The sequence below is a fragment of the Phyllobates terribilis genome, unplaced genomic scaffold (genome assembly GCF_046119375.1).
Source record: "Phyllobates terribilis strain yellow unplaced genomic scaffold, ASM4611937v1 Scaffold_1__5_contigs__length_1240528914, whole genome shotgun sequence".
Taxonomy (NCBI): domain Eukaryota; kingdom Metazoa; phylum Chordata; class Amphibia; order Anura; family Dendrobatidae; genus Phyllobates; species Phyllobates terribilis.
The window spans coordinates 562,654,224-562,726,312 of NW_027362761.1; positions in this window are offsets into that span (position 1 = coordinate 562,654,224).

Sequence of the window (72,089 nt, forward strand, 5' to 3'; positions counted from 1 at the left end):
TAAGCAATTTCAGGAGCTGCACCCCTCTGTAAGACTGGTGACAATCTGACTATTTAGACTCAGCTAAATCTTTTTTTTGACCCATTTTGCTTGAGGACAATAAGCTACCTAATAATCCTGAACACCCTGTATCCTTAAGCCACATCCTCCCTCATTGCACAAATATGCATCACATGATCTTCTTCATCCAATCAGCATTCATGTTTTTACAGCGCGGAGGTGGAAAATCTGCCTAAAAATAATGATATGGTGAAAATACTCACTTGCCTAATAATTCTGCACACAGTGTATGACTTTTGAGTCTTGACTTTGCAGCTCTGGCTGTACGATGTATAAGTCATCTAGTTCAGCAAATACAGGTTGATCTAATATGTTGCCAAATCTCCAAGTGCCTTTTTAAAGTCCCTGAAAGCCCAAGTCGTTGAATGGTTTCAGTTGTGCAATTTTGCACAGAAATTGTACCTTAGTGATTGTATAATTAAAGTAAGTTTTCCAGGAATGGAAAGAAAACTAATAGGGGGGAAAAAAAAAGAGAGAAACATTTTTTTGGCCAAATACGACTGATCCGTCTTTGACATTAATCACTGTTTGCTTATTAATGCCTTGTCAATGGTTAACTCTATCCTCTCCCCTCCCAGTTAGATGTGTGCAAACATTGGTGATTAAGTAGCAGATTAAACATGTTCATTAATATTTAAGGGGCTGTTTTTTGAAACTTTTCCTGTCCTTTTACACTAATAGCCCCATTAAAACTTGTTTACAAGCCAGCACTAAGAGTAACGGCGTGCACTTAAAATTGGAGAGTGGTTCCCCCGGAGAAGCACTTTCAGCCTACGAGGATGGCATCTGATCGATAGACTTCTTAAAGTAAGACTGTCTGTGTTAACCCAATGGAAGCAGAAGCAAACAGCTGGCGACTTCCCAACTTGTTAATTAACAATGAACCAAACTCTGGGTCCCTGGCATGTGCGGTGCAATATTCAAGATAATTCACAATATCGCTTCCTATTACCTTGTAAAAGGCTAAAAGCAGCCAGATTATGACATTGTTTAACAAAGTATCGATCCCGGCGCTCAGACTTAACTTGAACATCTGCCAGAAATGTGTTTCTGTTTTTACTCACATTAGGATGCACATAGCGGTTTCATGTTTGCGCTCAGGAAAAATTCTCGCTGTCTTGTGGTGGTGGAGGAATACGGGCAGCCTGGAGAGACATTGAAACAGGGCCAGTTTTAGGGGTGTGTATGGGCGCCAAAAAGATGGCCTGGCATTTGGAGCTTGTGGTTACAACAAATAGTATAGTTACAGTACTGTGCAAAAATTTTAGGCAGGCATGCAGCAAAATAAGCTTTCAGAAATAGAAGTGTTAATCGTTTATTGATGAATGAATAGGAGAAATCTAAATAAAATCAATATTTGGGGTACCTGGATCAATTCTTTTAGATATACTTGCACACAGTTTTTGATGGAATTCAGCAGGAAGGTTGTTCTTCTACAGCAGAACAACGACCCCCAAAATCCAGCCATTGTTATTATGAACTATCTTCAGAGTAAAGAAAAATACATTGCCTCCAGTCCACAAGATCCCCTTCCCGGGGCTGGTAGTCCCACTGCCCCCGTACCAGGCGCTACTCAGTGTCTCCCAACTTTTGGTTGGCCCACAGATTTCGTGTCGCCCGCCATCATAGTCTGTAGCCACAGTCCACGCTCCTCCAGATAACAGATAACATGACCGAAGCACATGTATCCAGCAACAAGACTCCTTAAGAAAGTTTGTCAAATCCAGATGACAGATCCCACAACTGTAGCACGTGTGTCCAGCCAAGCCGGCAACCGACCTCCAAACTCCATAGGCCAACCATCCATGGGCTCCAAGATATCAGCAATCGATCCTAGCCCCTTGACGTCACTCCCCCAACTGTCACTAAAACACGTGGCTTAATTGTCCTCCCTCTCCTGGGATCAGCCCACTAGATGGGCAGAAGTGTTCACATCCTCCCCCTTAAACATTTGCTTTTAGCTCAAAGAATGAAGAATATTCCAGAAGCCCATCACCTGGGACTGCATGTGAGACCCCCTGTGGTGATGGCTCCGTTGGGTCTACTATCCCCATCCACACGATGGGACTAGTGGCTGGGAGCACAATGGCTTGATTGCTTTCATTGATTACCAATCTTGGGTCAGTCCTTATTTATGCATAAGATCCAGCCTGCACGTCTTCCTCTGCTTATGTCACTGAATGGAAACATTGATTCCTGAGGCTGAACTGACGAACAAGCAAATCTCTAATAAAACACAGCAATAAGATTGACGTAACCTGTGCTCCATCCTGGAAAAGTCTGCATCCCTTTAGAGCCTTTAGAACAAGGCCAGCTCCTCACAAGTACCATACATTTAGAAAGATTGGTTGTAAAATCAAAATAGCTCCCCACCTCTTGACCTGTGCCACAAATGCTGTAACTGCCTGCCTTGCACATCTTTGGCATTATGTGTTATTAATACATAAAAAAAAAAAAATAACCTAAATCTCAGGGCATTTCTAGACTGAGCTGTTCATGTTTTCTTACTTCCTCTTGATTATGATACATACTTATTGTTATGTTATCTCCCTTGATCCTTTATGACCTCCTCCATGATAGCTTCAGCTAGGTGCCAAGTATTGGTTCTTCCTGCTCTTTTCTTCTGTGAAAGACCAGGGTAGTGTGTGCAACCAATTTGGTCGCCAAAAATACATCCTTTAGTAGTCTTTATTAGTCCCATCCATCCACTATGCAGAAAACTGCTCCATGCAAGTAAGAAGTGCTGCTTTGCAATTACAGCCCTATACCATCACTTCTAATGGTCAGAAACCCCTTTAAAATCCAACATGTATGTGTCCAAGGGTATCAACTGAGGAAAAATACTTGCAAAGTCAAAATCGATCTCCATTGCCCCAATTCAACTTCTATATACTAGGTGCACTTTATCACAGCTTTATCACTCAATATTTTGTAAATAGTCAATATCTGTACAATGAGGCAGCTCTGAACCCCAAATTGTATTTAATGCACTGTAATGCCCAACAGTCAGTCCATCAAGAGGATGCTGCCAACGTCTCGTCCTGCAGTGAGTGTCTCTTTTAGAGCAAGCTAAAAGTGTCTTTGTTTAATTTGTACACTTCACCAAACCCTTATCACGTTATGTGGAGCACAGTGAATCTCTCAAGAGCCCGCGTTGAGCCACGTGTCCCTGGATGGGATTTAAATGAGAGTTTTTACATCAAAATGAAGCATAAAGTAATTAGGTTTAGTGCCTGGGGAATTAACCCTCTCCTTTCCACAGTCTTCAGAGTTTGGAGACACAAGGTAAATTGTACTATGTTAGTCGAAGTAGTAGAGACTCAAGTATGTGTAAAACACAGAAGACCTGACTGTCAGCAGACCCCTAAAAAAATATTGTATTAGGGGGGTACTTCCAATTTTTTGGAAAGAGAAAACAGAACTCACCTAAGGAAAAAATTAAACTACAGCCAAGTTCATGTGAGAATATTTTCAGACGGAGTGCGGTTCATAAAAAGCTGACAGCTCTAGGGCCAATGTAATTGGGCTGTTCAGTTGAGAAATTTTTTGCGGACTGAATTTACACTAGTCTTCTCTGTATTTTGGATGAGACACGTCTGTTCAAATCTACCTATCTTTTACCCTGATGACAGCTTCACACAACCTTGGCATTCACTCAAGAAGCTTCATCGAGTAGTGATTATTACAATTTTCTGTACTGTCCAAAGTTTTGACCAGTAATATACTAAAAGGAAAAAGTTGGGGCTTTAAAGGAGCATGTAAAAGCACCATTCTGCAGTAAAATTGCAGTTTTTCCCAGGAGGAAGAGATTAGCCCTCCTGGATGAGGGAGTCAACATTACAAAGAGAAAGCAAGAATTGACACTACAGAGAGGAATAAAGAGCATGTTCCTGTTAGTAAAGAAAGAATACACTGAGAGGGAAGATTAGCCACGATGAGAGCAAATATTAGATACAGCAGCACATGAGTGAAAGGTTTGTCATACGAGAAGTATCTGAAACCTAAGTGTGAATAGAATTGCCACATCAGAGACAGCCAGATATAGGAACTGTGGAAGTTTGACAGGTACAGAGGAAGTGTGACAGAGACACTAAATAGGGGGGCAAGAGAGTTCAAGTTGCCAAACAGGTGCTACTGTGAGGTACTGCTGCCAAGAAAGGTGACTTTGAGAAGGACTTATGACTAGCATTGTGAATGTTTGCTGTGCTGCACTGTGAAGGAGATTGTGTCTATATGAAGGAAGTGCTGCTGAGGTGTTTGCCAGTAAAATTCACAACTACTAACAAAGTGTTGCTATTGTTAACTATTGTTACCTCGTTGCTTACAGTGATGTAGCATGGGTAACTTTGGGCAAGGCAGGTACTTTGCTAACCCAGTTAAGAATTCCTAAGTGCCTTTCATCTCTTCAGTAATTGAACCTCCCAATTCTATAAACATACAGTGAGTAAAAATAAGTATTTGATACACTGCCGATTTTGCAAGTTTTCCCACCTATAAAGATTGGAGAGGTCTGTAATTTTTATCGTAGGTTACTTCACCTGTAAGAGACTGAATCTAAAAATAAAAAACAGAAAATCACATGGTATAATTTTTAAGTCATTAAATTGCATTTTATTGCATAAAATAAGTATTTGATCATCTACCAACCAGCAAGAATTCTGTCTCTCACAGACTTGTTAGCTTTTCTTTAAGAATCCCTCCTACTCTGCACTCATTACCTGTATTAATTTCACCTGTTTGAACTCATTACCTGTATAAAAGACACCTGTCCACACACTCAATCAATCACACTCCAACCATTTATCTCTATTGGTAACCATCAAGATTGTTGCCATTTAGGGGGTAATATCTGCTTGATTTGCTGCCAGTGTCTGTCTGTATTACTGTATTACTTATGCAATCCATGAGTTGGGAAACCACTCTATCCAATGAAGACTATTGTATCCATACATGTTAAAAGGGAACACTACACCACCTAGTCCACTCCTGAAATGCTGGTCTGTTTTAATTCTGGTTTTCCTCTTCCCCTAATGCTTTCACATTTTGTATAACTACATATTCTCCATTCTGTACCTCTCAGGGTCACCTTGTGAAGTGGGCACACTAAGCCTCAGGTGGGTACAAGGACCCCGAGCATTGGTGCAGCTGGCAGGATGGCACGAGGAGGGCGAGGATATGGCACACTAAGGCATGTGGGGAGCAGCAGGATGGATAAAGTGGAAGTACACCAAACTGAAGTTTTCAAACTCAATCCTAAAACACAGATATGTGTCCTGATGAACCTTAAAGGATATATCCGGGACTTTATGGAAAAGCAAAAAATGTGCCTAAGCGCTAACTAAACTGCCTGTTGTGCACACGCCGTTCTTCCCCGGCACACAGTGGTCACAGACCGCTCCTGCCGGGGATTCAGCTGTCTCTGCTGATGAGACGGGGCGTGACTTCTGATGTCACTCTGATTGACAGCCGACTCCCCCAGTTAGGCAGCCAGGATTTGGCTGTCAATTAGAATGACGCCAGAAGTCCCACCCTCTCGAGAGAGCAAAGCGGAAAAGAAGACTCCACTCTGTAGAATTGATGTCAGCAGAAGCAGCTGAATCCCCGACAGGAGCCGTCTGTGACCACTCTGTGCCGGGGAAGAACGTCGCCGAGCACAACAGGCAGGTAAGTTGCAATTACCTGCCTGTTAGTGCTCAGGTAGATTATTTGTTTTTTATAAAGTCCCGGATATCCCTTTTAACTAGGACTAGGTGGATGAAGTCACTGAGCCACTCCAGTCAACCTGCAAAATCCGACATGGAGCACAACAGAGGACCAAGGAGAAGGGAGCAAAGGCTGGGATACCTTAGACAGGTGTATAACAGCACCATTGTTGCAAGATCCTCAATCCTCATCAACTCCTAGATTCTGTGGAGCCATTGGCTAATCATGTTTGCAGAGCTCTAATACCAAAGAATGGGGGTGAAGGCCCAGGCGGTGTCAGTGAGGTGTTAATCTACCAATTTTTTATATTGGAAAATAATGGAATATAGAGGTAATGCACTGGACTTCTTTTCATGAAGTGGCCAGCTTATGACGTTTCCAAAATACACTACCGTTCAAAAGTTTGGGGTCATTTAGAAATTTAATTATTTTTGATAGAAAAGCACATTTTTTTCAATGAAGCTAACATTAAATGAATCAGAAATCCACTCTATACATTGTTAATGTGGTAAATGACTATTCTAGCTGCAAACGTCTTGTTTTTATTGCAATAGCTACGTAGGTGTATAGAGGCCCATTTCCAACAACCACCACTCCAGTGTTTTGATGGTACATTGTGTTTGATAACTGTTTAAGAAGGCTAATGGATGTTTAGAAAACTCTAGAAAACCCTTGCATAAGTATGTTAGCCCAGCTGAAAACAGTTTGGCTGACTTGAGAAGGTATAAAATTGACCTTCCTTTGAGCTAGTTGAGAATCTGGAGCATTACATTTGTTTGTTCTATGAAACTCTCAAAATGGCCAGAAAAATAGAACTTTCATGTGAAACTCGACAGTCTATTCTTGTTCTTAGAAATGAGAGAAATTCCATGCGAGAAATTGCCAAGAAACTTGAGACTTCCTACAACGGTGTGTACTACTCCCTTCAGAGGAGAGCACAAACAGGCTCTAACCAGAGTAGAAAGAGAAGTGGGAGGTCCCGCTGCACAACTGAGCAACAAGACAAGTACATTAGAGTCTCTAGTTTGAGAAATCAACGCCTCACAGCTCCTCAACTGGCAGCTTCATTAAATAGTACACGCAAAATGCCAGTGTCAACGTCTACAGTGAAGAGGCGACTCCGGGATGCTGGCCTTCAGGGCAAAGTGGCAAAGAAAAAGCCATATCTGAGACTGGCTAATAAAAGGAGAAGATTAATATGGGCAAAAGAACACAGACATTGGACAGAGGAAGATTGGAAAAAAGTTTTATGGACAGACGAATCAAAGTTTGAGGTGTTTGGATCACACAGAAGAACACTTGTGAGACGCAGATCAACTGAAAAGATACTGGAAGAGTGCCTGACACCATCTGTCAAGCATGGTGAAGGTAATGTGATGATCTGGGGTTGCTTTGGTGCTGGTAAAGAGGGAGATTTGTACAAGGTAAATGGGATTTTGAATAAGGAAGGCTATCACTCCATTTTGCAACGCCATGCCATACCCTGTGAACAGCGCTTGATTGGAGCCAATTTCATCCTACAACAGGACAATGACCCAAAGCACACCTCCAAATTATGCATGAACTATTTAGGGAAGAAGCAGGCAGCTGGTATTCTATCTGTAAGACTGTGTGGCCATGATGCGTTTTTTAAGCGCTTCCACAGCGGGAAAGATGCTGCAGAAACACTTAAAAAATGCATGGTAGAAGGCTTGCCATGGTCCCCAATGATAATCCGCATGTTATGTGCACATGCTGCGGAAATTTCCAAGCAATTTTCCAGTGTTATTTTGCGGAAGTGCTGCGTTTTCGCCGCCATTGACTTGCATTGAAACGCATAGATTACGCATCACTGCATCTGTACATGCACATTCCATGCGTTTCATTGTGCGGATGGTACCCGGGTGTGGAGGACAGGAGACTCTCCTCCGGACCCGGGTACCATAGAACCTGTAAAAAAAAGAATAAAATAAAAAATAAATATTATATTTACCTTCTGATGGCCCGCGGTCACCTTGTCTTCGCTTGCCGGCAGCTCACGATGGACTGAAGGACCTGCGCTGACATCATAGTCATGTGATGGGTCACGCGATGCTGACGTCGGCAGGTCCTTCAGTGTACCGCGAGCTGCCGGCAAGCCAGGACGAAGCGAAGCAAGACTGCGGGGGTCATCGGAAGGTAAGTATAGATTTATTTTTTATTTTTTACCATTCTTTTACTGTCACACTATATAAATCCATGCCGTTTGCTTGGATTTAGATAGTGTGACCAAGTTGACAAGCACTTTCCAAGTGATGCTAAAATCGCTTGGAAAGGGCTTGTAACTAGTGTTGAGCCACCCCCGTAGTGTTCGAGTTCGGTTCGGTTCGTCGAACACCCGTGTGTTTGCCGAACTGTTCGTCGAACTGTTCGTCGAACACCTTCGAACACCGTTAAAACCAATGGCAGGCAAACAAAAACACATAGAAACACATAGAAAACACCTTCAAAGGTGTCCAAAAGCTGACAAACTGCTCAGAAGACATAACTAACACATGGAAAAGTGACAAGTACATATAGTCATGCGAAAATAAAAGAGGTGGAGGAGTAAAAGGAGGGGGAGACACAGATATAGGCATGTCATGCCCTTCTAAAATCCAAAAAGTGAGAAGCCGACACGGCCAGTCCGCTCCTGCCCGTGCCACCTCCGTGTCGCCGGGTTTGTGCCTGAGCCGCGGTGAACCCTGACGGCCAGCCCCCCTCTCCCAATACTGGTGCCTGTCCGCTGGTGGGTCGAGCGAGCCCCCCTGTGGTGGAGGCAGCTCTAAGCTTTTTAATTTAAATTGTCTCTCTAATTTGAATGAATACACTTTAAATCCATTTACAAGGATCTATTGGAGGGCAAGTCTCATGCCAGCAGCCGCGGTAATTCCAGCTCCAGTAGCGTCCACTAAAGCTGCTGCAGTTAAAAAGCTTTTATAAGGATCGAGCTCGGCTGTCCACCGCAAGGCATCCTACTGCCAGTCCCAGCCCCTATGCCTTGGGGTGCCTCCTGATGCTCTTCACTAAGTATCCCATGGTCCCGAAGCATTTCCTTTGAAAAAATTAAGTGTCTAAACTACAGGTGGTGTAGCTTGCTTAACAGCCGGGATAATCCGCTGACTAGCAGACACTGCTACTAGGCACAAAGTATTTCCTGGGCTAGATGCAGTTAAAAATTTGTAATTAGATACTCTCGTTGGATGCTGAGAAAGCATTCCATAGAGTCTCCTGGCACGCCATATATGATTCTCTTAAAGAGCTTGGGGTAGGGGTCTAGGGGACCCTTTTATAGCCAAAATCACGGCCCTGTATCGCAATACGTCACCTAGGCTGAAGATGAATGGTACTGTAGCACCCTGAGGGCTCGGTTGCTACAGACGTATTGCACCTCACCCAGAGGTGTGATATCTCACTCTCAGGTAAGGATGGAGTGTGGATCAGGACCCGACACCTGCATGCATTACACCACATTGCCGTGGGGCAGGGCGACCAATATGCCCCTGAGATGGGCACGACAGTCCCTGTCCCTGGCTGGAGTGGGGGGAGGGAACACTGAGGAAGGGGAACCCTGTAGTGCAGGAGCAGGGAGGAAGCAGTTCCTCGGTGCATTGAGAAGGGAGTATAAAAGGTGGGCACCATCTTAGTTCAGTGCAGAGAAGTCTGAGCAGAAGTGGCATGGAGCAGGGGCTCTGCATGAGCTCTGCTCCGGAGGCGGGCCTAGTAACAGAGGCCCAGGCCTGCAAGAGGGAGAAGGAAGGAAGAGGAGCGGAGAAGGCTCCAGGAACGAGGAATGAAGGGATCCCAGGGGTGCGGACGGGCGAGTCGCCACCGCACGCCCGAATCCACCTGCGTGGAGGGGTCAGGCCAAAGGGGGAGACCGGTCCCCGAACTAGTGGAGGCAGGAAACGACCCTCAGCTAGAAACCGGAGGCTCTGACATTTTATGTGGCGCAGCCCCTTGCTCCACCCGCTAGGAAGGCACCACATAGGGTCAGGGAAACTGGCGCCAAGTTTACCAAGAGGAGGCCCGAGGCAGCCGGACAGAAGTGTTGGTAAGAAAGGCCAGACAAAGGACACACAAAGGGGGTCCTGTGAAGCGCTCCAAAGTTATCTGGGAGTTGTCTGAGCCCCTCACCTGGTGAGCACAGTACGACGTGGGCAGCCGTTACCTGCAGACGTGGTCTGGATAATAAGAACTGTGAGTAAAGGCCCTGAACTGCATCACTGACTCCGTGTCGTTACTGCTGCTGCCCTGCACCATCACCCCCATCCTCCGCATACACTGCCCTGAGGCTATACTCCTCCCGTGGGGAGTTATGCTACGCTCTGCTGCACCCACAACACCAGCCTTAGCGGTCTGCCCTGTAGCGGCGGTTCACTCTGACCGCAATCCACGGGTGGCGTAGTCGGACATTTAAACATCAAAACCACATAAATAGTTCCGCCACTGGTTTGACCGCCCTGAGCCACGGAACCGGATCGCCGCCACGAAGACTACAACCACCAGCATCCACCAAAAAGGGTCCGGCTCCGGGTGTCCCAAGGCCCAGGGGGTGCGTCAGAACATTTTCATCACCTTTCACAATCACCAATGGGACAAGGCAGGGATGTCCTCTGTCCCCTCTCTTATACATCCTAGTGACGGAGCACCTGCTCTCATCAATTCGCCATAACCCCAATATTAGGTGGATTGAGGTGGGAGGCACCGAGTACAAGTGCTCTCTATTTGCTGATGATGTCCTAGTATATATCACTCAATCACATATATCCATCCATGCTGTTATGGCTGAAATAGATCACTTTGTTACATGGTAAAATTTTAAAATCAATGCAGCGAAGTCTGAGGCTCTCGATGTCTCCCTCCCCAAATCCATATAGGATTCCATCCAGTCCAACTTTCCCTTTGCCTGGCCCTCACAGGGTATCAAATACTTAGGAATTCCTATTCATAGAGACCTCTCCCATCTATGTTATCTTAATTTTGGGCCCTTTATTGAACAATTCCATACAGACCACGATTGGCAAGTTAGAACTGTAAGATTCACTACGTGAACCACTGGTGTTTTGTGGAAAAGCACATGTACACTGCGTTCCAAATTATTATGCAAAAAGTGTTTAGGAGTGATAAGGGAAGAATTTGTTTGTCAGTTAAACTCATTGATGGTGATGTGTGTCAGGGCTCTTTATATCACTGTAAGCAATTGCAGACACCTGTGCTAATTAGTTTAGCAGGTGTGTCCAATGAAAGGCAAGACTACTTAAGAAGGCTCTCTCACATTATTAAGCAGCCTACATTTTCTGCCAAAATGGGAAAGAAAAAGGATGTGTCGGCTGCTGAGAAGCAACAAATTGTGGAGTGTTTAGGTCAAGGCATGACTACAATCAACATTGTGCGATGATCAGGATGAAGTGTCTTGGCAATCAAGAAGTATGTAGCTGATTCACAGTACACACGTGTGCGTGCTGATAAGGGCAAATTGAGGACTCTTTCCTACAGGCAATTACGTCAGGTTGAAAGAGCAGCGGCAAAAAAGCCTTGTCATAGCAGCAGACAAGTTTTTGAAGCTGCTTGTGCCTCCAACGTCCCCCGAACAACAAGATGCAGGGTCCTTCAGAGGTTTGCAGCTGTGCATACGCCATCCTGTCGACCTCCTCTATCCACTTCACACAAGCAGAAACGGCTCCAGTGGGCCAAACATTACATGAAGACTGATTTCAAAACTGTTTTGTTCACGGATGAGTGCCGTGCAGCGCTCGATGGTCCAGATGAATGGAGTGGAGGATGGCTGGTTGATGGACACCCCACGCAAACACGGCTACAGCGCCAACAAGGAGGAGGTGGAGTAATGTTTTGGGCTGGAATCATGGGGAGAGAGATTGTCGGCCCCTTTAGGATCCCTGAAGGCGCTAAAGATGAACTCCATAATGTATGTGGATTTTCTCAAACAGCACTTCCTGCCATGGTTCAAGAAGAAGAACCGTGTATTTCACAGCAAGATCATTTTTCTGCATGATAATGCACCATCTCATGCTGCACATAAAACATCTGCATCTCTGGCTGATATGGGCATAAAAGGGGACAAACTTATGGTGTGACCCCCATGCTCCCCTGACCTCTACCCCATTCAGAACCTTTGGAGCATCATTAAAAGGAGTGTCTATGATGGCGGGAGGCAGTTCACATCTAAGCAACAGCTCTGGGAGGGTATTCTGTCCTCATGCAAAACAATTGAAGCAGAAACCATCCAAAACCTGACAAATTCAATGGACGAGAGAGTTCAGAAGCTCCTTTCGAACAAGGGGTCCTATGTGAAAATGTAACATCACCTAGAATAAAGTTTTGAGTTGAAAACTGTTTGATTTCAGTTTCTAACAACCTGCTAATGCTTATAATTTCAAAAATGACCATTTTTTTGGTCTTTATTAAAATGAAAAGGTTGATCGAAAAGTTTGGGGGATCTAAGAGTGTGGCAACCCAGTAGTCATGATTACTTCAAATTCTGACAATATGAGGGTCATGCTGCAGGTAGTGCAGCAAGAAAGCACTTATGTGTCTTGCGCATCTCGGAGCCCCAAAATTATTTTCCGGGCTAGATGCAGCTAAAAATTATTTTTAATTTTAAATCTGGTGAAGCTTATTATAGATGGCCTAATAGGATCAGTGCTGCACACTGCTACAAAGCCCAAATTATTTTCCAGTCAAGATACAGATAAACATGATTAGTAATTTGAAAGCTTAAAACGGTTGGTAGGGTGATTTTAACCAATCATCAAGCTTTTACTCTCCCCAGGATGACACAGGGGTAGAAAAGTCGTTTCGGATCCATGATTTGTTCATCTTTATGAACGTGAGTCTGTCTACATTATCAGTGGAGAGCCGCGTGCGCTTATCTGTCAGCACACCACCAGCAGCGCTGAACACACGTTCAGACAGAACGCTGGCTGCGGGGCATGACAAGATCTCCAAGGCGTAAGTGGCTAGCTCCGGCCATTTATCCAGATTGGAAGCCCAAAAAGAGCAAGGGTCCAGTGACACAGTCGTGGCTTCAATGTTTACTTGGAGATACTCCTGTACCATCGTCTCTAGGCGTTGACTATGTGTCAGACTTCTTGTCTCCTGTGGCCTTGCAAAGGATGGGCTAAAAAAGTGGTGAAATGATTCCGCAAAATTGATGTTACCAGCAGATACTGTGGTTCTGTTACGGTTTGAGTGCTGAACACTTGACGGTCCCACGGTTGGCAAGTTGGAACTGTGAGATTCACTACGTGCACCACTGGTATTTTGTGGAAAAGCACATGTAAGATTCTGCAACAGTCTCTGCTGATACTCCTGCATGCGTGCATCCCTTTCTATGGCAGGAATAATTTCTGCAAATTTACTTTTGTACCGGGGATCTAACAGTGTGGCAACCCAGTAGTCAGGATTATTTCTAATTCTCACAATTCGAGGGTCATGTTGCAGGTAGTGCAGCAAGGAGGCACTCATGTGTGTTGCGCATCCAGGAGCACCAAGTCCCTGTTGTGTTGGTGGCGAGGTAACAATCATGCTTCCTTCCTCTGTCCTCTCCCCCCAACCTCGCACATCAGAAATGTGATCAAGGTCTCCCTCATCTGATGAGTCTTCCATCAGTTCGTCCTCCACTTCTTCCTGGGCTCCTGCACCTTCCTCACTAGTTTGGCTGCTACCATGCGCCCTGGTAAAATCATCTCCCCCACCCTCACATGCCTGCCGCCTTCGTGCTGCCGACCGTCTGGACCTTGCAGATGTTAGCCCTTCCGCATACAACTCCTCCTCCTCTACTTCCTCCACCTCCTCTTGTGCCACCACCTGACTCCGAATTCTGTTTAACATGTGCTCCAGCATGTAAATCACCGGAATAGTCATGCTGATAATGGCATCGTCAGCACTAAACATCTTCGTCGCCATTTCAAAACTGTGCAGAAGGGTGCATAGGTCCCTGATCTGAGACCACTCCTCCAGCGTGATTTGCCCCACCTCTGAATCTCGTTGGCCCAGGCTATACGTCAGAACGTATTGCACCAGGGCTTGTCGGTGCTGCCACAGTCGCTGCAACATGTGCAGAGTTGAATTCCACCGGGTAGGCACATCGCATTTTAGCCGGTGAAGTGGCAGGCCCAACGACTTCTGTAGAGATGTAAGTCGCTGAGCTGCGGGATGCGAACGGCGGAAGTGAGCACACAGCGACCGTGCCCTCTGCAGAAGGCCATCTAGTCTGGGATAGTGGGCTAAAAATTGCTGGACAACCAGGTTCAACACGTGAGCCATACAAGGCACGTGTGTGACATTGCCCCGGCGAAGGGCCGCACCCAAGTTTGCAGCATTGTCGCACACGGCCTTCCCTGGTTTCAGGTCCAGTGGAGACAACCATTCATGAAATTGGTTCTCCAGAGCTGACCACAACTCCTCAGCTGTGTGACTCACATTTCCCAGACATTTCAATGTAAAAACCGCCTGATGACGTTGAGCCCTACTGCCAGCATAGTAAGGAGGTGTGCAGGATCCCTTCTGCGCAGTTAGAAAGCTTGTGGCATGACCAGACAGGCTTTGGGTGCAGGTGGAAGACCGAGAGGAGGTTGAGGAGGCAGAAGCAGTGGAGGAACTTTGACATAAAGAGGATTGACGCACAACTCGTGGGGACGGCAAGACTTGGACAGCAGCCCCTTGTCCTGCTGTCACCATAGTTACCCAGTGCCCAGTCAGCGACATGTAACGCCCCTGTCCATGCCTACTCGTCCAAGTGTCTGTGGTGAAATGCACCCTGTCACACACAGAGTTTCTCAAAGAAGCGGTGATGTTGTGTGCGACATGCTGGTGGAGCGCAGGCACACCTTTCTTTGAGAAGTAGTGCCGACTGGGCATCTGGTACTGGGGCACTGCGACGGACATAAGGTCTCGAAAATCCTCTGTGTCCACCAGGCGGAAAGGCAGCATTTCTGTAGCCAAGAGCTTGCAGATGGTGAAATTCAACCTCTTAGCTTTCTCATGGCTAGGAGGAAATGGTCTTTTACTTGTCCACATCTGAGGGACCGAGGGCTGGCTATTGTGCTTAGACGGGGTTGATAAGGGTGTACCCGGCAAACTGCCGGTCTGTGAGGAAGATGCAGGCGGACATGTTAGGTTGCCTTGATCCAAAGGTGGTGCTATCGATGTCGGACAGCGCTCAAGACCAGCTGGTGTTACCACCTCCAAAGAAAATGATGACCTGCCAATCACGCTGGCTGTTGCGGGTAAAGAGGTGGCAGGTCTGCGCCCCAAAACAGGTGTGACTGCTGTCCCCCCAGTCACAGAGGATGAAGAGGCCGCGGATGCACAAGATATGGCAGACGGTGGTTGGCCCGGCCGGCTAGGCCGCATTGTAGCACACTGAGCTTCCCACTGCAACTTATGCTTCATGTCCATGTGCCGGTTCATGCATGAAGTACTCAAACTATGTATTTTTTGGCCTCTACTTAGCTTTTGCTGACAAATGTTACAGATAACACGAGTTGGGTCATCTTTATCGATCTGAAAAAATGCCCAGGCTATGCAAGGCTTAGCACCCATGCGACCTGAAGAGCCACCACGACTTGTGGTGAGAGGCAGAGTTGTGTTTGAGGATGCAGTTGTTGACGTGCTTCCAGTACTACGTCTCTGTCCAGGAAGGCGCAACCTGACCTCGTCGTCACTAGCATCTTCCTCCACCTCCTCTGCTGACCTCATCTCTTGGCTGAGTGTGGGTTGACAGTAAGTGGGATCTCCGACCTCATCATCATCACCCTGTGCGTTATCACACCCGTCGTCCTCAGAGCCAACCTGTTCCTGCCCTGACAAAAAACTAAAGTTGTCGCTCCAATCAGGTATTTGAGTCTTATCATCGTCTTCCTCATTGTCTCCACCAACAGGAGTTACAGTTTGGGAATGAGGGTCTACATTATGGTCAGAACCTTCTGCGTCTGGTCCTGGATCCGACTCATAAAGATTCTGGGCATCAGTGCAGATCATTTCCTCGTCTGGATTCACAGAAGCGCTGGAGTCGACCTCTGATTCCCAGGCTATAGTATGAGTAAACAGCTCTGCAGACTCAACCATCTGTTCTACCTCATACTCAGATGGGCAGCTGGAGATTTGGGAGCTGTGAGGAAGCAAGTGCGATTTGGGTGACACCTTTGAGGACTGGAGTATTTGTGATGTTGAAGTTGATGTGGAGGAGAGCCCACTTAAAGGAGCACTTGATATCCGTTGAAGCACCTGCTGTTTTTGTGCCTCATCTGGAATTTGTAGCGATTGGCGTGGCCGTAAGAAAGGGATCTTATCACATTGTCCGCTAAAAGAAGTAGACATTTTAGTTTGGCTGGAAGATGGTCTTTCTTCTGCACCTACCCCACGGACACAACCTTTTTTCCCCTTCCCAACACGCCTATTCCCCTTTCCACCAGCAGCAGGCCTTTTTCCACTCATTTTGGTGGTTAACTAATTCACAACTCTGGAGTTGTTTGCACAAAAAAACAATGGATGGTAACCGAGCAGAGCTGAGTGGCCAAACTGTGGTATTAGGCCAAAACTATTGGCTGGGTTAGATGCAGAAAAAAATTATTTTTAATTTGCAACCTGATGGAGGTCAGTATAGATGGACTAATAGACCAAGTCCCACACACTGCTAGAAGCCCAAATATTTTTTCAGAGCTAGATGCAGAAAAAAATTATTTTTAATTTGCAACCTGATGGAGGTCAGTATAGATGGACTAATAGAACAAGTCCCACACACCGCTAGAAGCCCAAATATTTTTTCAGAGCTAGATGCAGAAAATTTTTTTATTCAATTTGCAACCTGATGGAGGTCAGTATAGATGGACTATTAGACCAAGTCCCACACACTGCTAGAAGCCCAAATATTTTTTCAGAGCTAGATGCAGAAAAAAATTATTTTTAATTTGCAACCTGATGGAGGTCAGTATAGATGGACTAATAGACCAAGTCCCACACACTGCTAGAAGCCCAAATATTTTTTCAGAGCTAGATGCAGAAAAAAATTATTTTTAATTTGCAACCTGATGGAGGTCAGTATAGATGGACTAATAGACCAAGTCCCACACACCGCTAGAAGCCCAAATATTTTTTCAGAGCTAGATGCAGAAAAAAATTATATTCAATTTGCAACCTGCTGGAGGTCAGTATAGAAGGACTAATAGAACAAGTCCCACACACTGCTAGAAGCCCAAATATTTTTTCAGAGCTAAATGAAGAAAAAAATTATTTTTAATTTGCAACCTGATGGAGGTCAGTATAGATGGACTAATAGACCAAGTCCCACACACTGCTAGAAGCCCAAATATTTTTTCAGAGCTAGATGCAGAAAAAAATTATTTTTAATTTGCAACCTGATGGAGGTCAGTATAGATGGACTAATAGAACAAGTCCCACACGCTGCTAGAAGCCCAAATATTTTTTCAGAGATAAATGAAGAAAAAAATTATTTTTAATTTGCAACCTGATGGAGGTCAGTATAGATGGACTAATAGACCAAGTCCCACACACTGCTAGAAGCCCAAATATTTTTTCAGAGCTAGATGCAGAAAAAAATTATTTTTAATTTGCAACCTGATGGAGGTCAGTATAGATGGACTAATAGACCAAGTCCCACACACCGCTAGAAGCCCAAATATTTTTTCAGAGCTAGATGCAGAAAAAAATTATATTCAATTTGCAACCTGCTGGAGGTCAGTATAGAAGGACTAATAGAACAAGTCCCACACACTGCTAGAAGCCCAAATATTTTTTCAGAGCTAAATGAAGAAAAAAATTATTTTTAATTTGCAACCTGATGGAGGTCAGTATAGATGGACTAATAGACCAAGTCCCACACACTGCTAGAAGCCCAAATATTTTTTCAGAGCTAGATGCAGAAAAAAATTATATTCAGTTTGCAACCTGATGGAGGTCAGTATAGATGGACTAATAGAATGATGCTATGCCCAAAAGATTTTACTTCACTAGGTGCAGTAAAAAAATTGGTATTCTATACACAGGTGGTATATCTTGCAACACAGATAGGCTACTCCACTGACTAACACACTCTGCAATAGGCCAAAAAGGATTAGCTTTGCTAGATTCAGCCAAATGCTGTGAAAAAAACTTGCACAGCACTGGCACAGACCTGCCTGGCAAAAACTGATAGGAACTGATGTAACCTAGTCCTGAAAAGGACTCCAATTACAATTAGTCTTTACTCCCACAATCTATCTATTTAAGAGCACAGACCTGCTTGATAAAAGTCGTAGGAAATGCTGTAACCTAGTCCTTAAAAGGACTGCAATCACAACTATTCCCTACTCCCAAGCTATCTGTATATTTGTGCGAAAATTGGCTTGAAGTTAACAAGGTATAGCGCACACAGCAACAGCGGTGCCGTCTAACACGCAGCTGCAGCAGTGAGAAAATGGTGGCGACGGGGAAAATGGCTTGGTCTTATAGGGCAAGGACATGTGACATACACTGCCAATGACACATGCCCTTGCTTGTGTGAAAAAAAGCACTTCGCTCCGTGTGTGCGCTGCTGATAGGCTGACAGACTGCACCTCCCCACTGCAAATGCGGGAAAGAGAAAAAAAAATGGAGATCTTCATTGTTCCTGCAGAGATCCATCCCCTGCCCCTCCCCCCGCCCCGCTGTACACTCAAACTGCGTATTAACATTAATTTTCATCATTACTGAGAAAAAATCCAGTTATGATTTTGGTGCACGAACAGTTATCGAACATAACCTCGAACAGCCGAATTTTTCTCAAATTGTTCGTGTTCGCCGACCGGCTCGAACACCGCCCAAAACAGCTCGAATTTGAGATTGGCGAACAGTTCGAGTAGAACAACGCTCATCTCTACTTGTAACCCCGCATGCGGAAACGCAAGTGAAGAACGCTTCACATCCGCATGTCCCTGGCAGGAAAAACACAAGTACAATCCGCATGTACAATCCGCATGTACAATCCGCATGCGTTTTTTCTGCCATGGAGATGCAGAAACGCTCAGGAAAAATCCGGAGCATTTCTGCATCATGGGCACATAGCCTAATGGAGTGGCCAGCGCAGTCACCAGATCTCAACCCCATTGAGCTGTTGGAGCAGCTTGACCGTATGGTACGCAAAAAGTGCCCATCAAGCCACTCCAACTTGTGGGAGGGGCTTCAGGAAGCATGGGGGGAAATTTCTCAAGATTACCTCAGCAAATTAACAGCTAGAATGCCAAAGGTCTGCAATGCTGGAATTGCTGCAAAGGAGCATTATATGACGAAAGCAAAGTTTGAAGGAGAAAATTATTCTTTCTAATAAAAATCATTATTTCTAACCTTGTCAATGTCTGGACTATATTTTCTAATCATTTTGCAACTCATTTGATAAATAAAAGTATGAGTTTTCATGGAAAACACAAAATTGTCTGGGCGACCCCAAACTTTTGAACGGTAGTGTACGTGGATCAATTTACCAACTTTAGTCTTAAATCTCAACACAGAGGAGAGTTTGCGGTCAGCCACATAGCTGTTTTTGTATAAACTGGTATATATTTCAACAGCATAATATTCTACATTTATGATTGGAAGAGGTCAGGTAACTTTGATCTCTCACTTCCTGCTGAGCCCTCGTCAGCACCACATCCTCCTCGCTACCGGCATTAACTTAGAAAACGTCCTCCAATCAGATCACAGGCTTCACTAACATGAAGTCTGCAAGGACAGAAACTGGAGACACAGATATAGGACGTACTGCCTAAGAACAGATAGAATGATAGGAAGGTAAAAAGAAATGAGAGTTGAATCCTCAGAGAAATTCCATAGTAAAAACCCAAATTAATTTTCTGTTGTCAGGGAGATCACAAATAGGGATGAGCGGACCCCTGGAAGTTTGGGTTCTGATACCCGAACCGGACTTTATTCCAAAGTTCGGTTCAGGTACCAGAATTGTACCTGAAGCTGAACCAGAGCCCATTGAAAACAATGTAACCCGAAGTTTTGAGGTGGAAAATTTCTCTCTCCAAAATCCGAACTTTTAATTTCGATTCACTCATCTGTAATTACAAAGATATCCCACCACTGCACAAGGCTGGGATGGGAAACAGGACAATAGGCAGCAGCTTGGTGAGAAGGCAACAACTGTTGGCGTAATTATTAGAAAATGTAAGAAACACAAGATGATTGTCAATCTTCCTCGGTCTGGGGCTCCATACAGGATCTCGCCTCGTGGGGTAAGGATGATTCTGAGAAAGGTTATAAATAGTGATAGCCGAACACCAAACAGTTTTTTTAATGTTCGGGTTCGGGTACCAGAACAGTACCCGAACTCGAACACAGACCCTATTCATGTGAATGGGTGACCCGAATTTACCTGGTTTCCCGAGCTGTCATTTGCGTGACAGCGCAGGAAACACAGGCTCGGATTGCGGTAATTGCATTACCGCGATCAGAGCACTGTGGCATCATGCTGACAGGTGTCAGCCTGATCCCACAGCTGTGACAGTGACCCGGCGGTAAATAGCTTACTGCGGGTCATAGGCGCCGGCTGATGGTACTACTAGCACCATCAGCTGGCGCCTCCTGCCATAGGAAACAGCGGGCACAGGCGCCGCTGGATGGGAGCAGTAGTCTCCCATCCACCAGCGTCTGTGCTCTGTTAAAATTAATAAAAAAATATTAAAATTAAAATAAAACACACTATCCTCACCTACACCTTGTCCCCGATGTTCTCCGCACCTGCAAAAAATAAAAAAATACCACTTTCCTTACAGCTAATTCCCGAAGCCCACGATCACCTGTAATAAAAGTAAAATAATAAACCAACCTCATCCTTACCTTTCCGACGTCCAAATAACGAGGGTCCCACGAAGATTCCATGAGCAGAGCACAATATGTGACCGCTCTGTTCATTTGCCGGCAATACACTGACTCAGTGTATAGCCGGCAAATGAGGTCTGCTCATGCGCAGTGAGTATTTTCCTATGCATGAAATGAGTTGAACTCAGTTGAACTCACTGGCAAGCGTGGGAAAATACTCACTGCGCATGCGGTGACCTGATTTGCCGACTATACACTGAATCAGTGTATTGCCGGCAAATGAACAAAGCAGTCACATACTATGTTGCTGCTATATTCATGGAATCTTCGTGGGACCCTTGTTATTTGGACATCGGAAAGATAAGGATGAAGTTGGTTTATTATTTTATTTTTATTACAGGTGATAAAGGGCTTCAGCTGGAATGGGCGTGACAGTGAATATGGTTTAATTTAGAATATTAAAGGAATCCTCTCTTTATTTCAAATAAAATATTTTATTCTGGGTGTGGGTGTTTTATTTCACATTTTACTTACACTATGGGGTTATTAATGGGAGCATCTTATAGATTACCGCGATCAGAGCCTGTGTTTCCTGTGCTGTCATGCAAGTGACAGCGTGGGAAACCAGGTCACTGTCACAGCTGTGGCATCATGCTGTCATCTGTCAGCATGATGCCACAGCGCTCTGATTGCGGTAATGCAATTACCACAATCAGAGCCTGAGGTTCCTGAGTTGTCAAGCAAGTGACAGCGCGGGAAACACCCATACCCAAGCAGTAACACTGACTTCCAGATGAAGTCCGTGTTCGGGGTTTGGGACCGAACAATAGATGTTCAGTACAGACACCAAACTTTATTGTTCGGGTTCGCCCAACACTAGTCATGAATCAGCCCAGAAGTACACAGGAGGACCTGGTCAATGACATGAAGAGAACAGGGACCACAGTTTCAACAATTACCGTTAGTAAGATACTACGCCGTCATGGATTTAAAATCCTGCAGGCCACATAAGATCTCTCTGCTCACGCCAGCACACATCCAGGCCCGTTTTAAGTTTGCCAATGACCATCTGGTTGATCCAGAGGAGGAATGAGAGAAGATCATGTGGTCAGATGAGACCAAAATAGAACTTTGGTGGTATCACTCTACTCGCAGTGTTTGGAGGAAGCAGAAGGATGAGTACAACCCCAAGAACACCGTCCCAACTGCAAAGCATGGTGGGGAAACATCATACTTTAGGGGTGTTTTTCTGCAAAGGGGATGGGATGACTGCATCGTATTGAAGGGAGGATGGATGGGGTCATGTATTGCGAGAATTTGGCCAACATCTTCCTTCCCTCAGTAAGACCATTGAAAATGGGTCGTGACTGAGTCTTCCAGCATGACAATGACCCAAAACACACACCCAGGAGCGGCTCCGTAAGAAGCATTTCAAGGTCCTGGAGTGGCCTAGCCAGTCTCCAGATCTGAACCCAATATAAAATCTTTGAAGAGAGCTGAATCTCAATGTTGGCCAGCGACAGTCCCGAAACCTGAAAGATCTGGAGATCTGGAGGAGTGGGTAAGATCCCTGCTGCAGTGTGTGCAAACTTGGTCAAGGACTACAGGAAACATCTGACCTCTGTAATTGCAAACAAAGATTTCTGTACCTAATATTAAGTTCTGTTTTTCTATTGTATCAAATACTTATTTCATGAAATAAAATGCAAATTAATTATGAAAAAGTCATACAATGTGATTTTCTTGATTTATTTTAAAGATTCTGTCTCTCACAGTTGAAATGTACCTACGATAAAAATTACAGACCTCTCCATATATAAGTATAGATATATATATATATTATATTTACAGTCATGGCCAAAAGTATGGACACCCTTGAAATTGTTCCAGGAAATGAAGTATTTCCCCCAGAAAATTATTGCAATTACACGTTTTGTTGTACACATGTTTATTTCCTTTGTGTTTATTGGAACAATACAAAAAACACAGAGAAAAAAGGCAAATTAGACATAATTACACACAAAACCCCAAACATGGGCAGGACAAAATTGTTGGCACCCTCAACTTAATATTTGGTTGCACGCTCTTTGGAATAAATAGCTGCAATCAATCGCTTCCTATAGCCATCAACAAGCTTTTTACACCTCTCAAATGGAATTTTGGAGCACTCTTCTTTTGCAAATTGCTCCAGGTCTCTCATATTTGAAGGACTCCTTCTCCCAACAGCAATTTTAAGATCGCTCCACAGGTGTTCAATGGGATTTAGATCCGGACTTATTGCTGGCCACTTCAGAACTCTCAAGCGCTTTATTTCCATCCATTTCTGCGTGCCTCTTGAAGTGTGTTTGGGGTTGTTGGGGTTCCAGAGGGACGACACCAGGGAGATCACACAATATCTCATGCTGTCAAGATTTAGTCAGGGATTCACGAGCACACAATCCCGACTAATCACTGTGTTGGTATCGGCAAGCGACCAGTGAGCGTATGGCGTCACACCTCCGGATTCGAACACATGGAATATGTGTATACGCCCCCGTACGGTCACTGTCAGCTTCACGATAGCCCAATTATTATTATTCACTGCCACCGCCGTCCGGATTTGAAATATAATACAGGCCTGGCCGGACGCCTGCGTTCTGGTAGCATATGGCTTCGGGGGAGGGAACGATTACAGGACAAAAGAAACTGAACAATTAAATTTTATGTTTAATCCAAAGGGAGTCAGTGTTCTGAAAAATATACAAGATTTTACAAAAGGGGACAATTACAGTACAGAATATACAGTTACACAAAATAAAACAGGATTAAAGAAGACTTACTATAGAGATCGCTGAGACGATTCAATACTGGTGGAGGTAAGCACTCCGATGCCCATTCAGCGAACGTGATCCGTGCTACACAAAATATGTAACTTCCAACATCAGTATTCATCCATCCTCCATGGATTCTTTTATGCCTAAGGGAAGACCTGCCCACACACCCCCTGTGCTGATATCACGTGGGCTGGACTCTAGCCTGCACATTTTTATTAAGATATCTGGTTTTTGGGATAACTTATCGCTGGTTGATCCCAGAATCCCAAAAGTGATACCATATTTTCTATTTTGATTTTACCTTCATTTAGAGACCACACATGGCATAGTCGCAATCTGCTATTTTGTTACTTTTGCGCCACAGCCCCCCGTAGGGGCTTCCACCGACAGGGAAATATCCATATTGTTCCTTAGCTGACCCTGTTGCTAAAAATGTGATTATTATCAGAATTATGGAACTTGAGATAGTCCATATTTAGTATTGGTGCCGGACATCCTGGGAACTTGTGGCTGGGTTATTTGCGAGTGTGTTTGAAGCCTAAACTAGCTATTTCCTCTTTCCTGCAATCTCTGCCCATCTGCTAGAGATGTCTATTTCGCAGGTCTGTGTTTAATTTTCCCCTGCCTCTGCCAGGGAGAAAGACCCTTGCATTTTAATTTTGTTCTAGCACCTTCTGTGCCAGCATTTGTTTACAAGTCACTTCTGCTGTAGGTGATAATTTGCAGAGAGATCACTCTTTAGATTGTCAACTCTTCTCTTGTGACAAATGGTGAATAGGGAGGGGTGAAGAGGGGTTTGGGAGAAATGGTCAATATTTTCTTAATATCTCCCTGACAGGGGTCATTGTCCTGCTGGAAGACCCATGACCTAGGACACAAATCCAGCTTTCTGACACTGGGCACTATATTGCGACAAATAACAAGCTATCGGGGTAACCACCAGATTATTCAAAATTTTAAGCAAGATAGTTAAAATATAACATTTATTAGATATATATTAAAATCTTTCTTCAGGTAAAAAAAACCCTAATGGGCCAAAATAATGAACCCTGGGTCTTCTGAATTACCATCAACAACAACTTATAATTGTGTATACATGCAAACCACACCTCAAAATGCCAAATCCCAAGTATGTAGGGTTTAGAAAAATCAACCTCAATTCATCCAGAGCATTGAGTTAAATATTACCCTTACTAGTGTTGGTTGACATTGTTAATAACAATCATATAGGGATACCATGTATGCGCTCAAAAAATTAGGTATACAATGATATCCTATATACCCTTTAACAAAAAAGGTACCATGGACTATACAGTAAAATCCCACATGACCTCTATTCAAAAAGGTACCATGGACTATGTCAGGGAAAATCAACAAAGCCTCACTGAAAGAATCCTTCGGGTTGTTGTTATACCAAGCAAAATGAAACAATCTCACCCAATCCTAAAGTGCATCATGGCTTGATTCATCCTGGTGTAATGTCATCCTATTATTCATGACCAAAACATATTGGAGGAAACCTGCTCCCAACGCGTTTCCTCCTAAAGTAGATTCATCAGGGGAGACTGAAAAAGGGGCTGAGGGTCTCCACCATTACAAGCAGCCCTTATCCTCCTCTCAAAAGACCCAGGGTTCCACCTGTCACTTCCTACACCGTGTCTCCTTTAAACTGCCGCGCTGAACAACACACCGCTACGTCACTTCCAGTCACGTGGGCTGGTATATCCGGTATCTGGAATGCAAACCATTGGGTGGAACGCATTCGGAATCTCGCTGACGTCACATCTGGTGACGTCCTCCCTGTTTCTGGTTAGTGGAATGCATATAGGAATCAGTGAAGCACATCTCAGGCACTCACACTAGTGCTTAAAAACGACCAAAACCGCTGATCCCAAACTGGACCCCACACAGCGGTGGCTGGGGAGGGAGGAGGAACAAAATAATCCACTATCACAGTCAAACAAACTGGGAGGTATAATACACCCCCTCACCTCCATTTTCAGGTATATTCGCCGCTACAATCGTGCAGCAACATATCAGACAATGGGACCAAGTAATTTATAGCAATTCAACTTTTTAGAAAAAAGGAAGCATCCATCGTCCCACCCCTTAAGGGTTAAGCATAGCCGCCCACCATAGAGCTGTCTTAACCAGACAGCTAAGCAGGCATGAATAGGAGGCTAAGACCAACACATATTTGTCCGCAACAAATCATTAGAAAAATTGCCCAAAAGGCCCAACCAAGGGTCAGCATCTGAAGTACGGGGTAGAGAGAACAACACACACCATAGGGTAAACAAATAAATGATATATTTCCAAAAATAAATGATATATTGCCAAAATTAAACAGAGGAAACCCTGGCAAAAGAGGTGGCCCCATAAAAGAGGCCAAAAGGATACAGCATGGCACATATAGTCTTTTCTACACTGGCCCTAGGCCCCAATCCCTACCTAACAGCGGAGGTTGGCACCCTAGACCTACGCAGTGGTGCCCCCACTCAACGTCGGCTGTCCCTACACTCCTTTCCCTAGATAGTCCCTCAACCCACAGGAAACATTTATAGGAGATTTGTTCATTAAGAACACTAGGTGCCAGCGTACGTAGATAGTGTATCCATTTGGCCTCTCTTTGAAGTAGAGCCTTATCCCAATTCCCACCTCTCTGTGGAAACTTGACCTTATCAATACCTATGAACCTAACCGAATCAACTTTGCCCTCATGCATGGTGTTAACATGTTTAGTTAAGGGTGTATCCCTATTATTAGCAATATCACGCAAATGTTCACCTATACGCCTCCTGAGTTCTCTTTTCGTTTGACCCACATATTCGATATTACATTGACATGTGGCTTTGTAAATAATCCCTTTGGATCTACAATTTATGAAGGAATAATTATAGTGTATTTCTCAAGTCACTTTACTCTCAAAAGTTTTACTCTGTGTAATCACCTTACATGCCACACATCCACTACATTTAAAGCACCCCTTGCCAGTTGATCTAAGCCATTCAGTACCCGCTCCACCAACATAGTGGCTATGTACAAGCCTATCTCGAAGGGATCTACCCCTACAGTATGTAATCTGTGGGGTAGACTTAACATAGCTCCCTATGTCTTCGTCCATCTGTAGGATCTTCCAGTGCTTCTGGAGAATTTTTCTGACCTCATGGGCCTTACTTGAGTAGATAGTAATCACTCTACATGTGTCATTTATTTCCTGATCCTGTAGAGATGGATAAAGAATGGTCATACGATCCTTCACCAGGGTTTCCTCGTAGGCCTTGGCTAGAACTTTTTTGGGGTACCCTCTCTCAATAAATCTATCCCGTAATTCAGAGGCCTGCTGATCAAAAACCACATTATCTAAACAGTTTCTACGAACCTTCAGATACTGGCCCTTCAGGATCCCTTTCTTCAAGGGCAAGGGGTGATTGCTCTCCCATTTCAGTAGTGAATTTGTAGCTGTTTTTTTCCGATATGTCGAGGTAGAAATACTACCATCCTCTTTCTTACATAACAAAATATCCAGAAAAGGCAAGGTATTAATACCTACACCTACTTCACATGTAAACCACAAGTTAAGACTATTTTTGTTGAGTGCCTTCATAAAGGTATCAAATTGTACGGAGTCCCCCTTCCAAAAAATTAGGATATCATCGATATACCGTATCCATAGGGCTATCCTCTCACTACCTTCCACAGGACATTCCCCAAACACAATTGTTTCCTCCCACCAGCCCAGGTAAAGATTGGCGTACGATGGGGCACAGGGACTCCCTATCGCAGTCCCCCTGAGCTGGTGGAAGTACTGGTTGTCAAATAGAAAGACATTTCTGTTCAAACAAAACTCGATAGACTTTTTAATAAATTCATTATGGTCGGCGAATTGACATCCTCTGCTATGCAAAAAGTATTCCACCGCCTCTAGGCCCTTATCATGGGGAATTGATGAAAACAGGGATTCCACGTCAATACTAGCCAACATTACATCAGGATCCACAGATATACTATCCAGTTTTCTCAATAGGCCACTAGTATCTCTAATGTGTGAATTAAGGCCAATGACAAATGGTCTCAAGACTTTATCAAGATAAACACCCAAATTTTGGGTAAGATTGTCCACCCCTGCCACTATAGGACATCCTTTCAAAGCACTCATCCCCTTATGCACCTTGGGGAGGCTATAGAAAGTGGCCATTATCGGGAATTTAGGGCAGATAAAATCAAATTCTTTCTTACTGATAACCCCATTTGTCAGGCCCTCAGATGCCAATTTCAAATCATCCAAGTATTCACCAGTAGGATTACCCCTCAAGACCCTATAACAATCTTTATCACACAAAATATTCAGGCACATCTGATGATAATTTCTGGAATCCATAACCACAACATTGCCCCCTTTATCTGAGGGCTTAATAGTTATTGACTGATCCCTTTTCAACTTACATAATGCCTGCATCTCGAGTTTTGTCAGATTATATTTATATCTCGTTATTTTCTTTTCAAAGGCGGTAAGGTCTTCTGTGACCAGGTCCAGAAACACATCAATGGGTCCAACATCAACCTGTGGTGGCGGCATATTAGTATTTTTCAATTGTAAATCAGTAAAGGGACCCCTGCCCTCCAAATTAGGGTCTGGTAAACCCAAGTCAAAAAGAGTCCTAATGTCAACCAATAAATCATCTGTTACCCCCAGATCAGAGCAAGTGAGTTTGTTCATCCGAGCAAAGTGTTTCCTCCATTTAACCTTACGAACAAATAGGTTTACATCTTTCACTGCATCAAATGATTTATAGTCAGTTGTTGGTACAAAAGTAAGCCCCTTACTCAGAACCCCCATCTCTGGTATGCTGAGGGTCCTGGAGGAAAGATTGATAACCTGAATATTATTTACAGACCCTGTGGGTTGGACAGATTGGAACGACTCCTGAGTGGATCCCCAACTCTAAAAAATTCCCTCTAACTGGGGACTTCCTGTTGTTATTCCTATTCCTATTGCCTCTGCCCCTTTGTCTTCCCCTCTGTGATTTATACCTAGTCTCGGGGTCGGAGGCTTCTGTATCTGTGGACGAAATATCAGTCTCTTGTTTTGGTCATGAATAATAGGATGACATTACACCAGGATGAATCAAGCCATGATGCACTTTAGGATTGGGAGAGATTGTTTCATTTTGCTTCGTATAACAACAACCCGAAGGATTCTTTATGGATTTCACTATATTGTGACCCAAAATTCTTTGGTAATCTTCAGATTTCATGATGCCTTGAACACAGTCAAGGCACCCTGTGCCAGTGGAAGCAGAACACCCCCAAAACATCTTTGAATCTCCACCATATTTGAGAGTCACGCCCCTCCAGGAACTCCTCGGCCATTGACCCAGTGGGATGACAATCCATGCTCACGCCAGACGATCCAGGCGTGAGCGTAACATGTAGTACTGCTGGAAACCAGTGGCTGAAGTAGCACGAGCAGAAGCAGCAAGCGGTAGTAGAAGTTTTTGGAGTTAGCAAAGGAGTTGTAGGAAACAATCCATAGATAGGTGACAACAGTTTGGGTAAGAGAGTTCAAGAGCTGGACACTGGAACTAGACTAACAGCTACACACAATACTCAAGCAATGAGTGAGAGATCCATGTGGCTTTAAGTGGGCCCAAACAGGAAATAAGATGGATCCCACAGGTCCAGATTCTGCCATCTTAGTAAAGGGCAATTGCAGAACACAACAACAAAGCCAGCTCCTCACACAATGATATAGGTGATGGAGAGATGTGATCTATATAATACAGATGATGGAAAGATGTGATCTATATAATACAGGTGATGGAGAGATGTGATATATATAATACAGGTGATGGAGAGATGTGATATACATAATACAGGTGATGGCAGAGATGTGATATACATAATACAGGTGATAGTAGAGATGTGATATACATAATACAGGTGATGGTAGAGATGTGATATACATAATACAGGTGATGGTAGAGATGTGATATACATAATACAGGTGATGGAGAGATGTGATGTGCATAATACAGGTGATAGTAGAGAAGTGATATATATAATACAGGTGATGGAGAGATGTGATATACATAATACAGGTGATAGTAGAGATGTAATATATATAATACAGGTGATGGAGAGATGTGATATTGTTATGTTATGCAGCTTAGAACTAGAATAGGAAAAGCTGTCCCTGCACTGAGACTCAGCTTTACCCTACGCTGGGGTGGGTGCCCTATTCCTTATGAATAGCCCCACCGAACCTCCTGCACTGAACTCAAACGAAGACCTGTAGGAAAGGGAAAAGGGTCCCTAAAAGGACTGGGAGCAAAAGCAGGAGACCTCCTAACAGAAAAGTTAGTTACAGAAATGAAAATTAAAGGAAACAAAACTGGTGGAACAAGAAGTCCCAGGATAACAATAGTTCAAAGCAAGAAGAACAAAACCAGGCTACTTAGCCTGAGCTTGAGCGTTACAACACTGATGTCCAGCAGGAAATGGGGGCCAGGTGCTGGGTAATAAAGAGTGCAGAGATCACGTGACCAAGAAACCCAGCACCAGAGGAAAAGACTAGAAGCCAGCAAACCACAACAAGATGGCCCATAGTAAAACAACATAGAGTCTAACAGTACCTCCCCTTTTACGAGGATCCTCTGGATCCTCTAGGCCAAGCCTTACCAGGAAATCTCCTGTGAAAAGCCTTAGTTAGCCTTGAGGCAGAGACATCCTCGGCCTTCACCCAGGAATTATCCTCGGGGCCGAAGCCTCTCCAGGACACAAGATACTGTAATCTTCCTCTGTGCCACATGGAATCCAAAATGCGAGAAATCTCAAATTCACCGTCGTCATCAACAGGGGGAACAGTAGGCTTCGCCTACTTATCAGGCGTGTCCGCCTTTTTAAGTAACGACACATGAAACACAGAATTAATCCTCCAGGACGAGGGAATGCCCAACCCCACAGCTGCCGAGTTGACAATCTGAACCACTTTGAAAGGACCCACAAATTTAGACCCCAGTTTTTTAGAAGGAATTTTCAAACGAAGTTTCCTAGAGGACAACCAAACCATATCCCCAACAGCAAACAAGGACTCCTTTCTTTTTTTGTCAAAACACCTTTTTGATCTCCTGTTAGCCTCTTTAAGGTTCAGGCGTACACTGGTCCAAACCCTCTCCAAATCACCAGAAAAATTGTCCTCCTCCGGTACAGCAGGCCCAACTTTGGAAAATGGACCAAAAGATGGATACCTGCCAGTACAACAAAAAAAAGGAGAACAACCAGCAGAGGAAGAAGTATGATTATTAAGGGATAACTCCGCAAGTGGTAGAAATTCTAACCACAATTCCTGATTGTCTGCCACAAAACATCTCAAAAACTGCTCGACATCCTGGTTCTTACTTTCAGTCTGTCCATTGGACTCTGGATGATACCCCGACAAGAATGACAAATGAATCTTCAATCTATCACAAAAAGCACCCCGATGCAAAAGCGAGTTACAAACTGTGGTCCTCTAAACAATGTCCTTGGGAACACCATGGAGCCTGACAATCTCCTTCTAAAAGCCTTAATAAGAGTCTTGGCGCAAGGTAACTTGTTGAACGGAACCAAATGACACATTTTACTAAACCGGTCCACAACAACCCAGATGACAGAAAAACCCTCCGATAAAGGCAGATCGGTGATAAAATTCATGGAAAGGTGCGTCCATGGCGAACTAGGAACTTCCAAGGGGCATAGCAACCCTGCAGCCGGAGCGTGAGAGGCCTTCGACCTAGCACACACAGAACACTGACGCACCCACTTGATGACTTCCCTTTGCCACCATGGCCACTAGAAACTCCGGCCAATAGACTTCCTAGTTTCCGAAATCCCTGGGTTACCCGACAACCGAGACTCATGACATACAACAAACGACTCTCTCCTCAAGGCTCTAGGCACAAACAATTTACCACACCGAGTGTTAGTTGGTGCCGCACTCTGAGCTCCTAGGATGCTATTCTCCAACTCAGAATCCAATGCGGCCACCACAACCCCTCTCTACAAAATACACTCCTCCCTCTCAGCATTCACTGCTGGAGAGAAACTACGAGACAAAGCGTCAGTCTTAACACTCTTTGTCCCCGGGACAAAGGTTATGGAAAAATTGAACCGGGCAAAAAACAGTGCCCACCTAGCCTGACGGGCATTCAAACATTTAGCTGCATCCAGATAAATCAACTTCTTATGATCAGTGAAAACCTGTATAGGATGTCAAGCCCCCTCCAAAAAATGTCGCCAAAGCTCGAACGCGAGTTTAATAGCCAATAACTCACTATTCCCAACATCATAGTTGAGCTCTCTCTCAGAAATTTTTTTTGAAAAGAAAGCACAGGGATGCACCCTATCCTCACCCTCCTGGGACAGAACTGCCTCTACGACTATAGATGAGGCATCCACCTCAACCAAAAATGGCTTGGTCTCATCCGTCTGGATAAGAATAGGAGCAGAGCTGAACCTCTCCTTGAGATACTCAAAAGCTTCAATAGCCTCAGTGGACCATTGGACTGTATTAGCACCCTTCTTGGTGAGATCAGTAATGGGTTTAGCGATGACAGAGAAATTCTTTATGAATTTCCTGTAATAATTGGCAAACCCCAAAAACCTCTGTACAGACTTCAAACCCTCAGGCCTCGGCCACTCCAGCACAGCCTGAACTTTCACCGGGTCCATCTCAAAACCATCACAAGAGACAAAGTAACCCAAAAAACTAATTTTCTGGACAGCAAACTGACACTTCTCCAATTTAGCAAAGAGTGTGTTATCTCTCAGTATCTGAAGAACTTTGCGGACTCTCTGCCAATGAGACTCAAGATCCGATGAATAAATCAAAATGTCATCCAGATAAACAATAACACTCATACCGATCAAGGGTCTCAGAATGTCATTGATGAAATTTTGAAAAATGCAGGGGCGTTAGTAAGCCCAAACGGCATCACCAAGCACTCAAAATGTCCTTCCGGGGTGTTAAAAGCTGTCTTCCATTCATCTCCGTCCTTCACCCGCAGCAAATTATATGCCCCACGAAGGTCAATCTTAGAAAACCATTTAGCTCCGGTCAATTGGTTAAACAAATCCGGAATAAGTGGTAACGGGTAAGGATTGCCCACAGTGAGCTTATTAATCTCCCGAAAATCCAGACATGGCCTAAGACCCCCCATCCTTCTTTTTGATAAAAAAAAAAACAACCGCCACAGGAGACTTAGAGGGTCTTATGTGACCTGCAGCTAAACTAGTCTGAAGTTACTCCTTCAAAGCCTCCCTCTCGGGAATAGTCAGATTAAACAACAGGTTCTTAGGGAGCTTAGCATCAGGGACGAAGTCAATAGCGCCATCGTAATCTCTATGAGGTGGTAAAGCTTTCGACTCCACCTCCGAAAAAACCCTCCAAAAATCGTGAATGGGTTCAGGTAACTCCCCCTTCACAACAGCTGCAATGTGAACATTACAACACTTACCATAACACCCCTGACCCCAGGATCTTATGGAACCAGATGACCATTCCAGCAAAGGATTATGCACTTTTAACCAGGGCAACCCCAGGACGACCGGGGAAGGCAACTTAGCAAGTACAAATAACTCAATCTGCGCCTGATGTTCCATATTTATAGTAAGCGGAAACCCAGTGACCTTTCGAAGAATGCTCCCATGCTCCAGGGGAGTATTATCAATCGCCACCACAGGAAAAGGAGGCGACAAAGGTTCAGGATCAAACTTACACTTTTCAAGAAATTGTTGATTAATCAAATTAAGTGCAGAACCACAATCCACCATAACCTGAAACTCAATCAAACGACCCTGACAGATGGTATTACCAGGAAAAAGCACCCCAGCAGAACTTAAAAACGCAATGCGAACGGGAGTGTTATTTCTACTGACCATTTTTTTTCTTTCCTTAAGCGAACATCACATTTCTTTAAAAAATGATCAGCCTTACCGCAATACAACAAAGTCCCTCAGAGAACCTCCTGTCCCTCTCCCTGGTACGGGATGACATTGCCCCAACCTGCATAGATTCCCCAGTGTCGGTAGGAATATAATGAGAAACAGAATCCAACAATACAGGAAACTTCTCCTCATTCTGTCTAGCACTCAACCTTCTATCCATACGGATAGCTAACAGCATGGCAACTTGCAGAGTATCAAGTGCAGGGAATGCAATGAGCAAATCTTTAACCCTTTCACTCAAGCCTGCCAGGAACTGAAACTTGAGTGCAGGGTCATTCCACCTGACCTCTGCAGACCAACCCGATCAGGATCATCATATAGCAAACCCATGGCATCAAAAAATGCCTCCACAGGCCTCAGACAATGATCATCAGGAAACATGGAAAATACCCAGATTTGAGGTTCCTTACGCAATAGAGACATAGTAATTCCTATACGCTGTAGTTCACTACCAGAAAATCTAGCTCTGAGCCGAAAAAACAACAAACAAGCATTTTTAAATGAAAAAAATCCTGTTGCTTCCCTGAGAAACACTCAGGTAATCCTACCTTAGGTTCTTCATAGCATTCTGCAGGGTATTTACTCACGTACTGGTGAAGATCGGCAACCTCCAGAGTTAGCCCTTGCAAGCATTGAGCAAGCTCCTGGATGGTACTCATACTGCAGAAAATCCAGGAAGAGGAGAGGAGAAAAAAAAATTTTTTTCTTTTTTCTTTTTTTTTTAAACGTGGTTGGACATACTGTTATGCTCTGCAACTAAGAACTAAGGAATAGGAGGGAAAAGATGTCACTGCACTGAGACTCAACTTTACCTTACCCTGGGGTGGGTGCCCTATTCCTTATGAATAGCCCCACCGAAACTCCTGCATTGAACTCAAAAGAAGATCTGTAGGAAAGGAAAAGGGGTCCCTAAAAGATCTAAGGACGCAGAGCAAAAGCAGGAGACCTCCTAACACAAAAATGAGTTGCAGAAATGAAAATTAAAGGAAACAAAACTGGTGGAAAAAGAAGTTCCAGGATAACAATTGTCCAAAGCAAGAAGAACAAAACCAGGCTACTGAGCCAGAGCACGAGCGTTACAACACTGATGTCCAGCAGAGAATGGGAGCCAGGTTCTGGGTAATAAAGAGGCAGAGATCACGTGACCAAGAAACCAAGCACAAGAGGAAAAGACTAGTAGTCGGCAAACCACAACAAGATGGCCGATAGTAAAACAACATAGACTCTAACAGATATATATAATACAGGTGATGGAGAGATGTAATATATATAATACAGGTGATGGAGAGATGTGATATACATAATACAGGTGATGGAGAGTTGTGATATATATAATACAGGTGATGGAGAGATGTGGTATACCATATTACAGGTGATGGAGAGAAGCAATATATATAATACAGGTGATGGAGAGATGTGATATACCATAATACTGGTGATGGAGAGATGTCATATAAATAATACAGGTGATGGAGAGATGTGATATATATAATACAGGTGATGGAGAGAAGTAATATATATAATGCAGGTGATGGAGAGATGTGATATATATAATACAGGTGATGGAGAGATGTGATATATATAATACAGGTGATGGAGAGATGTGATATACCATATTACAGGTGATGGAGAGATGTAATATATATAATACAGGAGATGGAGAGATGTGATATACCATATTACAGGTGATAGAGAGATGTAATATATATAATACAGGTGATAGTAGAGATGTGATATACATAATACAGGTGATAGTAGAGATGTGATATATATAATACAGGTGATGGAGAGATGTGATATATATAATACAGGTGATGGAGAGATGTGATATACATAATACAGGTGATGGAGGGATGTGATATAAATAATACAGGTGATGGAGAGATGTGATATACATAATACAGGTGATGGAGAGATGTGATATACATAATACAGGTGATAGAGAGATGTGATATATATAATACAGGTGATGGAGAGATGTGATATACATAATACAGGTGATGGAGAGATGTGATATACATAATACAGGTGATAGAGAGATGTGATATATATAATACAGGTGATGGAGAGATGTGATATACATAATACAGGTGATAGTAGAGATGTGATATATATAATACCGGTGATAGGAGAGATGTGATATACATAATACAAGTGATAGTAGAGATGTGATATACATAATACAGGTGACGGAGAGATGTGATATATATAATACAGGTGAAAGTAGAGATGTGATATACATAATACAGGTGACGGAGAGATGTGATATATATAATACAGGTGAAAGTAGAGATGTGATATACATAATACAGGTGATAGTAGAGATGTGATATATATAATACAGGTGATAATAGAGATGTGATATATATAATACAGGTGATGGAGCGACGTGATATATATAATACAGGTGACGGAGAGATGCGATATACATAATACAGGTGATAGAGAGATGTGATATATATAATACAGGTGATGGAGAGATGTGATATATATAATTCAGGTGATAGTAGAGATGTGATATATATAATACAGGTGATGGAGAGATGTGATATATATAATACAGGTGATGGAGAGATGTGATATACATAATACAGGTGATAGTCGAGATGTAATATACAGAATACAGGTGATAATAGAGATGTGATATACATAATACAGGTGACTGAGAGATGTGATATACATAATACAGGTGATAGAGAGATGTGATATATATAATACAGGTGATGGAGAGATGTGATATACATAATACATGTGATAGTAGAGATGTGATATATATAATACAGGTGATAGTAGAGATGTAATATACATAATACAGGAGACGGAGAGATGTAATATATATAATACAGGTGATGGAGAGATGTGATATATATAATACATGTGATAGTAGAGATGTTATATGCATAATACAGGTGATAGTAGAGATGTGATAAACATAATACAGGAGACGGAGAGATGTAATATATATAATAAAGGTGATAGTAGAGATGTGATATAAATAATACATGTGATAGTAGAGATGTGATATATATAATAAAGGTGATGGAAAGATGTGATATATATAATACAGGTGATGGAGAGATGTGATATAAATAATACATGTGATAGTAGAGATGTTATATACATAATACAGGTGATGGAGAGATGTGAAATATATAATACAGGTGATGGAGAGATGTGATATACATAATACAGGTGATAGTAGAGATGTGATATACATAATACAGGTGATGGAGAGATGTGATATATATAATAAAGGTGATGGAGAGATGTGATATATATAATACAGGTGATAGTAGAGATGTGATATATATAATACAGGTGAAGGAGAGATGTGATAAATATAATACAGGTGATAGTAGAGATGTGATATATATAATACAGGTGATGGAGAGATGTGATATACATAATACAGGTGATAGTAGAGATGTGATATATATAATACAGTTGATGGAGAGATGTGATAAATATAATACAGGTGATAGTAGAGATGTGATATATATAATACAGGTGATGGAGAGATGTGATATACATAATACAGGTGATAGTAGAGATGTGATATATATAATACAGGTGATAGTAGAGATGTGATATATATAATACAGGTGATAGTAGAGATGTGATATATATAATACAGGTGATGGATAGATGTGATAAATATAATACAGGTGATAGTAGAGATGTGATATATATAATACAGGTGAAGGAGAGATGTGATAAATATAATACAGGTGATAGTAGAGATGTGATATATATAATACAGGTGATGGAGAGATGTGATATACATAATACAGGTGATAGTAGAGATGTGATATATATAATACAGTTGATGGAGAGATGTGATAAATATAATACAGGTGATAGTAGAGATGTGATATATATAATACAGGTGAAGGAGAGATGTGATATACATAATACAGGTGATGGAGAGATGTGATATACAGTACAGACCAAAAGTTTGGACACTCATTTAAAGATTTTTCTATATTTTCATGACTATGAAAATTGTACATTCACACTGAAGGCATCAAAACTATGAATTAACACATGTGGAATTATATACTTAACAAAAAAGTGTGAAACAACTGAAAATATGTCTTATATTCTAGGTTCTTCAAAGTAGCCACCTTTTGCTTTGATGACTGCTTTGCACACTCTTGGCATTCTCTTGATGAGCTTCAAGAGGTAGTCACCGGAAATGGTCTTCCAACAATCTTGAAGGAGTTCCCAGAGATGCTTAGCACTTGTTGGCCCTTTTGCCTTCACTCTGCGGTCCAGCTCACCCCAAACCATCTCGATTGGGTTCAGGTCTGTTGACTGTGGAGGCCAGGTCATCTGGCGTAGCACCCCATCACTCTCCTGCTTGGTCAAATAGCCCTTACACAGCCTGGAGGTGTGTTTGGGGTCATTGTCCTTTTCAAAAATAAATGATGGTCCAACTAAATGCAAACCGGAAGGAATAGCATGCCGCTGCAAGATGCTGTGGTAGCCATTATGTGATATACATAATACAGGTGATGGAGAGATGTGATATATATAATACAGGTGATAGTAGAGATGTGATATATGTAATACAGGTGATGGAGAAATGTGATACATATAATACAGGTGATTTAGAGATGTGATATATATAATACAATTGATGGAGAGATGTGATGTATATAATACAGGTGATGGTAGAGATGTGATATACATAATACAGGTGATGGAGACATGTGATATACATAATACAGGAGATGGAGAGATGTGATATATAATACAGGTGATAGTAGAGATGTGATATATATAATACAGGTGATAGAGAGATGTGATATATATAATACAGGGGATGGATAGATGTGATATATATAAAACAGGTGATGGAGAGATATGATATATATAATACAGTTGATAGTAGAGATATGATATATATAATACAGGTGATGGAGAGATGTGATATATATAATACAGGTGATAGAGAGATGTGATATATATAATACAGGTGATGGAGAGATGTGATATATATAATACAGGTGATAGAGAGATGTGATATTTATAATACAGGTGATAGTAGAGATGTGATGTATTTAATACAGGTGATAGTAGAGATGTGATATATATAATACAGGTGATAGAGAGATGTGATATATATAATACAGGGGATGGATAGATGTGATATATATAAAACAGGTGATGGTGAGATATGATATATATAATACAGTTGATAGTAGAGATATGATATATATAATACAGGTGATGGAGAGATGTGATATATATAATACAGGTGATAGTAGAGATGTGATATACATAATACATGTGAAAGAGAGATGTGATATACATAATACAGGTCATAGTAGAGATGTGATATATATAATACAGGTCATGGAGATATGTGATATATATAATACAGGTGATGGAGAGATGTGACATATGTAATACAGATGATGGAGAGATGTGATATATATAATACATGTGATGGTAGAGATGTGATATACATAATACCGGTGATGGAGAGATGTGATATATATAATACAGGTGATGTAGAGATGTGATATATATAATACAGATGATGCAGAGATGTGATATACATAATACAGGTGATGGAGAGATGTGATATATATAATACAGGTGATGGAGAGATGTGATATATATAATACAGGTGATAGTAGAGATGTGATATATATAATACAGGTGATGGAGAGATGTGATATATATAATTCAGGTGATAGTAGAGATGTGATATATATAATACAGGTGATGGAGAGATGTGATATATATAATACAAGTGATGGAGAGATGTGATATATATAATACAGGTGATAGTAGAGATGTGATATATATAATACAGGTGATGGAGATATGTGATATATATAATACAAGTGATGGAGAGATGTGATATATATATAATACAGGTGATAGTAGAGATGTGATATATATAATACAGGTGATGGAGATATGTGATATATATAATACAGGTGATAGTAGAGATGTGATATATATAATTCAAGTGATGGAGAGATGTGATATACATAATACAGGTGATGGAAAGATGTGATATATATAATACAGGTGATGGAGAGATGTGATGTATATAATACAAGTGATGGTAGAGATGGGATATACATAATACAGGTGACAGTAGAGATGTGATATATATAATACAAGTGATGGAGAGATGTGATATACATAATACAGATGGAGAGATGTGATATATATAAAATAGGTGATGGAGAGATGTGATATATATATAATACAGGTGATAGAGATGTGATATATATAATAAAGGTGATAGTAGAGATGTGATATAAATAATACAGGTGATGGAGAGATGTGATGTATATAATACAAGTGATGGTAGAGATGTGATATATATAATACAAGTGATGGAGAGATGTGATATATATAATACAGATGGAGAGATGTGATGAATATAATAAAGGTGATGGAAAGATGTGATATATATAATACAGGTGATAGAGATGTGATATATATAATAAAGGTGATAGTAGAGATGTGATATAAATAATACATGTGATAGTAGAGATGTGATATATATAATAAAGGTGATGGAAAGATGTGATATATATAATACAGGTGATGGAGAGATGTGATATATATAATACAGATGGAGAGATGTGATAAATATAATAAAGGTGATGGAGAGATGTGATATATATAATACAGGTGATAGAGATGTGATATATATAATACATGTGATATTAGAGATGTGATATATATAATACAGGTGATGGAGAGATGTGATATACATAATACAGGTGATAGTAGAGATGTGATATATATAATACAGGTGATAGTAGAGATGTGATATATATAATACAGGTGATGGATAGATGTGATAAATATAATACAGGTGATAGTAGAGATGTGATATATATAATACAGTTGATGGAGAGATGTGATAAATATAATACAGGTGATAGTAGAGATGTGATATATATAATACAGGTGAAGGAGAGATGTGATATACATAATACAGGTGATGGAGAGATGTGATATACAGTTCAGACCAAAAGTTTGGACACACCTTCTCATTTAAAGATTTTTCTATATTTTCATGACTATGAAAATTGTACATTCACACTGAAGGCATCAAAACTATGAATTAACACATGTGGAATTATATACTTAACAAAAAAGTGTGAAACAACTGAAAATATGTCTTATATTCTAGGTTCTTCAAAGTAGCCACCTTTTGCTTTGATGACTGCTTTGCACACTCTTGGCATTCTCTTGATGAGCTTCAAGAGGTAGTCACCGGAAATGGTCTTCCAACAATCTTGAAGGAGTTCCCAGAGATGCTTAGCACTTGTTGGCCCTTTTGCCTTCACTCTGCGGTCCAGCTCACCCCAAACCATCTCGATTGGGTTCAGGTCTGGTGACTGTGGAGGCCAGGTCATCTGGCGTAGCACCCCATCACTCTCCTGCTTGGTCAAATAGCTCTTACACAGCCTGGAGGTGTGTTTGGGGTCATTGTCCTTTTGAAAAATAAATGATGGTCCAACTAAATGCAAACCGGAAGGAATAGCATGCCGCTGCAAGATGCTGTGGTAGCCATTATGTGATGTATATAATACAGGTGATGGTAGAGATGTGATATATATAATACAGGTGATGGAGAGATGTGATATATATAATACAGGTGATTTAGAGATGTGATATATATAATACAGGTGATTTAGAGATGTGATATATATAATACAGGTGATGGAGAGATGTGATATATATAATACAGGTGATAGTAGAGATGTGATATGTATAATACAGGTGATAATAGAGATGCGATATATATAATACAGGTGATGGATAGTTGTGATATACATAATACAGGTGATGGAGACATGTGATATACATAATACAGGAGATGGAGAGATGTGATATATAATACAGGTGATAGTAGAGATGTGATATATATAATACAGGTGATAGAGAGATGTGATATATATAATACAGGTGATGGAGAGATGTGATATATATAATACAGGTGATTTAGAGATGTGATATATATAATACAGGTGATGGAGAGATGTGATATATATAATACAGGTGATAGTAGAGATGTGATATGTATAATACAGGTGATAGTAGAGATGCGATATATATAATACAGGTGATGGATAGATGTGATATACATAATACAGGTGATAGAGAGATGTGATATACATAATACAGGTGATGGAGAGATGTGATATATATAATACAGGTGATGGAGAGATGTGATATATATAATACAGGTGATAGTAGATATGTGATATATATAATACAGTTGATGGAGAGATGTGATGTATATAATACAGGTGATGGTAGAGATGTGATAATAGAGATGTGATATATATAATACAGGTGATGGAGAGATGTGATATACATAATACAGGTGATAGATGTGATATATATAATACAGGTGATGAAGAGATGTGATATACATAATACAGGTGATAGTCGAGATGTAATATACAGAATACAGGTGATAATAGAGATATGATATACATAATACAGGTGACTGAGAGATGTGATATACATAATACAGGTGATAGAGAGATGTGATATATATAATACAGGTGATGGAGAGATGTGATATACATAATACATGTGATAGTAGAGATGTGATATATATAATACAGGTGACAGTAGAGATGTGAAATACATAATACAGGTGATGGAGAGATGTGATATATATAATACAGGTAATAGTAGAGATGTAATATACATAATACAGGTGATAGTAGAGATGTAATATGCATAATACAGGAGACGGAGAGATGTAATATATATAATACAGGTGATGGAGAGATGTGATATATATAATACATGTGATAGTAGAGATGTTATATGCAGAATACAGGTGATAGTAGAGATGTGATAAACATAATACAGGAGACGGAGAGATGTAATATATATAATACAGGTGAAAGTAGAGATGTGATATACATAATACAGGTGATGGAGAGATGTGATATATATAATTCAGGTGATAGTAGACATGTGATATATATAATACAGGTGATGGAGAGATGTGATATATATAATACAAGTGATGGAGAGATGTGATATATATAATACAGGTGATCGTAGAGATGTGATATATATAATACAGGTGATGGAGATATGTGATATATATAATACAAGTGATGGAGAGATGTGATATATATAATACAGGTGATAGTAGAGATGTGATATATATAATACAGGTGATGGAGATATGTGATATATATAATACAGGTGATAGTAGAGATGTGATATATATAATTCAAGTGATGGAGAGATGTGATATACATAATACAGGTGATGGAGAGATGTGATATATATAATACAGGTGATGGAGAGATGTGATGTATATAATACAAGTGATGGTAGAGATGGGATATACATAATACAGGTGACAGTAGAGATGTGATATATATAATACAAGTGATGGAGAGATGTGATATATATAATACAGATGGAGAGATGTGATATATATAAAATAGGTGATGGAGAGATGTGATATATATATAATACAGGTGATAGAGATGTGATATATATAATAAAGGTGATAGTAGAGATGTGATATAAATAATACAGGTGATGGAGAGATGTGATGTATATAATACAAGTGATGGTAGAGATGGGATGTACATAATACAGGTGATGGAGAGATGTGATGTATATAATACAAGTGATGGTAGAGATGTGATATATATAATACAAGTGATGGAGAGATGTGATATATATAATACAGATGGAGAGATGTGATAAATATAATAAAGGTGATGGAAAGATGTGATATATATAATACAGGTGATGGAGAGATGTGATATACATAATACAGGTGATAGTAGAGATGTGATATATATAATACAGGTGATGGAGAGATGTGATATATATAATACAGGTGATGGAGAGATGTGATATATTTAATACAGGTGATGGAGAGATGTGATATAAATAATACAGGTGATAGTAGAGATGTGATATATATAATAAAGGTGATGGAGAGATGTGATATATATAATACAGGTGATGGAGAGATGTGATATATATAATACAGGTGATGGAGAGATGTGATATATATAATACAGGTGATGGAGAGATGTGATATATATAATACAGATGATGGTAGAGATGGTAGAGACTTAGAGGAGACTTAATAGCTGTCTACAAATATGTCAAGGGCTGTCACATTGTAGAAGGATCATCTTTATTCTCATTTGCACAAGGAAAGACTAGAAGCAATGGGATGAAACTAAATGGGAGGAGACACAGATTAGATATTAGAAAAAACTTTTTGACAGTTAGGGTGATTAATGAGTGGAACAGGCTGCCACGAGAGGTGGTGAGTTCCCCTTCAATGGACGTCTTCAAACAGAGGCTGGACAGACATCTGTCTGAGATGATCTAGTGAATCCTGCTTTGAGCAGGGGGTTGGACCAGATGACCCAGGAGGTCCCTTCCAACTCTACCATTCTATGATTCTTTGATTCTATATATAACACAGGTGATGGAGAGATGTGATATATATAATACATGTGATAGTAGAAATGTGATATATATAATACAAGAGATGGAGAGATGTGATATATATAATACAGGTGATAGTAGAGATGTGATATATATAATACAGGTGATGGAGAGATGTGATATATATAATAGAGGTGATAGTAGAGATGTGATATATATAATACAGTTGATGGAGAGATGTGATATATATAATACAGGTGATGGAGAGATGTGATAAATATAATACAGGTGATAGTAGAGATGTGATATATATAATAGAGGTGATGGAGAGATGTGATATATATAATACAGGTGATGGAGAGATGTGATATACAGTACAGACCAAAAGTTTGGACACTCATTTAAAGATTTTTCTGTATTTTCATGACTATGAAAATTGTACATTCACACTGAAGGCATCAAAACTATGAATTAACACATGTGGAATTATATACTTAACAAAAAAGTGTGAAACAACTGAAAATATGTCTTATATTCTAGGTTCTTCAAAGTAGCCACCTTTTGCTTTGATGACTGCTTTGCACACTCTTGGCATTCTCTTGATGAGCTTCAAGAGGTAGTCACCGGAAATGGTCTTCCAACAATCTTGAAGGAGTTCCCAGAGATGCTTAGCACTTGTTGGCCCTTTTGCCTTCACTCTGCGGTCCAGCTCACCCCAAACCATCTCGATTGGGTTCAGGTCTGGTGACTGTGGAGGCCAGGTCATCTGGCGTAGCACCCCATCACTCTCCCTCTTGGTCAAATAGCCCTTACACAGCCTGGAGGTGTGTTTGCGGTCATTGTCCTTTTGAAAAATAAATGATGGTCCAACTAAACGAAAACCGGAAGGAATAGCATGCCGCTGCAAGATGCTGTGGTAGCCATTATGTGATATACATAATACAGGTGATGGAGAGATGTGATATATATAATACAGGGGATGGATAGATGTGATATATATAAAACAGGTGATGGAGAGATATGATATATATAATACAGTTGATAGTAGAGATATGATATATATAATACAGGTGATGGAGAGATGTGATATATATAATACAGGTGATAGTAGAGATGTGATATACATAATACAGGTCATAGTAGAGATGTGATATATATAATACAGGTCATGGAGGTATGTGATATATATAATGCAGGTGATGGAGAGATGTGACATATGTAATACAGATGATGGAGAGATGTGATATATATAATACATGTGATGGTAGAGATGTGATATACATAATACAGGTAATTGAGAGATGTGATATATATAATACAGGTGATGTAGAGATGTGATATATATAATACAGATGATGCAGAGATGTTATATACATAATACAGGTGATGGAGAGATGTGATATACATAATTTAGGAGATGGAGAGATGTGATATATATAATACAGGTGACTGAGAGATGTGATATATATAATTCAGGTGATGGTAAAGATGTGATATATATAATACAGATGATGCAGAGATGTGATATACATAATACAGGTGATGGAGAGATGTGATATATATAATACAGGAGATGGAGAAATGTGATATATATAATACAGGTGATAGTAGAGATGTGATATACATAATACAGGTGATAGTAGAGATGTGATGTATATAATACAAGTGATAGTAGAGATGTGATATATATTATACATGTGATAGTAGAGATGTGATATATATAATACAGGTGATGGAGAGATGTGATATATATAATACAGGTGATGGTAGAGATGTGATATACATAATACAGGTGATGGAGAGATGTGATATATATAATACAGGTGATGGAGAAATGTGATATACATAATACAGGTGATGGAGAGATGTGATATATATAATACAGGTGATGGAGAGATGTGATATATATAATACATGTGATAGTAGAAATGTGATATATATAATACAGGTGATGGAGAGATGTGATATATATAATACAGGTGATGGAGAGACATGATATACATAATACAGGTGATGGTAGAGATGTGATATATATAATACAGGTGATGGAGAGATGTAATATACATAATACAGGTGATTGAGAGATGTGATATATATAATACAAGTGACGGAGATATGTGATATAAATAATACAGGTGATAGTAGAGATGTGAAATATATCATACAGGTGATAGTAGAGATGTGATATACATAATTCAGGTGATGGAGAGATGTGATATATATAATACAGGCGATAGTAGAGATGTAATATATATAATACAGGTGATAGTAGAGATGTGATATAAATAATACAGGTGATGGAGAGATGTGATGTATATAATAGAGGTGATGGAGAGATGTTATATATATATACTGGTGATAAAGAGATGTGATATATATAATACAGATGATGGAGAGATGTGATATATATAATACAGGTGATGGAGAGATGTGATATATATAATACAGGTGATAGTAGAGATGTGATATAAATAATACAGGTGATGGAGAGATGTGATATACACAATACAGGTGATAGTAAAGATATGATATACATAATTCAGGTGATGGAGAGATGTGTTATATATAATACAGGTGATGGAGAGATGTTATATATATAATACAGGTGATGGTTGAGATGTGATATATATAATACAGGTGATAGTAGAGATGTGATATATATAATACAGATGATGCAGAGATGTGATATACATAATACAGCTGATGGAGAGATGTGATATACATAATACAGGTGATGTATAGATGTGATATACATAATACAGGTGATGGATAGATGTGATATATATAATACAGGTGATGGAGAGATGTGATATACATAATACAGGTGATGGATACATGTGATATATATAGTACAGGTGATGGAGAGATGTGATATACATAATACAGGTGATGGAGAGATGTGATATATATAATACAGATGATGGAGAGATGTGATATATATAATACTGATGAAGGAGAGATGTGATATATATAATACAGGTGATGTAGAGATGTGATATATATAATACAGGTGATGGAGAGATGTGATATATATAATACAGGTGATAGTAGAGATGTGATATATATACTACAGGTGATGGAGAGATGTGATATACTTAATACTGGTGATGGAGAGATGTGATATAAATATTACAGGTGATAGCAGAGATGTGATATATATAATACAGGTGATAGTAGAGATGTGATATATATAATACAGGTGATGGAGAGATGTGATATACATAATACAGGTGATGGAGAGATGTGATATACATAATACAGGTGATGGAGAGATGTGATATATATAATACAGATGATAGTAGAGACGTGATATATATAATACAGGTGATGGAGAGATGTGATATACACAATACAGGTGATGGAGAGATGTGATATATATAATTCAGGTGATGGAGAGATGTGATATATATAATAAAGGTGATAGTAGAGATGTGATATATATAATAAAGGTGATGGAAAGATGTGATATATATAATACAGGGGATGGATAGATGTGATATATATAAAACAGGTGATGGAGAGATATGATATATATAATACAGTTGATAGTAGAGATATGATATATATAATACAGGTGATGGAGAGATGTGATATATATAATACAGGTGATAGTAGAGATGTGATATACATAATACAGGTCATAGTAGAGATGTGATATATATAATACAGGTGATGGATACATGTGATATATATAGTACAGGTGATGGAGAGATGTGATATACATAATACAGGTGATGGAGAGATGTGATATATATAATACAGATGATGGAGAGATGTGATATATATAATACTGATGAAGGAGAGATGTGATATATATAATACAGGTGATGTAGAGATGTGATATATATAATACAGGTGATGGAGAGATGTGATATATATAATACAGGTGATAGTAGAGATGTGATATATATACTACTGGTGATGGAGAGATGTGATATAAATATTACAGGTGATAGCAGAGATGTGATATATTTAATACAGGTGATTGTAGAGATGTGATACATAAAATACAGGTGATGGAGAGATGTGATATACATAATACAGGTGATAGTAGAGATGTGATATATATAATACAGGTGATGGAGAGATGTGATATACATAATACAGGTGATGGAGAGATGTGATATACATAATACAGGTGATGGAGAGATGTGATATATATAATACAGATGATAGTAGAGACGTGATATATATAATACAGGTGATGGAGAGATGTGATATACACAATACAGGTGATGGAGAGATGTGATATATATAATTCAGGTGATGGAGAGATGTGATATATATAATAAAGGTGATAGTAGAGATGTGATATATATAATACAGGTGATAGTAGAGATGTGATATACATAATACAAGTGATGGAGAGATGTGATATATATAATACAGGTGGTAGTAGAGATATGATATATATAATACAGGTGACAGTAGAGACGTGATATATATAATACAGGTGATGGAGAGATGTGATATACACAATACAGGTGATAGTAGAGATGTGATATATATAATACAGGTGATAGTAGAGATGTGATATACATAATACAGGTGATGGAGAGATGTGATATATATAATACAGGTGATAGTAGAGATGTGATATATATAATACAGGTGATGGAGAGATGTGATATATATAATACAGGTGATAGTAGAGATGTGATATATATAATACAAGTGATGGAGAGATGTGATATATATATAATACAGGTGATGGAGAGATGTGATATATATAATACAGGTGATAGTAGAAATGTGATATACTTAATACAGGTGATGGAGAGATGTGATATACACAATACAGGTGATAGTAGAGATGTGATATACATAATACAGGTGATGGAGAGATGTGATATACATAATACAGGTGATAGTAGAGATGTGATATACATAATACAGGTGAAAGTAGAGATGTGATATGCATAATTCAGGTGATGGAGAGATGTGATATATATAATTCAGGTGATGGAGAGATGTGATATATATAATACAGGTGATAGTAGAGATGTGATATACATAATACAGTTGATAGTAGAGATGTGATATATATAATACAGGTGATAGTAGAGATGTGATATATATAATACAGGTGATGGAGAGATGTGATATATATAATACAGGTGATAGTAGAGATGTGATATACATAATACAGGTTATAGTAAAGATATGATATACATAATTCAGGTGATGGAGAGATGTGATATATATAATTCAGGTGATGGAGAGATGTGATATATATAATACAGGTGATGGTAGAGATATGATATACAGTGGTGGCCAAAAGTATTGGCACCCCTGCAATTCTGTCAGATAATACTCAGTTTCTTCCTGAAAATGATTGCAATCACAAATTCTTTGGTATTATTATCTTCATTTAATTTGTCTTCAATGAAAAAACACAAAAAGAATTGTCCTAAAGCCAAATTGGATACAATTCCACACCAAACCTAAAAAAGGGGATGGACAAAAGTATTGGCACTGTTTGAAAAATCATGTGATGCTTCTCTAATTTGTGTAATCAACAGCACCTGTAACTTACCTGTGGCACCTAACAGGTGTTGGCAAGAACTAAATCACACTTGCAGCCAGTTAACATGGATTAAAGTTGACTGAACCTCTGTCCTGTGTCCTTGTGTGTACCACATTGAGCATGGAGAAAAGAAAGAAGACCAAAGAACTGTCTGAGGATTTGAGAAACCAAATTGTGAGGAAGCATGAGCAATCTCAAGGCTTCAAGTCCATCTCCAAAGACCTGAATGTTCCTGTGTCTTCCGTGAGCAGTGTCATCAAGAAGTTTAAAGCCCATGGCACTGTGGCTAACCTCCCTAGATGTGGACTGAAAAGAAAAATTGACGAGAGATTTCAACGCAAGATTGTGCGGATGGTGGATAAAGAACCTCGACTAACATCCAAACAAGTTCAAGCTGCCTGTAACGGGTCTGGGAGGTGGAACCTCTGAGCAACTATACAAGGGGGCAGTCCTTGTAAGGAAGCGGGTGGCTCCCAGGGAAGGCGGGCAGGTAGTCACGGATAGTGACCGGGACAGTCTCTGGGTAAACGGGCAGGAGTTCACGGCAAGTGACCGGGACAGTCTCTGGGTAAACGGGCAGGAGGTCACAGCAAGTGACCGGGGCAGTCTCTGGGTAAACGGGCAGGAGGTCACAGCAAGTGACCGGGGCAGTCTCTGGGTGAACGGGCAGGAGGTCACGGCAAGTGACCGGGACAGTCTCTGGGTAAAGGGTAGGTACGACCTGTGACGGCTGAGCCTCCAGGTAGGCAGATGGCAGATGAGTGCTCCCAGGTGAGCAGGCGAGAGTCTCTGGATAAGCAGGTGGTCACAGCATGTGACGGCGGAGCCTCCAGGTAGGCTAACAGGCAGGTAGAAGATGAGCGCTCCCAGGTGAGCGGGCAAGAGTCTCTGGACTGGCAGGTGGTCACAGCACGTGACGGCGGAGCCTCCAGGTAGGCTAACAGGCAGGTAGCAGATGAGCGCTCCCAGGTGAGCGGGCAAGAGTCTCTGGACTGGCAGGTGGTCACAGCACGTGACGGCGGAGCCTCCAGGTAGGCTAGCAGACAGGTAGCAGGTGAGCGCTCCCAGGTGAGCGGGCAAGCTGGTCCATAGACAGACTGACAGGTGTCGGAAGGCAGACCGTCAGACCTCAGGCTAGCAAGCAGGTAAGCGGATAGCAGGCAGGAATCAGACAGCAAACTGACAGGAAACTGGCAGGTAACTGGCAGGTAACTGGAAACGGGACCTGAGGGCAGAGTAGTGAACAGTGCAACAACATTGCTCGGGCACCTCCATTTTGGAGGAGGTGCCTTATATATGGGAGGTCCTCCGGCAATTGGCCGGGGACTCCTTAGGACGGCGCGCGCGGTCCCTTTAAGAGAGGGGGAGCGCGCGCGCGCCCTAAGCACACTGCCGGGGAAGGAGCGCGTGCCGGAAGCAGCGGGGAGAGAAGCGCTGGAGGACGCGGCTCCAGGAGCGGGGAGGTGAGCGGGACGACGTCTCTGCCTAGTACGGGGCAGAGACGCCGATGCTACAGTACCCCCCCTTTAGGCCCCCTCTTTTTTTGGCCAGAAAGAAATTTTTCAAGGAGAAGCGGGGCGTTGATGTTCTCCCTGGGTTCCCAAGTTCTCTCCTCAGGACCAAACCCCTTCCAATCTACCAGAAAAAAGGTTTTTCCTCTTACCCTCTTGGAGGCCAGAATACTCTCTACCTCAAAGACGTCATCAGCGGAAACTGGAGCAGGAGGGTCACCTGGATTATTGGAAAAAGAGTTAAAGACAACGGGTTTGAGGAGAGATACGTGGAAGGAGTTGGGGATCTGTAGGATGGCCGGGAGTTTTAATTTGTAGGCCACAGGGTTAATTTGCCTGAGGACTTCGAAGGGACCGATGAATCAAGGGCCCAACTTGAAGGAGGGTACTTTGAGCCGCACATGTTTGGACGAGAGCCAAACCTTGTCTCCCGGACGGAATTGAGGCGGATCCAGACGTCTCTTATCAGCATATCTCTTCATCCGCTCAGAGGACAGAAGAAGAGCGGACCTGGTACACTCCCAAATAGTAGAAAATTCGCTGACAAGAGACTCCGCCGCAGGGTTGTCCACAGAAACGGAGACAGGAAGTGGAATCCGGGGATGTTGGCCACTGACTATAAAGAACGGGGATTTGGAAGAGGATTCGCTCTCATGGTTGTTGTAAGAGAACTCGGCCCATGGTAGGAGATCCACCCAGTCCGAGTGGTGAGCATCAACGAAGTGCCGGAGGTAACTGGTCAGGATCTGATTGATCCGCTCCACTTGACCATTGGACTGAGGATGGTAAGCGGAGGAGAAGTCCAGGGTAATGTCTAGCAGCTTACATGTGGCTCTCCAGAAGCGTGAGGTGAACTGAACCCCACGATCCGACACGATGTGCAGGGGCAGGCCATTGAGACGGAAGATGTGGCGGATAAAGTCTTTAGCCAGCTCGGGTGCAGATGGGAGACCAGGCAGGGGAATGAACTGGGCCATCTTAGAAAAGCGGTCAGCGACAACCCAAATGACAGTACAACCGGCAGAAATAGGAAGATCGGTGATAAAGTCCATAGCGATGTGTTGCCAAGGAGCAGCAGGTACGGGAAGGGGCCGGAGATGGCCGGCTGGTAGATGTCTGGGAACTTTGTTACGAGCACAGGATGAGCAGGCCGCGACGAAGTCTACCACGTCCTTACGCAGGGTAGGCCACCAGTAATGCCGGGTAATGAGTTGGAAGGTCTTCTTTTGGCCAGCATGGCCAGCTAGTTTAGAAGAATGTCCCCAGCGAAGAACCCTCTCCCGATCTGGTACAGCTACAAACGTCTTACCGGGTGGGAGACGTGTCAGATCCAAGGGGGCCACATTCATCACTTTGGAGGAGTCGATGATGTGCGTAGGCTCCTCCTCTTGATCGGAGGACAGGAAGGACCGGGACAAGGCATCAGCTTTGACGTTCTTGTCCGCCGGACGGAAATGAAGAATGAAGTCGAAGCGGGCAAAAAACAACGACCACCGGGCCTGGCGAGGATTGAGTCTCTGGGCATTTTGGAGATATGCCAGGTTTTTGTGATCCGTGTAGATAATTACTGGGTAGAGAGCCCCTTCAAGCAGATAGCGCCACTCCCCCAGTGCCAATTTGATGGCTAGCAATTCACGGTCTCCTATGGAGTAGTTGCGCTCAGACGAGGAGAAGATTTTGGAGAAGAAGCCGCAGGTTACCATTCTCCCGGTAGAAGATTTTTGGGTGAGCACCGCTCCGGAGGAGGAGGCATCAACCTCCAGGTAGAATTGTTTATTACAGTCCGGACGGTGCAGGACGGGAGCAGAGGCGAAGGCTTTCTTTAAGGAAAGGAAGGCCTCCTCGGCTTCAGGCGACCATGTCCTGGGGTTAGCCCCCTTACGGGTAAGTGCAGATATGGGAGCAGTCCGAGACGAGAAGTGTGGGATGAAAAGACGATAGTAATTAGCGAAGCCCAGGAATCGCTGTATCGCCTTCAAACCTTCAGGACGAGGCCATTTTAGAACGGAAGAGAGCTTCTCGGGATCCATTTGCAGACCTGTCTGGGAGATGACATAGCCCAAGAACGGTAGGGAGGTCTGATCGAAGAGGCACTTCTCGTATTTGGCATAGAGGTGGTTCTGCCGAAGCCTAAGCAGGACCTGACGAACATCCCTCCGGTGTGTGGGGAGATCCGGAGAGAAGACCAAGATATCGTCCAGGTATACCACTACGCAGGAGTACAGGAGGTCACGGAAGATGTCGTTGACTAGTTCCTGGAAGACAGCGGGAGCATTACAGAGACCGAAGGGCATCACAAGGTACTCGTAGTGACCGTCCCGGGTATTGAATGCCGTCTTCCACTCGGCTCCTTGACGGATACGGACCAGGTTATATGCTCCTCGTAGATCCAGCTTGGAGAAGATCCTGGCGCCCTTGAGACGGTCAAACAATTCGGAGATGAGCGGCAGGGGGTATTTGTTTTTTACAGTGATGAGATTGAGTCCTCTGTAGTCAATACAGGGACGTAGCGAGCCGTCTTTCTTTTTGACAAAGAAAAATCCGGCTCCAGCCGGGGAGGTAGATTTTCGGATAAATCCCCTAGCCAGATTCTCTTCAATGTACTCAGACATGGCCCGGGTCTCGGCTGCAGACAACGGGTAGATACGCCCACGGGGAGGAGTGGTGCCAGTTACCAGGTCGATCGGGCAGTCGTATGGCCTATGGGGTGGCAACGTCTCTACTTCCTTCTTACCGAAGACGTCCGCATAGGGCCAGTAAGGAGCCGGGAGACCAGGTAAATTAGCTGGAGTAGGCGGAGGGCGAAGTGGGCGGACCGGAACCAGGCAGGTCCTATGGCAGTCTGGACCCCATCGGAGTACTTCACCGGATCGCCAGTTCAATACGGGTTCGTGTGTCTGGAGCCAAGGTAGACCTAGCAACAGGGAGTGAGAAAGTCCGGACAGCACATGGAATGAGATCTCCTCAGAGTGCAGCATTCCCACCTGCAGGGTTATGGGTTCAGTGACGAGCAGGATGGTCTCCGAGAGAAGTCTTCCATCCACGGAGGCGACTGACAATGGTTCAGCCAGGGACTTGGTGGGAATACGGTATCTCTCTACCAGAGACTGGGAGATGAGGTTTCCAGCAGCTCCAGAATCCAGGTGGGCGAGTTCAAAGTGACGGTTCTATTCCCAAGCAATAGAGACCGGTAAAGTTAGAGACGGAGAGGGCTTACTTTTGTCTAGGACGACCTCTCCGAGTGGTCCTAGACACTGGCGTTTCCCGGCTTTTCCGGGCAGGAACGGATGAAGTGCTCCATACTGCCACAATAGAAACAGCTTCCCTCGGCTCGGCGAGATTCTTGGCGAGATCTGACCATCTTGGTCTGGTCAATCTGCATAGGTTCAGGCGAGAGAGCCCGCGGAGTGACTGGTTGAGAGGCAGGTCTCAGGGAAGTAGGAGCAGAGCAAGAAAAGTCTTTCTCCCAGGCAGTCTCTTTGGCACGCTCTTGGAACCGGATGCCAATCCGGGTAGCTAGTGACACCAGGTCATCCAGAGTGGAAGGAATGTCCCGACCAGCTAACTCGTCCTTAATCCGACCGGAAAGACCCTCCCAGAAGACGGACACCAGAGCCTCATTTTCCCAGGAAAGCTCAGAAGCGAGGGTGCGGAACCGTATGGCATATTGGCCCACGGTGAGACTCCCTTGGCGGAGACGTAGCAGAGAGGAGGCAGAAGAGGTTTTCCGTCCAGGTTCATCGAAGACTTTCCGGAAAGCAGCGAGGAAAGACGGCAGGTCGGACACCAGGGGATCCCCTCTCTCCCACAGGGGATTTAGCCATGCCAGTGCCTCCCCAGTGAGATGGGACATGATGAAGGCCACCTTGGCCCGGTCGGAGATGAACTGGTATGCCAATAGCTCAAAGTGCAGGGTGCACTGGATTATGAAACCCCGAGCTAAGGTGGGTTCGCCGGCAAAGCGTGGAGGTGCCAGAAGCCGAGGTCCATAGTCGGGTACCATGAAGGGACTGGATTGCGGTACCGCAGGAATGGGCACGGCTGGACCAGAGGTAGACAAAGACGAGTCACACAATGCACCTAGACGAGAGTTAACGGACCGTAGATAGGACAGTACCAGCTCCTGCTGAGTTTTCTGACGTAAGACTTCCTGGTGCAGATCGGAGATCTGGGGACCACCGGGTTCCATGGCCCGAGCAAACTGTAACGGGTCTGGGAGGTGGAACCTCTGAGCAACTATACAAGGGGGCAGTCCTTGTAAGGAAGCGGGTGGCTCCCAGGGAAGGTGGGCAGGTAGTCACGGCTAGTGACCGGGACAGTCTCTGGGTAAACGGGCAGGAGGTCACGGCAAGTGACCGGGACAGTCTCTGGGTAAACGGGCAGGAGGTCACAGCAAGTGACCGGGGCAGTCTCTGGGTAAACGGGCAGGAGGTCACAGCAAGTGACCGGGGCAGTCTCTGGGTGAACGGGCAGGAGGTCACGGCAAGTGACCGGGACAGTCTCAGGGTAAAGGGTAGGTACGACCTGTGACGGCTGAGCCTCCAGGTAGGCAGATGGCAGATGAGTGCTCCCAGGTGAGCAGGCGAGAGTCTCTGGATAAGCAGGTGGTCACAGCATGTGACGGCGGAGCCTCCAGGTAGGCTAACAGGCAGGTAGCAGATGAGCGCTCCCAGGTGAGCGGGCAAGAGTCTCTGGACTGGCAGGTGGTCACAGCACGTGACGGCGGAGCCTCCAGGTGGGCTAGCAGACAGGTAACAGGTGAGCGGGCAAGCTGGTCCATAGACAGACTGACAGGTGTCGGAAGGCAGACCGTCGGACCTCAGGCTAGCAAGCAGGTAAGCGGATAACAGGCAGGAATCAGACAGCAAACTGACAGGAAACTGGCAGGTAACTGGCAGGTAGCTGGAAACGGGACCTGAGGGCTGAAGCAGAGTAGTGAACAGTGCAACAACATTGCTCGGGCACCTCCATTTTGGAGGAGGTGCCTTATATATGGGATGTCCTCCGGCAATTGGCCGGGGACTCCTTAGGACAGCGCGCGTGGTCCCTTTAAGAGAGGGGGAGCGCGCGCGCGCGCGCCCTAAGCACACTGCCGGGGAAGGAGCGCGTGCCGGAAGCAGCGGGGAGAGAAGCGCTGGAGGACGCCGCGCCAGGAGCGGGGAGGTGAGCGGGACGGCGTCTCTGCCTAGTACGGGGCAGAGACGCCGATGCTACAATGCCCTGTAGTCCAAGGGTACAACAGTGTCAACTCATACTATCCGTCGGCGTCTGAATGAAAAGGGACTGTATGGTAGGATACCCAGAAAGACCCCACTTCTTACCCCGAGACATAAAAAAGCCAGGCTGGAGTTTGCCAAAACTTACCTGAGAAAGCCTAAAATGTTTTGGAAGAATGTTCTCTGGTCAGATGAGACAAAAGTAGAGCTTTTTGCGAAAAAGCATCAACATAGAGTGTACAGGAAAAAAAAAAGAGGCATTCAAAGAAAAGAACACGGTCCCTACAGTCAAACATGGTGGAGGTTCCCTGATGTTTTGGGGTTGCTTTGCTGCCTCTGGCACTGGACTGCTTGACCGTGTGCATGGCATTATGAAGTCTGAAGACTACCAACAAATTTTGCAGCATAATGTAGGGCCCAGTGTGAGAAAGGTGGGTCTCCCTCAGAGGTCATGGGTCTTCCAGCAGGACAATGAACCAAAACACACTTCCAAAAGCACTATAAAATGGTTTGAGAGAAAGCACTGGAGACTTCTAAGGTGGCCAGCAATGAGTCCAGACGTGAATCCCATAGAACACCTGTGGAGAGATCTCAAAATGGCAGTTTGGAGAAGGCACCCTTCAAATATCAGGGACCTGGAGCAGTTTGCCAAAGAAGAATGGTCTACAATTCCAGCAGAGCATTGTAAGAAACTCATTGATGGTTACCAGAAGCGGTTGTTCGCAGTTATTTTGGCTAAAGGTTGTGCAACCAAGCATTAGGCTGAGGGTGCCAATACTTTTGTCTGGCCCATTTTTGGAGTTTTGTGTGAAATGATCAATGATTTGATTTTTGATTCATTCTCTTTTGTGTTTTTCCTTGCAAGCAAATTAAATGAAGATAATAATACCAAAGAATTTGTGATTGCAATCATTTTCAGGAAGAAACTGAGTATTATCTGACAGAATTGCAGGGGTGCCAATACTTTTAGCCACCACTGTATATAATACAGGTGATAGTAGAGATGTGATATATATAATACAGGTGATAGTAGAGATGTGATATATATAATACAGGTGATGGAGAGATGTGATATACATAATAAAGGTGATAGTAGAGATGTGATATATATAATACAGGTGATAGTAGAGATGTGATATATATAATACAGGTGATAGTAGAGATGTGATATATATAATACAGGTGATGGTAGAGATGTGATATATATAATACAGGTGATAGAGATGTGATATATATAATACAGGTGATAGTGGTGATGTGATATATATAATACAGGTGATAGAGATGTGATATATATAATACAGGTGATAGTAGTGATGTGATATACATAATACAGGTGATAGTAGAGATGTGACATATATAATACAGGTGACAGTAGAGATGTGATATATATAATACAGGTGATGGAGAGATGTGATATACATAATACAGGTGATAGTAGAGATGTGATATATATAACACAGGTGATAGTAGAGATGTGATATATATAATACAGGTGATAGTAGAGATGTGATATACATAATACAGGTGATAGTAGAGATGTGATATACATAATACAGGTGATAGTAGAGATGTGATATATATAATACAGGTGATAGTAGAGATGTGATATATATAATACAGGTGATGGAGAGATGTGATGTATATAATACAGGTGATAGTAGAGATGTGATATACATAATACAGGTGATAGTAGAGATGTGATATATATAATACAGGTGATAGTAGAGATGTGATATATATAACACAGGTGATAGTAGAGATGTGATATATATAATACAGGTGATAGTAGAGATGTGATATACATAATACAGGTGATAGTAGAGATGTGATATATATAATACAGGTGATAGTAGAGATGTGATATATCTAATACAGGTGATAGTAGAGATGTGATATATATAATACAGGTGATAGTAGAGATGTGATATACATAATACAGGTGATAGTAGAGATGTGATATACACAATACAGGTGATAGTAGAGAAGTGATATATATAATACAGGTGATGGAGAGATGTGATATATATATACAGGTGATAGTAGAGATGTGATATATATAATACAGGTGATGGTAGAGATGTGATATATATAATACAGGTGATAGTAGAGATGTGATATACATAATACAGGTGATGGAGAGATGTGATATACATAATTCAGGAGATGGAGAGATGTGATATATATAATACAGGTGATGGTAGAGATGTGATATATATATAATATAGGTGACAGTGGAGATGTAATATATATAATACTGGTGATGAAGAGATGTGATATATATAATACAGGTGATAGCAGAGATGTGATATATATAATACAGGTGATGGAGAGATGTGATATACATAATTCAGGAGATGGAGAGATGTGATATATATAATACAGGTGATGGAGAGATGTGATATACATAATACAGGTGATAGTAGAGATGTGATATATATAATACAGGTGATAGTAGAGATGTGATATATATAATACAGGTGAAAGTAGAGATATGATATATATAATACAGGTGATTGAGAGATGTGATATATATAATACAGGTGATAGTAGAGATGTGATATATATAATACAGGTGATAGTAGAGATGTGATATACTTAATACAGGTGATGGAGAGATGTGATATATATAACACAGGTGATAGTAGAGATGTGATATATATAATACAGGTGAAAGTAGAGATGTGATATATATAATACAGGTGATAGTAGAGATGTGATATATATAATACAGGTGATAGTAGAGATGTGATATATATAATACAGTTGATAGTAGAGATGTGATATGCATAATACAGGTGATAGTAGAGATGTGATATATATATAATACAGGTGATAGTAGAGATGTGATATATATAATACAGTTGATAGTAGAGATGTGATATGCATAATACAGGTGATAGTAGAGATGTGATATATATATAATTCAGGTGATAGTAGAGATGTGATATATATAATACAGGTGATACTAGAGATGTGATATGTATAATACAGGTGATAGTAGAGATGTGATATATATAATACAGGTGATAGTAGAGATGTGATATATATAATACAGTTGATAGTAGAGATGTGATATGCATAATACAGGTGATAGTAGAGATGTGATATATATATAATACAGGTGATAGTAGAGATGTGATATACATAATACAGGTGATGGTAGAGATATGATATACAGTGGTGGCCAAAAGTATTGGCACCCCTGCAATTCTGTCAGATAATACTCAGTTTCTTCCTGAAAATGATTGCAATCACAAATTCTTTGGTATTATTATCTTCATTTAATTTGTCTTCAATGAAAAAACACAAAAAGAATTGTCCTAAAGCCAAATTGGATACAATTCCACACCAAACCTAAAAAAGGGGATGGACAAAAGTATTGGCACTGTTTGAAAAATCATGTGATGCTTCTCTAATTTGTGTAATCAACAGCACCTGTAACTTACCTGTGGCACCTAACAGGTGTTGGCAATAACTAAATCACACTTGCTGCCAGTTAACATGGATTAAAGTTGACTCAACCTCTGTCCTGTGTCCTTGTGTGCACCACATTGAGCATGGAGAAAAGAAAGAAGACCAAAGAACTGTCTGAGGACTTGAGAAACCAAATTGTGAGGAAGCATGAGCAATCTCAAGGCTTCAAGTCCATCTCCAAAGACCTGAATGTTCCTGTGTCTTCCTTGCGCAGTGTCATCAAGAAGTTTAAAGCCCATGGCACTGTGGCTAACCTCCCTAGATGTGGACTGAAAAGAAAAATTGACGAGAGATTTCAACGCAAGATTGTGCGGATGGTGGATAAAGAACCTCGACTAACATCCAAACAAGTTCAAGCTGCCCTGTAGTCCAAGGGTACAACAGTGTCAACCCATACTATCCGTCGACGTCTGAATGAAAAGGGACTGTATGGTAGGATACCCAGGAAGACCCCACTTCTTACCCCGAGACATAAAAATGCCAGGCTGGAGTTTGCCAAAACTTACCTGAGAAAGCCTAAAATGTTTTGGAAGAATGTTCTCTGGTCAGATGAGACAAAAGTAGAGCTTTTTGGGAAAAAGCATCAACATAGAGTGTACAGGAAAGAAAAAAGAGGCATTCAAAGAAAAGAACACGGTCCCTACAGTCAAACATGGCGGAGGTTCCCTGATGTTTTGGGGTTGCTTTGCTGCCTCTGGCACTGGACTGCTTGACCGTGTGCATGGCATTATGAAGTCTGAAGACTACGAACAAATTTTGCAGCATAATGTAGGGCCCAGTGTGAGAAAGGTGGGTCTCCCCCAGCAGGACAATGACCCAAAACACACTTCCAAAAGCACTTTAAAATGGTTTGAGAGAAAGCACTGGAGACTTCTAAGGTGGCCAGCAATGAGTCCAGACCAGAATCCCATAGAACACCTGTGGAGAGATCTCAAAATGGCAGTTTGGAGAAGGCACCCTTCAAATATCAGGGACCTGGAGCAGTTTGCCAAAGAAGAATGGTCTACAATTCCGGCAGAGCATTGTAAGAAACTCGTTGATGGTTACCGGAAGCGGTTGTTCGCAGTTATTTTGGCTAAAGGTTGTGCAACCAAGCATTAGGCTGAGGGTGCCAATACTTTTGTCTGGCCCATTTTTGGAGTTTTGTGTGAAATGATCAATGATTTGATTTTTGATTCATTCTCTTTTGTGTTTTTTCCTTGCAAGCAAATTAAATGAAGATAATAATACCAAAGAATTTGTGATTGCAATCATTTTCAGGAAGAAACTGAGTATTATCTGACAGAATTGCAGGGGTGCCAATACTTTTAGCCACCACTGTATATAATACAGGTGATAGTAGAGATGTGATATATATAATACAGGTGATAGTAGAGATGTGATATATATAATACAGGTGATGGAGAGATGTGATATACATAATAAAGGTGATAGTAGAGATGTGATATATATAATACAGGTGATAGTAGAGATGTGATATATATAATACAGGTGATAGTAGAGATGTGATATATATAATACAGGTGATGGTAGAGATGTGATATATATAATACAGGTGATAGAGATGTGATATATATAATACAGGTGATAGTGGTGATGTGATATATATAATACAGGTGATAGAGATGTGATATATATAATACAGGTGATAGTAGTGATGTGATATACATAATACAGGTGATAGTAGAGATGTGATAAACATAATACAGGTGATAGTAGAGATGTGATATATATAATACAGGTGATGGTAGAGATGTGATATATATAATACAGGTGATGGTAGAGATGTGATATATATAATACAGGTGATAGAGATGTGATATATTTAATACAGGTGATAGTAGTGATGTGATATATTTAATACAGGTGATAGTAGAGATGTGATAAACATAATACAGGTGATAGTAGAGATGTGATATATATAATACAGGTGATAGTAGAGATGTGATATATATAATACAGGTGATAGAGATGTGATATATATAATACAGGTGATAGTAGAGATGTGATATATATAATACAGGTGATGGAGTGATGTGATATATATAATACAGGTGATAGTAGAGATGTGATATATAAAATACAGGTGATAGTAGAGATGTGATATATATAATACAGGTGATAGTAGAGATGTGATATACATAATACAGGTGATAGTAGAGATGTGATATATATAATACAGGTGATAGTAGAGATGTAATATATATAATACAGGTGATGGAGAGATGTGATATATATAATACAGGTGATAGTAGAGATGTAATATATATAATACAGGTGATGGAGAGATGTAATATATATAATACAGGTGATGGAGCGACGTGATATATATAATAAAGTTGAAGGAGAGATGTGATATACATAATACAGGTGATAGTAGGGATGTGATATATATAATGCAGGTGATGGAGAGATGTGATATATATAATACAGGTGATGGAGAGATGTGATATATATAATACAGGTGATAGTAGAGATGTGATATATATAATACAGGTGATAGTAGAGATGTGATATATATAATACAGGTGATAGTAGAGATGTGATATTTATAATGCAGGTGATGGAGCGATGTGATATATATAATACAGGTGATAGTAGAGATGTGATATATATAATACAGGTGATAGTAGAGATGTTATATACATAATACAGGTGATGGAGAGATGTGATGTATATAATACAAGTGATAGTAGAGATGTGATATATATAATACAGGTGATAGTAGAGATGTGATATATATAATAGAGGTGAAGGATAGATGTGATATATACAGTTATATGAAAAAGTTTGGGCACCCCTATTAATCTTAAGCTTAATGTTTTATAAAAATTGGTGTTTTTGCAACAGCTATTTCAGTTTGATATATGCAATAACTGTTGGACACAGTAATGTTTCTGCCTTGAAATGAGGTTTATTGTACTAACAGAAAATGTGCAATCTGCATTCAAACAAAATTTGACAGGTGCATAAGTATGGGCACCCTTATCATTTTCTTGTTTTAAATACTCCTACCTACTTTTTACTGACTTACTAAAGCACTTTTTTTGGTTTTGTAACCTCACTGAGCTTTGAACTTCATAGCCAGGTGTATGCAATCATGAGAAAAGCTACTTAAAGTGGCCACTTGCAAGTTGTTCTCCTGTTTGAATCTCCTCTGAAGAGTGGCATCATGGGCTCCTCAAAACAACTGTCAAATGATCTGAAAACAAAAATTATTCAACATAGTTGTTCAGGGGAAGGATACAAAAAGCTGTCTCAGAGATTTAACCTGTCAGTTTCCACTGTGAGGAACATAGTAAGGAAATGGAACAACACAGGGACAGTTCTTGTTAAGGCCAGAAGTGGCAGGCCAAGAAAAACATCAGAAAGGCAGAGAAGAAGAATGGTGAGATCAGTCAAGGACAATCCTCAGACCACCTCCAGAGAGCTGCAGCATCAACTTGCTGCAGATGGTGTCACTGTGCATCGGTCAACTATACAACGCACTTTGCACAAGGAGAAGCTGTATGGGAGAGTGATGCGAAAGAAGCCGTTTCTGCAAGCACGCCACAAACAGAGTCGGCTGAGTGTCACGCTGTCTCTGTATACTGGAGGTAGGAGGCCTAAGCTGACCCTAAGCTGGGGCCCTGACTAATCCCTCAACCTGGAGGTACTGTTAAAGGTACAGAGGTCCAGGCCGCCAGCGTAACCCCTACCTCCTGAAGATCCCTGCACCTCAGTAATCTAGTCCTGAGAAGGACCCCAATCACAACCAAAGGGAACAAGAAATAATATGCCCAAACACAGTATTTAGACGAACGAGACAGTACAAGGGAAAAACCAAAACCACCTTGCATACAAACAACTTCTCAACTACAACAGAGGGAAAACCAACGGGAAAGGAGATAAATGATAAAGCGAGGAAAGGGAAAAAACACTTCCAAATACACTTATCTCAGCAACTCCAAACACCACGATCCGCTCTGTCAGTCTGAATGAAATGCTTTCACCGACACCTCCCAAACAGACCAGCAGGTATATGAAGGAGTCTAACTACAGAAGTATTGATTGCAGCTGGGCGAGGCTAGACCTCATCTAGCCCAGAGAGAGAGAGAGAATTAACTCCCTCACTGCCGAGAAACACAAAGCACCAACAAGTCAGCTGCGAGAAGTCAGGCTGTGTACTCGTGACGATCTTCGTGGCAACACACCCGTGACAGTACCCCCCCTTCTACGAGGGGCCTCCGGACCCTCAGGGCCAGGTTTATCCGGGTGAGTCGTGTGGAAGGCCCGAACTAATCGGTCAGCGTTAATATCCGACGCAGGAACCCACATCCTCTCCTCAGGACCATACCCCTTCCAATGAACCAGGTACTGAAGGGACCGGCGATTAAAGCGTGAATCAATGACCCTCGATACCTGGAACTCCAAGTTACCATTGACAACCACTGGAGGGGGAGGTAAAAGTGACGGTACCACCGGCGCCACATACCTCTTAAGTAATGATCTGTGAAACACGTTGTGAATTTTAAACGTAGGGGGGAGGTCAAGACGGAATGCCACCGGATTAATAATAGAACTGATTCTGTACGGCCCGATGAACCTGGGACCCAGTTTCCAGGAGGGAACCTTAAGTTTTATATTCCTGGTAGACAACCATAGCCGATCGTTCACACTTAGGTCCGGACCAGACACTCTCCTCCTATCAGCCATACGTTTGTATCGGTTCCCCATAGTATTCAGACTCTTCAGCACCCCTCTCCATACTGAAGCGAGTGATGAGGAAAATCGTTCCTCCTCAGGAACCCCCGAAGAGCCCCCCCCACTGAAAGTACAAAACTGGGGGTGAAAACCATATGCCCCAAAAAACGGGGACTTACCAGTGGACTCGCTCCGCCTATTATTAAGAGCAAACTCTGCCAGAGGTAAGAAAGAAGCCCAGTCCTCCTGGTTCTCTGACACAAAACACCGGAGATATGTCTCCAAGCTCTGGTTCATACGTTCCGTCTGACCATTGGTCTGAGGATGAAAAGCCGATGAGAATGACAACTGCATCCCCCGCCGTCCCCAAACGCCTTCCAGAACTTAGTCACAAACTGAGACCCCCGATCAGACACCACCTCGGAGGGTACCCCGTGAAGCCTCACAATCTCCCCAATGAACACCTGCGCAAGAGTTTTAGCATTAGGGAGAGCCGGAAGAGCGATAAAATGTGCCATCTTGCTGAACCTGTCCACTACAACGAGTATGACCGTTTTACCCGAAGACGGAGGGAGGTCCGTAATAAAGTCCATAGACAGATGAGTCCAAGGACGCCCCGGGATCTTCAAAGGTAAGAGGGCCCCAGACGGACGGGTATGTGAGGTCTTAGAACGCGCACAAACCCCACAGGACGCGACAAAAGTTACCACCTCCTTAAGTAAGTTAGGCCACCAAAACCGACGCGAGAGGAGATCCACAGTTGCTTTACTCCCCGGGTGTCCTGCAAAAACTGAGTTATGGTGTGCCTCGATCACCTTCTGTCGCAACTGATCTGGAACAAACAGTCTCCCTGGAGGTCCAACAGGGGCGTCACCCTGAGCCTCCAATACCTCCTCCTCCAGCTCAGAGCATACTGCCGAGACCACCACCCCCTCCTGAAGGATAGGAATCGGGTCGTCCGTATTCCCGGCCCCAGGGAAACTACGAGATAAGGCATCCGCCTTTACATTTTTTGACCCAGGACGATATGTAACGACAAAATTAAACCTGGTAAAAAACAATGACCACCTAGCTTGTCTGGGATTCAGACGTTTCGCGGACTCCAGATATAGCAGGTTCTTGTGATCGGTGATGACGGTGACCGGATGAACTGCCCCCTCCAAAAAATGGCGCCACTCCTCAAAAGCTAACTTAATGGCCAAGAGTTCCCTATTGCCGACATCGTAATTCCTCTCAGCGGACGACAATTTTTTAGAGAAAAAGGCGCACGGATGCCACTTACCAGGGGACGAACCCTGTGACAATACTGCTCCCACCCCTACCTCGGAAGCGTCTACCTCTACAATGAATGGCTGAGACGCATCAGGTTGAATGAGTATGGGCGCCGAGGCAAAACATTTTTTCAAAGAGGAGAATGCTTGACAAGCCTTGTCAGACCACCTAGAAAAATCCGTCCCCTTTTTAGTCATGTCAGTGAGAGGCTTAACCATGGACGAGAAATTACGAATGAACTTTCGGTAATAATTAGCAAACCCCAGGAAACGTTGTAGTGCCTTAAGATTCTCTGGCCGATCCCACTCAAGAACTGCCCGCACTTTCCCAGGGTCCATACGAAAACCGGACGCTGAAACCAGGAAGCCTAAAAACTGGAGTTCCTGTACGGCGAACACACACTTTTCCCACTTGGCATACAGTTTATTATCCCGCAAAATCTGTAACACCTGCCTAACGTGCTCCTGATGAGACACCAGATCCGGCGAGTAAATTAGGATATCATCCAGATATATGACAACAAACTGTCCCACCAAGCGGCGAAAAATGTCATTAACAAAGTGTTGGAACACCGCCGGGGCATTAGTCAGACCGAATGGCATGACAAGGTTCTCATAATGCCCCTCCGGAGTGTTAAACGCCGTCTTCCACTCATCCCCCTCCTTCATCCTAATCAGATTGTACGCCCCCCTGAGATCCAACTTAGAGAACCATTTGGCGCCCACGATCTGATTAAAGAGATCGGGAATAAGTGGGAGCGGATACGGATCTCGGACCGTAATCCGATTAAGTTCACGGAAATCCAGGCAAGGGCGTAGGCCTCCATCTTTCTTCTTAACAAAGAAGAACCCCGCAGCCACCGGTGAAGATGAAGGTCTAATATGCCCCTTAGCCAGACTTTCTGAGATATAATCCTTCATGGCCTGCCTCTCAGGACCAGAAAGGTTATACAACCTAGCTTTAGGTAACTTGGCCTCAGGGAGCAGTTTTACAGAACAGTCATACACGCGATGAGGAGGTAGTTCCTGACACCCATTCTCCGAGAATACATCCTCAAAGTCCGCCAGAAATGGAGGTAAAACCCAAGGAGTAACCGCACCAATGACCGTGTTCATGCAGTTTTTATTACAGAATTTACTCCATTGGCTTATCTCCCTGGTTTGCCAATTAATAACCGGGTTATGCTTAGCTAACCAAGGAAGGCCCAACACAATAGGAGTGGGAAGACCCTCCAACACGTAGCAAGACAACAGTTCTTTATGTATTGCCCCCACTTGAAGTTTTACGTCATGCACAGCTTGCAAAAAACTTCCCTGCCCGAGAGGCCTGGCATCGATCGAGAATATGGGAATGGATTTAGCCAACTCACTCAACCGCATACCTTGAACCCGGGCAAACCGAGCATCAACCAGATTAGCCCCGGCCCCACTATCCAGAAGAACAGATATCCTCTCAGTTCTCGTACCCACCACCACCTCCGCCGGTACGAGAAACTGAGACGAACCTAGGGATGAAATACCTACTCCCAGATTGCCGTCCACCACACAACCTGGGATCAACAGTTTTCCGACGACTCTTCACTCTGCAAGGGACGGGATGGACACCCCCCAATAAAATGTCCCTTTCTCCCGCAGAAGAAACACCTTCCTGCCTTATGGCGCACCACCGGTCCCCTCCCCCGAAATGATGTCCCTCCTAATTGCATAGGCTCCTCAGGACTGACAAGGGGAACCACCATATGAGGGGACCTTGTAGGAGGTGGAGTCATCACAGGGGGTAGAGTTATCCCGCACCTCTCCCGAAGCCGTCTGTCCACGCGAATAGCAAGGGCCATAGCGGCTTCCAGAGACACGGGAGAGTCATACTGTGCCAACACATCCTGCAATTTGTCGGATAAACCATGACAAAACTGGCTCCTAAGAGCCGGGTCATTCCACTGGGTGTCCGTGGCCCACCTACGGAACTCCGAACAGAATTCCTCCGCCGGACGATCTCCCTGCTGGATCCTACGTAACTTAGACTCAGCAAGGGAGATCCGATCTGGGTCATCATATACGAGTCCCAGGGCAGCGAAAAACCTATCCACTGACTGGAGAGCCGGGGAACCCGGGGGAAGAGAGAACGCCCAAGATTGTGGGTCCCCTTGTAGGAGCGAGATGACAATTCCCACCCTTTGTTCTTCACTCCCCGATGACCGAGGCCGCAGCCGAAAGTACAATTTACATGCCTCCCGGAAAACAAAAAACTTGTCCCGCCCCCCAGTGAACCTATCAGGGAGAGCTACTTTAGGTTCTGGTCCGGCTTGCTCCTGAGGATGCCAAACCTTGGACCTAACGTCCGCCAGCTCCATGGACAAACTCTGCAATTGCCGAGCTAGACCGGCTACTGGATCCATGGTAGCTGGAGAAAAACTAAGCTGGTCGGTGAAAATGTCACGCTGTCTCTGTATACTGGAGGTAGGAGGCCTAAGCTGACCCTAAGCTGGGGCCCTGACTAATCCCTCAACCTGGAGGTACTGTTAAAGGTACAGAGGTCCAGGCCGCCAGCGTAACCCCTACCTCCTGAAGATCCCTGCACCTCAGTAATCTAGTCCTGAGAAGGACCCCGATCACAACCAAAGGGAACAAGAAATAATATGCCCAAACACAGTATTTAGACGAACGAGACAGTACAAGGGAAAAACCAAAACCACCTTGCATACAAACAACTTCTCAACTACAACAGAGGGAAAACCAACGGGAAAGGAGATAAATGATAAAGCGAGGAAAGGGAAAAAACACTTCCAAATACACTTATCTCAGCAACTCCAAACACCACGATCCGCTCTGTCAGTCTGAATGAAATGCTTTCACCGACACCTCCCAAACAGACCAGCAGGTATATGAAGGAGTCTAACTACAGAAGTATTGATTGCAGCTGGGCGAGGCTAGACCTCATCTAGCCCAGAGAGAGAGAGAGAATTAACTCCCTCACTGCCGAGAAACACAAAGCACCAACAAGTCAGCTGCGAGAAGTCAGGCTGTGTACTCGTGACGATCTTCGTGGCAACACACCCGTGACACTGAGGTATGCAAAAGCACATTTGGAGAAGCCAATTTCTTTTTGGAAGAAGGTCCTGTGGACTGATGAAACCAAGATTGAGTTGTTTGGTCATATAAAAAGGCGTTATGCATGGCGGCAAAAAAACACAGCATTCCAAGAAAAACACTTGCTACCCACAGTAAAATTTGGTGGAGGTTCCATCATGCTTTGGGGCTGTGTGGCCAATGCCGGCACCGGGAATCTTGTTAAAGTTGAGGGACGCATGGATTCCACTCAGTATCAGCAGATTCTTGACAATAATGTTCAAGAATCGGTGATAAAGTTGAAGTTACGCAGGGGATGGATCTTTCAGCAAGACAATGATCCAAAACACCGCTCCAAATCTACTCAGGCATTCATGCAGAGGAACAATTCAAATGTTCTGGAATGGCCATCCCAGTCCCCAGACATGAATATCATTGAACATCTGTGGGATCATTTGAAGAGGGCTGTCCATGCTCGGCGACCGTCAAACTTAACTGAACTGGAATTGTTTTGTAAAGAGGAATGGTCAAAAATACCTTCATCCAGGATCCAGGAACTCATTAAAAGCTACAGGAAGCGACTAGAGGCTGTTATTTTTGCAAAAGGAGGATCTACTAAATATTAATGTCACTTTTCTGGTGAGGTGCCCATACTTATGCACCTGTCAAATTTTGTTTGAATGCACATTTTCTGTTAGTACAATAAACCTCATTTCAAGGCAGAAACATTACTGTGTCCAACAGTTATTACATATATCAAACTGAAATAGCTGTTGCAAAAACACCAATTTTTATAAAACAATAAGCTTAAGATTAATAGGGGTGCCCAAACTTTTTCATATAACTGTATAATACAGGTGATAGTAGACATGTGATATACATAATATAGGTGATGGAGAGATGTGATGTATATAATACAAGTGATAGTAGAGATGTGATATACATAATACAGTTGGTAGTAGAGATGTGATATACATAATACAGGTGATGGAGAGATGTGATATACATAATACAGGTGATAGTAGAGATATGATATATATAATACAGGTGATGGAGAGATGTGATATACATAATACAGGTGATGGAGAGATGTGATATATTTAATACACGTGATAGTAGAGATGTGATATATATAATACAGGTGATGGAGAGATGTGATATATATAATACAGGTGATAGTAGAGATGTGATATATATAATACAGGTGATGGAGAGATGTGATATATATAATACAAGTGACAGTAGAGATGTGATATATATAATACAGGTGATAGTAGAGATGTGATATACACAATACAGGTGATGGAGGGATGTGATATATATAATATAGGTGACAGTGGAGATGTAATATATATAATACAGGTGATGGAGAGATGTGATATATATAATTCAGGTGATGGAGAGATGTGATATATATAATACAGGTGATGGTGGAGATGTGATATATATAATACAGGTGACAGTGGAGATGTAATATATATAATACAGGTGATGGAGAGATGTGATATATATAATTCAGGTGATGGAGAGATGTGATATATATAATACATGTGATAGTAGAGATGTGATATATATAATACAGGTGATGGAGAGATGTAATATATATAATTCAGGTGATGGAGAGATGTGATATATATAATACAGGTGATAGTAGAGATGTGATATACATAATACAGGTGATGGAGAGATGTGATATACATAATACAGGTGACAGTGGAGATGTAATATATATAATACAGGTGATGGAGAGATGTGATATATATAATTCAGGTGATGGAGAGATGTGATATATATAATACATGTGATAGTAGAGATGTGATATATATAATACAGGTGATGGAGAGATGTAATATATATAATTCAGGTGATGGAGAGATGTGATATATATAATACAGGTGATAGTAGAGATGTGATATACATAATACAGGTGATGGTAGAGATGTGATATATATAATACATGTGATAGTAGAGATGTGATATATATAATACAGGTGATGGAGAGATGTGATATATATAATTCAGGTGATGGAGAGATGTGATATATATAATACATGTGATAGTAGAGATGTGATATATATAATACAGGTGATGGAGAGATGTAATATATATAATTCAGGTGATGGAGAGATGTGATATATATAATACAGGTGATAGTAGAGATGTGATATACATAATACAGGTGATGGAGAGATGTGATATACATAATACAGGTGATAGTAGAGATGTGATATACATAATACAGGTGATAGTAGAGATGTGATATATATAATACAGGTGATAGAGATGTGATATATATAATACAGGTGATAGTAGAGATGTGATATACATAATACAGGTGATAGTAGAGATGTGATATATATAATACAGGTGATGGAGAGATGTGATATATATAATACATGTGATAGTAGAGATGTGATATATATAATACAGGTGATAGTAGAGATGTGATATACATAATACAGGTGATAGAGAGATGTGATATACATAATACAGGTGGTAGTAGAGATGTGATATACATAATACAGGTGATAGTAGAGATGTGATATATATAATACAGGTGATAGTAGAGATGTGATATACATAATACAGGTGATAGTAGAGATGTAATATATATAATACAGGTGATAGTAGATATGTGATATACATAATTCAGGTGATGGAGAGATGTGATATATATAATTCAGGTGATGGAGAGATGTGATATATATAATACAGGTGATGGAGAGATGTGATATATATATAATACATGTGATAGTAGAGATGTGATATATATAATACAGGTGATGGTAGAGATGTGATATACATAATACAGGTGATAGTAGAGATGTGATATACATAATACAGGTGATGGTAGAGATGTGATATATATAATACATGTGATAGTAGAGATGTGATATATATAATACAGGTGAAGGTAGAGATGTGATATACATAATACAGGTGATAGTAGAGATGTGATATACATAATACAGGTGATAGTAGAGATGTGATATATATAATACAGGTGATAGTAGAGATGTGATATATATAATACAGGTGATAGTAGAGATGTGATATATATAATACAGGTGAAGGAGAGATGTGATATATATAATACAGGTGATGGAGAGATGTGATATATATAATACAGGTGATAGTAGAGATGTTATATACATAATACAGGTGATGGAGAGATGTGATATACATAATACAGGTGGTAGTAGAGATGTCATATACATAATACAGGTGGTAGTAGAGATGTGATATATAAAATACAGGTGATAGTAGAGATGTGATACACATAATACAGGTGATGGAGAGATGTGATATATATAATACAGGTGATAGTAGAGATGTGATATATATAATACAGGTGATAGTAGAGATGTGATATATATAATATAGGCGATGGAGAGATGTGATATATATAATACAGGTGATAGTAGAGATGTGATATATATAATACAGGTGATGGAGAGATGTGATACATATAATACAGGTGACAGTAGAGATGTGATATATATAATACAGGTGATAGTAGAGAT